Genomic DNA, 58,505 nt, shown 5'->3' on the forward strand with positions numbered 1-58,505 from the left:
CGGGTGAGGGAAAGAGGATGAGGCATAAAATTAAGTCATTTAAAACTACTAACAGATTGGAGACTTTGTGTTCAGACAGCACGACATTGTCCCTAATATGTTTCTGTGAAAATCCTCCTCGCATATTGTCTTTACCTTGCTGCAGGTTCACATGAGTATTTCCTCAGGACAAGCAGGTTGAAGATTTAACATCATTCTAAATTTCAAAGCCTCTGGCCACAGATTTTGTGGATTTGATGATTTAGATTATGTGTGTCTTTATTTTGCATTATATGGAGAACACTGTGGCCCTCTCCCTGATCGACATATCTTTCCCATATGTTTGTTGCTGTGGTTGTAAAACCTCTGACTCAATATAAAATCAGAGTCACATGCTCCACTTACATACGACAGCTTCGCAGGCCTCCCGAGCAGAAATTAGTGTGCAGAGTGCAGACATTGATGATTTTACATTGCTCAGTTGGCAAAAAGTATTTATTTGATTGTTCAGGGTGGATTGTATTTATATTTGCACGTACCAGCAGTGTTTATACAGTATAACAACATAACAACAGCAGCAAGTTTGGAACAAAAGATAGCAGAAGGTGCGCTGAAACTAAAACAAACATTCTCATGAGCAGCTATATTAAAAAAATGATACCTATACATTAATTTACTAGTAAAGATAATCCAATAAATAAATGTGTCATAAGATGTAAGAGAGGAATTCTGCCGCATTAAAATATTACTTTTAAAACTTGATATACATTCTGTTGTACCCAAATAGACTTTGAATGCCGGACTTGAGTATTTTTACAATACATTACCTTATCCACGGAGATAACGTTTTCACCCCTGTCTGTTTTTTTGTTGGTTGGTTTGAATGGTTGCTAGTTTGAAAGCAAGAATACGCATAAAAACTGATTCCCATAAAATTTTGTGAAAGGGTGCGGAGGGACCTTAACTTGAGGGGACTGTTGGGCCTTGGCAGAGGTAAGTGCTCGATTGAGTGTCATTTTAGTTTCATAGTTAATTTCCATGAAAGATCAGAAAAAAATATTTCACTTCTAAAACTTGAATATTTTTAACATTTTAACTACTTTATCAGTAAAGTAAAGTATAAACTACTAATATAATGTAATAGTTTAATGTAATTATTTTGTAATTAGCTGTAATAGACATTTTAAATATTTTGCTGCCTATATGAATGAATAACCCGTTGCTGTTTGCTGAGGTGTTTACTGCACCCCCTGCTGTTTGTGTAATGGTGACAGGGAAAGAGGAGAGGAGATAAGAGGAGAGGAGAGAAGAGGAGAGGAGAGAAGAGGAGAGGAGAGAAGAGAGGAGAAGAAGAGTGTGATCCAGTATGACTCAGGGCTATGAAGTCAGAGTGGGTTTATGCAGAAATTAAAGGATTAAAGAGCAAGGCAGAGAAAGCTTGGGCAGACAGATAGAGTCCACTATGAGTCCAGTAGCCTGATGGAGAGTAACACAGCACTGTTACTCATCAAAATGCACTGTATCAACATTAGATGTGATTGCACATATGAGGGTATTCAGTGTAGTCATCACTGTTTATTCCTTAGACACAAAGCTCAAATGGTTTCTTGGGAACATGTCTGTGTCCTGTGAGAGGGCTGCCTCGCCTCGCGGTCAATGAGGCTGTTCCGTAAACAGACAGATTCAGATTACATCTCCCCCACAGCTACTCCTGTTGAAGTGTCCTTGAGCAAGATGCTGAACCAAGGCCATTTACTTCAGTCACTGGAGACAGAAACAATCAATTGTAAATAGACCTTTGAAAAGCTCTGTTTCTTTACAAAATGTAACCTGCAACACCAGCTTACTCATTGGAAATATTTATAAACTTGACAAAATATGAAATAATCAAAGATGTTAATTTTATATCTGTACACATATGTTTTGTCTATATGACTGCCATGTAAAGTGGTGGATACTTTTACCCCACAGAGTAATCATACGGTTATAATCAATAACATACTCTTAAAGGGGTTACTCATAGTGATTGTCCCCCCACAGAATTATCATCCGACTCTAAAGTTCTGTTTGCTCTACTCTCCTGTCACCAATATTTCCAAATGCAGCAGGAAGCTGTTTTCTGTATAAACAGTATAGACAGACACAAGTGACTAGTTGCCAAACATAGTGAAGCATTTAACAGCTTAAGTGCCAGATATTTCCCTCAGGGCTTGTTGTAAACCAAAAGTGGAGCTGAAGAAAAAGCCAATCTGAGAATAATCATGTGGTCAGAAATGAGTGATAAATAAATGATGAACGAGTGATAATGTCACTCTGAAACTGCTGAACATCTTAATGGAACTCTGTTTAATCACAGGTTTTTAATGTCAGATATCAAAATGTGTGTGTCAAAAATATCCGTTAATGAGAGTTAATGGCTTGAACATGACACAGGATACAAGACATCAACCTGATTCAGCTGATTTACTTTACTTTTACACCAAGTAGTGCGTGTGTGTGTGTGTGTGTGTGTGAGAGAGAGAGAGAGTGCGTGAAAAGAAATTAACATGGTAGTAGAACAAATTCAAATGTGACCAAACACACTGAGAAATAGAAGGAAAGTCTTCAAAGCTCTCTCAGCTCTAACTCCACGAGCACACAGATGTGCAGCCATTTCTCTGTGTAGTGAAATTTTACAGAATAACACCATTGTTACTGTTCTTTCTCCAAGGTCAGTATCACCCACAAGACACATGCACGCACACACACACACGGTGGTTTTAATTATAGTTGTGCATAAATGAAGGCAGATGTATTCCACCTCAGTCTTGGGGTCAATTAGCTGTGACAGCAGAAGCTACACAATGAGACTCAATTAATGAAAGGATTTACTTATTATCACACCAACTGGATACAATTACATGGAAACATTTAGTGTTATGATGCACGGAAGATGCTCTCAGCACCACGGTTAATCATGTTAAGATAGACTAATGGCATGTACCAAATAGATAGATAGAGAGAGAGAGAGAGAGAGAGAGAGAGAGACATGGATGATGGATGGATGGATGGATGGATTGATATATAGATAGATAGATAGATAGATAGATAGATAGATAGATAGATAGATAGATAGATAGATAGATAGATAGATAGATAGATAGATAGAGATAGATAGATAAATAGATAGATAGCGATAGATAGCGATAGATAGCGATAGATAGATAGATAGATAGATAGATAGATAGATAGCGATAGATAGCGATAGATAGATAGATATATAGATAGATAGAGAGATAGATAGATAGATAGATAGCGATAGATAGATAGATAGATAGATAGATAGATAGATAGATAGATAGATAGATAGATAGATAGATAGATAGATAGATAGGAAAATTACACAAATAACCACCACATAAATCACCAGCATGTATAATCTAAAGTTTGTACAGGATGCAACAACTGCTTCTGTTCCCAGCACGTAGAAGACCAGTAAATCTAGTCTAAATGTTAGCTGAGGATGAGATGAAGAGCAGATGAGAAAAACTCCTCTGGGAGACCCAAACTGTCAACGTGACACTACAGCACTTCATCATCGTGTTCACCAGGACGTTAAATTACACACATAGCATCCAGAGGTGATTCATTCTCTCACCAGAATTGGTGATTTTTGGACTTTGGGGGGACAGAATATTTAAAACTTGGATACTGGAAGCCAGAGGCAGGTGTGAACCTCTGCACCTCACTGTGAAAAACGTCCAGAAGAAAAGATATATCCACACTGCAATGAGGAAGACATTCCTCGTGTGATAGACTGATGTAACAAACATTTTAAAGAGTCTCAGCACTGAAGGGGTATTATAGCTTTTATCCAAACATGCATCCATCCACATGTATTGTTCTGCATCTGGTGAACTTACAATGTCTATTTATGAAATGTTAGTATACTTTCTGAAAATGCTGTTACTTAAATAATCAAACTGAAGATACTATATGGTCCTTTTTTGGTCTTTATTTTGTAAAATATGTTCTCACACACACACACACACACACACACACACACACACACACACACACACACACACACACACACACACACACACACACACACACACACACACACACACACACCTCACTGGTTGATTCAGCTTTAGGAGAAATGCATAAGACAGCTATGTTACACCATCCCTTTAAAGATTCCATAGTTTAGGTTGCATAGGGATGTGTTGCTAATAATAGAGGTATCTAATCAATGTGCATGCATGTACACACATACACTCACTAACCTTGACTTGACTTTACGACTGCCATGCAATCTGCCTGCCATATTTGACAAAAACCATCACCAGCGTTTCTCAGCAGGGTGCAGATGGTTCTTGTGCAGGAGTGTGTGAATGATCTGTGAGTAGCGACTGATATGTGGAAGAGGAGCAGGATGGAAGGAGAGGAGGAGACCTCTATTTTTGGAGACGGTATTCTCATGGTGTCCCAGGGGAGAGGGGCCGCTGTGGGCTCCCCCCTCCTTGGAAGGCAGCGGCGGAGAAACCTGCAGGAGAGGAGCAGCAGAAGTTGTCAGTCAGAGAAACAAGTAAAAATAAGAATTCATTATTTTTGGGGCCTAGCATTTGAAAACAATGTTCAGTGTTAGCTTAACAGCTGGTTGCACTATGACTCAATTATTTCATTCGCCCTGAAAACTCAGTGACCTCCACAGATTAACTGGACGCCCACTGTAAAGACGAAATGTAACAAAACAATGACGCTGGCCCATTCCTCCAAACATCCTTCTCTGTTGCTGTGACAACAACAAGGACGAGAGGAGACAACCTTGGACGCCGGACAGCTTTGTGTCGATACAATGCTGGCTCTCTCACGAAGGCTGTCAGTCTTACAGCAACTCTGACTCACACCTCGCACAAATTCCATCTGTGGTGAACCAATCTGAAATCTCTGTGGTCAAACTGTTTTAATCCAGAATCGTCAATTTATTATGAGAAAGATTGAACTGAGGCTTTGACTGCACAAACCACCACAGCTGCTAATGAAAGACGGAAATGATGCCTCTGTGGGTAAAGCTTTCTAATTAATGGGTCTAGTTGAGAACTCTGAAATGGATTTTGGATCCTCAGTGATTGATTGAAAGAATAAAGTTAAGAATAATGTTAACTCAACGAATAAGCTATTTGTTTTTGCAGAAACTCCGCCTCTGAAGGTAGGCATACATCTGTACATCATGATCAGGGCTGTAGCTAAGATTTTTAATACAGACGTTATTAAAACAAGTTTCCCAAACACTCCTTCCATCACCATCACCGTCTCAATTTTTTCAAATTATTTGGGTTTATCATATTCTATAATTTCTGTTTATTCATTGTGCTCAGTTTCTGCTAATTTTATACCCCAACATAAAGGAGTAAAAGTTCACAGTGCTGGAAATACGATTTGGTAATTGTATTATTTGTTTTATTCCAAATGTTTTATTGATTTAAATGTTGAAACAGATTGAATCTGCCTGTAAAAGACTCATTGTATATACATTTAGTTAAAATTATAAACTCACAAATTGCTAGAAAAGACCTGAAGGTTATGACCTCAGTGACCTCAGAGGAAGGTGAGGGCATAATCTTAATTATCACAATGACATGAGTAGCTAAATCAACACAGGTTGTTTCTGATGTTATTTCACAGCCTCGCCATGTGCATAATGATGTTTTATATTTTGTTGTTTTCAAAAAAGGCTCAATGAATTTGAATTATTCCCCTTCTGTATGGACATTGTATATCAAGAATGATAAATGAGTATTTGTGTGTCAGCATTTGAAACTAAATGAAAATTAAACATAATTGGCCTTAGTGAATGAACAGTAAATGCGTTGAAACAAATGAAAGTCAAACAAACGTCGATAATGTGAATATAGCCGCAATTTTTCATGCATGTGTGCGATCACGACTGATTTTTTTCTGTGATTGGGTGGATGTACTTATTAGTTCCACATCGCAGCTGAGTCACACACGTACAGATTGTTTGGCACAAGATAAAACAAAGAGCTTTCACCCTGAAAAAGCTGTCAGACAGGCATCCAAGGGTACTGCATCATTCACTCTGCACACCGGCCAGTCCATCATCTGAAGTCTGTTAGAAGAGCCGGGGGCAGAGATGTTGTGTTTAGTACGACATCTTGTGGAACAAAGAAGCATTTCAGCTGCATGCCATGAGACTGGTTTCCCCCTCAGTGTTCTATTGCAGCCAACATTTCAAATGACAGACACATCTGGAGGAGTTATTTTGTAAATTGATCATGTTTTTATGGTGTTTGAAATGTTTGCTAATGAAAAACGATGCAAATATCTAATCAGAATGTCAGATAACATGGTAACACAAAAGGTAACCATGCATTATGAAAGCAACAATCATTTGGATTACAGAAGATATTTGAGCTCAAAATATTACATATGACCAAATCATATGCCAAGCATTTTAAATAGATAAATAATTAGTCCTAGCGACAGGGTTACACAAAACTTAGAGTGATTGTTTAAGGTGTGTAAGATAGACAGTGTTCAAAAGTGTTATTTGTTTTAGGTTTTCTAAGGAAATACATGCATTGAAGATAAAGCATTATATTCACTTTACAATGCAGTTGATCTAAAACACAGTAATTTAAATGAAAAAGAACAGATCTAGAAACACCACAAACGTGGGAATGTGCAGGAGTCACAACGACTGGAGGAAACATGTGGAATTAATCTACGGGGGATGATGGGAAATGTGGTTTTGGGACTTTCGCTGCTTCATCGTATTCAAACAAAAGATGACAAGGATACAAACACAACAGTGGAACTGGTATGTCTTCATTAATCATGTCGATGTTGCGTAAGTTTCCAGCAGCTGAAGTAAACTGACAGAAAGTGGGTAAACCTGGCCTCAGGTCCCAGAGTGCTTTGGGAGCCACGCCTGCATCCTGGTAGTTGTAGTCCTTACACCAGAGTCGTTTCCGCGTTACTCGCCTGTGTTCGGTGGAATCTGCAAAGACAAACACATGTGAAATTATTGATCAGGTAGGGCGAACAGTTTCTTCCCGCGGCTCCCGTCTATTCAACTTGTCGACCACGTTAAAAATACAGTTTTATTTTTAATGGTGAGTCCTTGTGTTTAACGCTAAACCCAGTTGCTGCAACCAAGATGCAAAAGCAGCGCTTTACATGGCGAAGCGTTTCCTTTTGTTCCGCCAGCGTATATCCAGAAATGCAGGAGACAAATTCTCCGAAATGTTTCTATTTTAATGATGAAACCGTGTCTGAAAGGGTTTAATGACATTAGCTAATGGCTGTTTCTAATTATAGACAAACAGCAGCTAAACATATCCGACAGTAATGGATACGTCGACATTTATTCCAGCTAGCTCAGGTGAAGTTACATATTTATTAGCCATATAGTTATCCGTCTAAATATACTCCCGTGTTAGCATTGAGCTAGCATCAGCTCGGGCTTGTCGCAGTTAGGTTGTTTACATCCGGTAATGCGGGTTGATTTGCATGTGTTAGCCTGAGCAGAGGAGCTGCTGGGTGACGTGACCGGTTTGTACATTAAATACTGAATAATGTCTGATGTGACCTGACAGGTTAGTGAAGGATGGGAGCGTCCTCTGGCCTCATCACATCCACTAACTGACTTGTGTTGTGTCTCACAGGGTGGTGAGAATATATGGAAACATGTCAAAGAAACGGGGCAGGTAGGTTCAGACAGTGTTTCACAGTTTACTTTCACATGATGTGACACACACATAAACTCCACCCATTAAATGTATTCACATTTACTTTTGTTTCCTATTTGCTTGTTTAAGCTGCCAAAACTTCTATTAAATATCTTTTTTTCTCTAGTCATTATTATTTTGTGATCAGTTTGTTGGAACTCACTCTGTCTTGTTAGGACAATCATTACGATCAAAGTTATGTGGGTTTGAACATTGGTTTGTCAGTTTGAGACTCATCATCAAATCATAAATATGTAAAGTAACTGTGAGGTTTAAGGCAGTGGCTAATTAGAGACACTACAGACACTTTCAATGAGTTAAATTAGCTTCAATAAATCTTCACACTAGTTGTTTATTACCCAACACTCACCGCCTTTATTGCCGGCTCTCTGTGAGGTTACCCTGCCAGGTTCAAATTGTGTATATACTGTATAATGTTTAGAGTAGAGCCCAACAGATTTTATCTGATCGTGGACACATTTTACACAGGAAATATATATTTTTTAAATTCATGTTTTATATGATTGCTTGTAATAGTTTTACTTACATATATATATATATATATACATATATATGTGTGTATGTGTATGTGTATATATTTATATATATATTAATGTGTGACAGGCTCACACTATTCTCTGCGTACATGTGACAGTTTTGTAGAATAGAATTCTCACTATCAGGGGCGACAGTATCCATATGGCACCCCAGATGTTTGGTAAAAGGTGATGTACCTGTTCATATCTTATCCTAAAGATCGCCTTAGTCAAAACAAGTACCCCAAAACTTGAATAGCTCAAATTGCCCTGAAAGTGCATCATACTCAATTTGGGACTAATTTATCAGTACTTTCATTGGTCTTTTTCCCTCCATGTTCCCAGGAAGCGCAGCAGTGGCGAGCTCAGTGAGAGCTCGACGTCGACCCTGAGCGCAGACCCTGACAACCTGCTCGGCCGCAGAATCCAGCACAACTGGAGGGAGAAGGGTAACATGACCAAGTGGAAAGGCACCGTGCTGGAGCGTCTCACTGTCAACAGCTCTCTCTACATGGTCAAATATGACGGCTTTGACTGTGTCTATGGCATCGAGCTGTTCAAAGACAACCGGGTGTCCAATCTGCAGATGTTGTCAGAGAAAGTCGGTGAGTTTAATGACATTCATACCCCTCATTATGGAAGTATTATGCCATTGGGGTTATTTTAATAAAAATGAAGAGCTAGTCTCTGCGTCAGTTCTAATGTTGTGACAATTGTTCCTAACACTAACTACCCAGTTCTTCTGTTTACTCCAAACATACTGCTGACTGACACAGGAAACATATCAATGTTATTATATTCAGTATCAAATCCTGGAAGAATCATTTTATTATTGTCAATTTCTTGCTTTCGTCATTTTTGTTCCTTTGACTGCATTAAAATCATATTTTAATGTCTTAATTCACTGTATCGTCTGGGATCCATAAAGTTTTCCAGTTAAAATGCTCATCAGTTTCTTGTCTTTCTTGCAGTGAATAATAAGATCAAGGTCCCTCCGGGGGCGGAGGAGCTGGTGGGCCGAGCTGTGGAGCATCTGTTCGAGAAGGAGGACGGCGAGAAAAACGAGTGGCGAGGCATGGTACTGTCCAGAGCCCCCATCATGACCCACTGGTATTACATCACTTACGAGAAGGACCCGGTGCTGTACATGTACCAGCTATGGGACGACTACAAGGACGGAGATCTACGTGTCCTGCCGGAATCAGGTACAGAAATGAGATAGTCATTGTTGATAACTGCTCCTGTTTCTTATTTCTGTTTCTCCTGGAAAGGAAGGAGGACAGATTTACATAGTTATGATGTATTATGAAACATTCCAACATCTTGGCCTTTTTTGGAACATTTCGGTCAGAGTTACCTCTTAAGTCAAGGGTAAGAGAGTCCATTCTTATCATGAAGTGACAATAATATCAAGAAGGATTTGGAGGAGACAAGGTCAGGCACAAAATGACCAGGCCAAGCATGTTTTGAAGGGATTAAGGTTCTACTTTAAAATGAAGATAATTTACTTTCTTAATCTGGCATTCTTTTTGCAAATGTTTAAACTCTGTCTACTTTAAAAAGAAACCAGTTCTTTCACTGGCCGTATTTTAAATTATCTTCCTTTTGTTTATCCATCTATCCCCCCCTAGAGAACAAACACCTGCTGCCAGCAGACAGGAAGCCTGGTGAGGAGCCAGAGAGCCTTGTGGGTAAACAGGTGGAGTATGTCACAGATAACGGTCTAAAGAGGACAGGATTGGTCATCTACCAGGTCCCAGCGAAGCCCACAGTATATTACATTAAATATGACGATGACGTTCACATCCATGTCTACGATCTAGTCAAGACCACCTAGAACTGACTGTCCGGGTGTCATCTTCAGCTGATGGCTCATCTTTGTCCCGACCAGTCGTTACCTGTTAAAGTGTTAGAGATTCCAGTGCCCCTTCAGTGGGAGACAATGTGCCGAAGATTAAAAGCCCCATTTTATTTTTTCAAGTTTCTTTGGCCCCCAGAGGCCCACTCTTGCATTACGATACATCTTGATTTTTGATTTTCAGTTTTAAGTTGACCTTGGTATATGACTAAAAGGTCGTCTTCAGTGTAAATAAAGCAGATCTGAGACCAGTTGTACAGCCCAACAGTTGACATGAAGCTTGACATTAGATTTGGTTCAAACACACTTGAAAAGTGCAACTTTCAAACTCCAAATTCAAACTTTTTCTAAGATACACATCAAACTGAAGGAATTCAGCTTTCTTACCTAAACATCTGTGTTTTATTCATATTTGAGCTCACTTTTATATGCCTGTGCTATTTATTTCATCTGGAATATCTGGCTGTGGCGCTGGTAACATTTTAGCAAAACCCCTCTGGTGTGCTTTATGTGCGTCCCTGGGTAGACATCGGTTTGCTGACTAAAGAAGTAATAGTCATTCAACCAGTGTGCTAATTTTACCACCACCCGACTTCAGCTGAAGTCTATAGTTACTGATCAGACTCTGTCAAATCATGGATAAAAAAAACACAGATTCATCTAAAATGTCATGTATCATATTTCTGTTTTTACATTATAATAATATATGAGATTTGCTGATGTTGATGTAAAGTTGTTTCTGTGGTGTTTGTGCTACACACTATTTATGTAGTTCAAATTGGCCACCAACATTGTTTAGTAGTTTGGACTGAAGTCTTTATTTGCCAAAAATGAAAACAATGTGATATGATATTATTCAGGCCTCAAAATACTGTTCTTTGTGACCCTAAATATGTTTTTTTCTGTAAATATAATCTTGAGACATTTTTATGAACGTTAAACAAAGCTGCTTGAAAGTGATTTTCTCGTCTGGTTATTTGTTAAATGCTGTTGCTGTGGATACTTTGTTCTTTCAGAAGAGTGGGCGCCTTCTTGGTGGTAAGAAGTACAATTCATTAATTTAATCACTCAACAAACACTTTCTGTTTGATTAGATGAGGAACTTCTCCTCCTGTCTGAGACTAAATATTGCTGATAGAGTGCCACACTTTAACGATTAAGAATGTCAATATTTCCATCAGTAATTGCAGCTCTTATATGTTAATCAACACATGTAACTGAATGTGAAATGCCCATATGATCTGAGAGACGTCTCTATTTGACCTTAATGAAAACAGTCAACACAGTAGAAAAATGTTACTCTAATTCAGAAGCATCCTCATCTTTCACATAATTACCACAATTACATTTTTTGGAATAATCTGCACATTACAGGATCAAAACCCACTTTAGTAAGTGTGAGAGAAGGGTCACTAACATAAATGAGTCGCTGTGTTTTATGTTAAAGATGAACAGAACATATGAGGGCATTGTAGCTGGTGTTACTGTGTAAAAACACCATATTCGATTGCTAAGGAACAGCACAATCGGCCTCACTGCATAAATAAAATGTGCAAGACGTTTACCAGTAAACTGTAAACCTTATTGCAAGAGGTGAGCAGACACATTTTTAGGTTGTCTTGACACATGTCAGGTTCCAACGTGTAGAACAGCTTGAAGTTTACACCTTTAAAAAAAGAAAAGCTTGGGCTGTCTCAGACAAGAGGAAAGCATAGAGCTGGACACTATGGCCAAAAATGATACCAACATAAACATTTATCAGTTGATATTGATAATTATGATAAATGTCACTTAATTAACAGACAGATTTTTGCTTCTGAGTGAAGGTTGTGATTTTAAGTGAATGACAAATACTTCTACCAACAACAAAACATTTTGCAAAGCCGAGGTTGATCCAGAAAATATTGCTCTGTGAGGCTTAACTTGGAGCAAAATGTCAATACATATATGCTGAAATCCCCACAAAGACTCTGCTAACATGCTGTTGTTAATCAGCTTTAATGTTTGTAATGTTTAACATCATATTTTAGCCTGTTAACATCCAGAAAACAAAAAATGTATCTAAGTTTTCTTGTGAAATTGGACAAATATACATTTTGACCTGATGATGGCACTAGATGAATTCATTCTGAGGGGATGAGGAAAATAAAGAGGAATCTCCTGGGAACAACGAATACCTGTACAAACCTTTATGGCCACTTGATATTTGGACCACGACTTCCAGCTTAGTGCGTTCTCCCTCTAGTTCTACTGCTTCACCTTTTTTTTTTGCCAGTTTTAATCAAATTGCTGATTAGCTTCTGTATTTAAAGGCCAATGAAATCAGAGGAGCAGAAACTATTAACACAGTAGTTAATTAAGGATTGGAATCATCTGAATTTGATGATCTTAAAGCAGCAGGTTCTCTATATAAGCTCAATATCATCATAATCCTTATTATTAGTTGTGGCTCATAAAGAGGGCTATCAAAACTCTTGACTGTGCAGCCGTTATTTGTCCTACAGTCACTGGTGCATCTTAAGATGATTATGGGATCATATAATTACTCATGACTGCCTCTCGTTAATCTCCAATTCATTTTGATGGTTTGTTTCATGTTTGTAAATGACTCTGCTACATCAAAATGATATCATACGACCCTGCTCAGATATTTGCAATTATTTTTATGCCAATAACAATCTGCTGTGAGGTGGAGCTTCGGTCTGAGCTCCATCTGTGTCTGTTCGTCAAATGTCAGCTGCGCTTTGATGGCAAGCAGAAATCTTCTCCCCTGATTTCCCCTCCTCCTGACTACACATGTAGCCACATGCTGACTTCCCACCCCCAGAGTCCCGCCGAGGGGGCAGGGTGCTGCTGGTGACGGGTGCCAGTACAGACGTCGGGGAACAGTTGGCATACCATCACGCCAGGCTGGGCGCCCAGATAGTAATGACTACGAGGAGGGAGGACATGCACTACACAAGGTCTGTGCTCTTGAGAATGTTTCTGATGCAGTTTGTCACCTGTTGTGCATTTCCCTCACTATCTTCCACCATTGTACTTCTTAGTGAAACCATCTGCCTGGACTCCTGGCAACAGAGCGAATGATTTGGACTTATAGTTATAACAACTATAAACTGAAGTATATGAGCAGACTGTGAGTCTGGTCACAATGAAGCCCCATATGGGCCTGTGATGTGTGATTCTGTCCCCTGCCAGTGGGGGGTGGTCACAGGTGCCTGGGGTGAGCATGTCTTTATCCCTGACAGTGATCGGACTCTCACCCTTTTGACTAACTGAACAATATACATATAAAATTATCATACAAGCTTTACAACCAGAAAGGTTGTAGAGCCGCTCACTGCTTTCCACCTCAGTTTAATTCATCAATCCTCTTCCACATATTGGAGCAGGAGATTCATTGTGATTTGTATATTGTGTATGAAGCTGAGACCAGCAGTAAAAGTGTTTTATGATCATTATGAGGATGTAAGAGGGTGCATGACACTATTTATACACCTCTCATATATATGCAAGATCATAATCAAAGAATCCTCGCCCATCTATTATTTTTCCAAAACCTTGTAACTTTGTCTGGATTCTTATTGGACAATAAACAAATGCACTTGACTCTTTTGTGTTGCTTAGCAACACAAGCCAGTCCCTGTTTATATACACGATGCATTTGTAATTAAAACGTTTGCAGAGATCTTCCTCCATGAAAGGGGACTACCATAAAGTGTATATAAAAAGGGGCAGCACACATTGTTAGTGATTACAGGAAACATGATTGATTTTTATTTCTTTAATTTCAGTGACGATAAACTTCCTGCCTTCATGTTTGCTTAGGATTTAAAATATGGTGAAACTGTCCTTACTTTGCATCAATCTGATGGGATTTAATATAAATCAAGTAACTCAACATTAGCTAGATTTATGTTCTAAGCACCATGTTTGCCATACATTAAAAATTGGGGATGTATAGTCAGGTATCTGATTCAGATATCCAGGTTATAACAGACAAAACAGTATGTGGTATGTTTTCAGATTGTATTTAACCACTTTCAATAGGTTTACCTATGCTTTCCTCTTCTGCATTGTATGTTTACAGCCGGTGGGACTTGGCATACTCTACAGTATCTTAGTGTGTTGGTGTTATTTGTCTGTGTCTGTTACTGTATTTTTTTCTTTTCTGTCAGTTAATTTTTATCAAGCAAATGAACATAGTGTCAGAGAGCAGGATCAGACTTGTGACTTCACAGATGTGTGAACACACCTCTGGGTCTTCGTAGTGTCTGTATATCTTTTATTTGCTCAGACCTGTCCACTAATAGCTCAAAAATCTGCCCAACTCGGTGTCCACCTTATACAAAGAACAAATAATGGCAGTGAAATATATCACAGGCTATAAAAACAACTTACACACAAGGGTAGATGCTCGTTCCTTATTATTTCAGATCCTATAGGGCCATATTACTACTTCTGAGTTCACACTGCGAGGTCTTATTTCACACCATGCAGCTCAGCAGTGTCACTTTGTGGAAATCCAGGTCAGATTCAGACTTGGATCCTGACACTTGCCTCTCATAGTTGTTTTTTGATACTTTCATTATTTTCACCACCACGCTGACCTCTCCTGCAAAGCTGGGAACCTGTCTCCCCCCTTTTAATTCTGATGGTCAGTCTCAGCTGGCACATACTGAACATACAGGAGTGCTAGCCACTTGAGATGTATACCCCTCTTACTATCCATCTTACCGATGGATGACATATAGGAACAGATTTTTGGAATTTCCTACCTACAGAATAAACAGATCTGAAGATATTTAATAAAGATGTTAAACACCTGCTGATCATGCAGCTGTTTCATGTAATTAATCTTATATCTATAACTTTATTAATCTGATAATGTTTTTTCGTCTCTGTCTGATTAATTTATATTTTCATTCTAACAATGTATTGTGACCTTTTTGGATTAGAAAAGCTGAACCAGGTCCAGGGATCGCGAATCAGCCTTGGCTAGAAATCTGTCACACATCATATTTGTATCAAGTTCTAAATAAATTCACAAAGTAAAGCATTTAGTTTTCTTTCAGCAGGTTCATATGTTACAGAAGAACAGAGCGTAGTGAAGAGAGGGCTTTGTTTTCTTTGTTATCTTCTTTGCATCCAGTGTGTGTTGTATGAGAGGATTTCAGATCTCACTGTCATGTTGATATTGATGTGAGAAAAATACAGAAATAGAGGTATAAATTAACAGGTTTTTATTTCACATATACAAAAGGTGAGTTCCAGTGCAGATTAATGAATGAACAGTGCACATTTATACATGAGCTGAAAACAGGAATACCAAGTTATTTGAGTCTGTTCAGAACAAAATGTGCTCCTGTTTGTCGTTAATACAGAATGTCACCAAGGTTTTGGAGCAGCTTTCAATGAATATTGCCAGTTAAATGATGCTTTTGATTGCAATTTTGAGTAATTTTGGTAATTAACATATCTGAATACACACATTACACATAAGGGCTGGATCAGAACAGTAGATGTGTTATAAAGGGCCGATTTTACGTTTTTCTGAATAAACCAAGCGGTGAGCCAACAAACAGATTCTGAACCTAAGATGCGTGCAGGCTGACGTGGACTGAAGAGCCCTGCTTGTGCTGAGAGGCAGACTGGGACTTGTTGTTCTATGATCAGCGTCACAACAAAATCACTAGTCTTCCACTCAGAACCACCAACACTTTCCCTCCTCGTCACCTCCTTTCACCGTCCACGTCCACCCCTCAATCTGTAATAAAAAATAAAAAGGGACAAGCTTTTTACACCACTGAGCCTCAAAGTACTTACGCCTCAACCTTCCCTTCACTGTACTGCTGTTAAAAAACTCATGGATTTATTGTATCACCAATATTAGGAGGGATGGAGCATTTCAGGATATACGTGTGTAACAGGTGTTGCAGAGCATCCGACCACCGGCGTGTGGTGTGTTGATAGCTTGTGAACTTTAGATGTCGGAGATGGGAGACAGTTCCTGTCTCTGTGTTTCCCCTCAACCCATTTCTCTCTGAAGCCTGTTGACATTCCATCCTCCCTTTGTTGTTGTAATGCTAACCTTTCAGCTCCTCTCAAAAGAGGGGACAGGAGGAGGAGGAGGAGGAGGTGAGGAACACAGACATACAGAGAAAGAGAGCAAGAGAGAAACAGAGAGAGGGGGTCACAGCAAAGCAAAAAAACCAAATGTAATTAACAGAAAATCTAAAAGCTGAAAACTGAGAGGATGGAAGTGTGAATGCACATCGACAACAGTGATTTGTGTGTGTTTATTTTCTGCCCAATAAGTCACAACTGGACTGAGAGAGAGCGAGAGGGAGGGAGGAGAAAGAGGAGACAGACAGATTGTCCTGCATCTCTAGTACTTTTCTGAGCTGGTAGCTATGCAACAAGACTGGGAGTCAGTGGAAGAGGGGGATGGGAAGCTGGGGACAGTTTGGTTAGAGGAAGGAAGCTAGGGAGGAAGGAAGCAAGGAAGGATGGGTGGAAAAGGAGGAGGAGGGGGTCCTTGAGTGCAAACTAGAGAAAAGAGGAGTGCTGAGCAAGGCAACAAGAGTACACCCCACAGCAAATGGCCAGTAAAGTCATTTCAATTAGGAATTGATTAAAGAAAATAATCATTTCATTTGCTTTGGCTCTTGACATTCAAGCATAAGCCACTGGTGAAATCTCCAGTTTAGATTCCTGCATTGAACTGGTTGTGTTAATAATCATCAGACTCGTCGGAATGATTTTTAAAAAGCACATAAACGTGTTTGATCGCAGCTTTAAATGAAAGTGGGCAGCCCTCGACGTGCAGGGAGCTGTCCAGCGCGTCGGTGCTGAATGACGCCCTACTTTTTTCCTCCGCGTCCATCTCCTCCTCAGCATCTCGACTCCGGCCCGCGAAGAAAAAAAAAAAAAAACAGGCCACCTGTTGCTGCACCGAAGTTTTCTCTCTGGAGATTTTAAAGCCATGATGACCTCTGATGTGCGACATGCATCTTGTGTCGCTGGTGCTGCTGCTGATCTGGAGTCAAAGCTCAGTCACATTTTCTGTCAAATCACAGCAACATGTCATGATAAACATTCACCCCCCCCTCCCCTCCCCTCTCCTCCGGCAGCACCATCACCACCTTTAGGCGAGGCAGGAAGAGGAGGAAGAGGCTGGCATTTCATTTCCATTTCTATTTCTCTTATCTTCCATCGAAGGCTTTGTGCTTCATCATATTTGTCATTTCTTGTGAAAGAAGCATCGCAAACATATTGACATCCTGCAGAAATAACCAGCCCTGCACCCCCTCCACAAACCCTCCGGCACGAGTGGTGCACTCACCGTTTGTCGTCGGGGAACAACAGGTGATGTTTGGGCTTTTTCTTTCAGGGACCGGGGAGCCTGTGCGCCCTCCCATCATCCACAGCTCCGCGTAATGATGGTGGTCGTATGGTGATGTTACTGGGTAAGCTGGCGTGGAGGGGGGACGGGAGCTCTGCGTTTATATACGTCTGCTGCCCGGAGAGAACAAGGCGGGGGCGGGTCGCTGCTGAGTGACGACTGAGAGAGGAGGCCAATTGACGAGCTTTCTCTTTTTTCTTTTCTCTTTTTTTTTTTCCTTTTTTCTCCAGACCTTGTTAAGGGTGCGGCCCCAAAGCAGCAGCCAAATTACATTATATGAAGGTTATAAGGGCGCGTATGAATAAAACATATGGAGGCCCAGGGTGCACATGGATGGAAAATCCCCCCTCTGGTTTCTATTTTAAGAAAACAGGTTGTCACTCATACAGGCTCGTGATTACTGAGAGTCAATTGAAATGATGTCATGATTCAAATCTTAGTTTAATTCTGATGATTTATTTGTCAGCCATACTGCATCTTACTCCTCACTGGCGTTGTGAAGTTCCCGAAACTATCAAGGACAGAGTGTTGATTTACAGGTTTTAAGTGTGTCAGCTGAAGTGTCTCTAGACACACAAGAATATCTCTAATTAATGCGATTGAACTCTCTTTTTTATTGATGCAGTCAATTCTATAGGCTGTATTTGGAAATATAAGGAAATAGAAAATATGTATACTACTCAATTAGAATCATGCGTCCCATAAGTGTAGATGTAATTGAATTAAAGCTGAACTGTTGAATTCCAGATAGGCCTCTAATTAGCTGGTATTGGAAAAAACAGGAATCAAATGTTACACACCTGCAGCGACCTGCACAACCACAACACAACAGATTCAAAGAGTTGCTTCAAAACACAACTGCTGTTTTACCCTCCAATGAAAAATATATTCACACATTTTATGTACACATAATATTATTACAAGGCGTGTTTATATAGTTTGTTGAGTCAAAGATAAACCTCACAGACAGTAAATACACTCTTAACTTAAATAGAGGTGGCAAAAAGGCCTAATGACCGTACACATTCAAATGAATGCATAAATACTGCATCATAAAATAAAAATATAAATTATTTATCAGAAAACGGACTGGAAGATTTTGTCCATTGAGAGAAAGTGTCAGAAGTCTCTTTTGCAGTTTTAGGAGATGATAATCAGAACTCATCTATTATTCTCTCACTGCACCACCTTTGAATGACTTGCTAGAATAATAATAATAATAATCAATTTTTACTGTTACTCATTGTGTTTTAACCTCTTGCCACTTTAGCAGAAAATGTAGGCTGGTAGAGAACAAGGTAGAGTTTGGGTTTGAAATCACTGGTATTGGATTTGTATTGAGTAGCAGTGACTGCATTAGTCCCGAGAGTCCTGTTCACATGAAGTAATTTTTATTGTCACAGTCAAGAGGTGTGAATCTATACTGACAAACACAACGATGTGCAGGGAGCATTTTTCCCCCTTTGACATGAACTAATTGAAATTTGAAGATTTGACTTAATTATATCTTTAAGCAGTGGATATTTTTAGCCGTAGTATCACTTATTACAGCAAAAAATAGTACTCATTGTACTGCACCAAATTTTACACACAATTTAATTAAAAAGCTTAAAAAGGAAATATGATTCTGCCTTAGGAAAGAAGTCTCCAAGGATCCATATAATGTGTATATACATCATATATATATCATAAATAACTCAAAAATGTACCCAGATTTATTTATTTACAAAATCTGAAAATGTGTACAAAGACATTATTTAATGTTAGTCTATTCACCATGAATATAAAACCAAGAGTGATTCGTAGTCTTCAAGGCACGGTCGAGTATTTTTACTAAATAAAACTGGAACCTGCTTATTTTGTATCAGCCAACAGCAGACATTACAGCAGGGGTTAATTTAAGGACAATTTCAATTTCATTTCCCTCCCGAGAAAAACAATAAAGGGCTCCATGACAAAATGTTTCCCGTTGCTTTCAGTGTCGCGTGTGGCATGTTTTTACAAAAATCTTCATGAAATCAGCCTCCACCAAATCTTTGTATTGTTCTGTGATCCCTTTGTCTCCCCAGAGTGAGCTATTTAAATCAGAGCATCTTCTCTGACACCTGCCAGATGACAGCTCATTACAGTTTACAGGCTATGGAAAAAAACACACCACTCATTTATCATTGCAAAGGTGCTGTAGGGGTGAGTGACTATAGTGTGTATTTGAACATAAAGCACACGAGTGACCCTCTCTGTGCTCTGTTCCCTCTGACAAAATGACCAAACGGGAGTCTGGGTGGCTGCAACCATTACTTATCACAAAGGCCTTGTTCCTTTGATACCCTCGTAGGCTGGTTATCAATGCAACTCAAGAGTCGGGCTTAGTGAGGAACCTGGGGGAAGATCCTGCTCTCTGTGCTGTGAGGCTTTAGTTGTATAACGAACATCGCTCTCTGTGCCTCTTGATAGAAACATCAGGAGGTAGGATTATGCATATTAGCCATCCCCCTCTGTTCTCCCCTCTTCTTTCAGGGCTTAATGTTAACATCTGCCCACCGAGAGCCACAGATGAGCTGGAAGACTGTGCTGAATGTCTTCCATTCAGGTGATTTATCTGATCACTATAATGGACCACGTGTGTTATTTAGATGACATTATAATGGAGTCTGAAGGGGGAGAAAAGGCTCGGGCTCTCTGTGGTGTTTGGAGGAGCTGAGTCACATGTGGTACCTGATCTTCATCACCAAAGAAAAAAATAAATCACTCCAGGATAAAGACCTTCACTTTTTGAAATCATGAAATTGAAATTGGTGTTCTTCATTATTTCTTCTCTCCTTTGTGAATTTCAGCTTTGGCTGGGGATGATTTGTTGCTTTCTATCTGTAAATTTGTCAAAAACACCAGAGCACAATCACTGAAGATGCCTTTTTTTTCTTGGTGCATTTAGAGCCTCCAGCTGTTGTTTACACTGATAAAAATCCATTTGCTGTTTAAATGTGTAAGAGTGGGTTTGGATAGGCCACAGGGCATGAGCAGACGTGTGGGAGCTTTGGGAGGTGGTGAACATTTGTTATTTTTCATGCTCTGGGTCAAAACTATGTTTGTGTGGGATGGACTGGGAATATGATAAATATTTACAGACTTCCAGGAAACAAGGTGAAGCCACGGGGTGTTTTGAGGCTTTTAGAAACCTTCTAACAAACGTGGTCCTAAAGTCAGGATGAAGTGAAATCAGATACCTTGTGGTGATGTTATCTGTCTGTTGGGATGTTTGACCTTCCTCATAACCTGCTACACAGGCAGCCAACATTACTGCTGCTGTTTTCCTCTAGTGAGCTCTGAAACTGATTCTCACCTTTAAGGTGGTTGATGCTGATTGTGCAAGAGTGGTGGCAGCATTCTTTGTTGAAACTGCTCATAGGAGAGCTCCCTCTGGTGTTCACTTTGTATTCTGATTCCCCCCCCCCCCCCCCCCCCACAAAAAACCACAACAGTCAGACAGGTAATATTAATGAAAAGGCCAACACCAAACAATTCAGCACAATATATAAACTATGTGACTTATACGGAATAGAGTCACAATTGCGTTAACATATAGTGGAGATTTTGTTCTGATGTGTTCGACTCCTCATCAAACACCAAATGAGGAACTATTTATATTATAGAGCTTCAAAGATGGAGGACTAAAGATCATTTTGGCCCAATGCCTTTCTTTAAATACAACACTGGTCTGTATTTTGCTCTGTATGACAACTATTGCTATGTAACAACATGAGTATCCTACATATCTAATTGTCAGAGAAGCATTACTTAATGTGCGGATGTATTGAAGATAAATGCTAAGATCTAATCATAGAAAAATAGAATATACAGTTTACAATTCACATGGAATGACAAACAAAAAAAAAAGATTGAATTGACATTTGGGGATTTAAAAATGGAATAAAGAAAGAAACCCTTTCTTTCTGTTGACATTCTATGTTCTTCTTAATGTAAATAATAGCAATGATCTGATCCTATTATTTCCTGTCATACACTTGCATGTTGCTGTAAACATGGTTAAAAACATACAAGCCACACTTTCACTTTAAAGAGTCAAATGTTCCTGTATTATAGTGAAGATTTCCAATCAATATGAATCAAAAATCAAATCTATATATATTTATTATATATATATATATATATATATATATTTATTACATATTGTATGTTTGTGAGTAACAGATTTACCTCTTTGAGGAAATGAAAGGGCTCAGGGTTGAGTGCCACAGACAGAGTAAGGATGTGAAATATTGAGAAAGGTCTTGATTTCTCTTTCATGGTTTCACAGCAGCAGACTGATTTTACTGACATCAACTCTCTGGTAATGGGACAATAAAACAGCGACGACATAAGGTACAAGATATGGTCTTTTAATTGTTGATTATCTCTCAGTACAGAAATATTTTTTCTTCTTAACATTCTATCTGTAATTCAAGTTGGCAGCATCGTCTTGATGTTGAAGTGGTATTAAAGTAAATTTCCACAGAGTTTAGCAGTGAACCTGCTCATCACCTTCCCTCAGATAACATTAGTAAACAAACGTCCAACCTCTGTACAAGAACCTTTCACAACACAAATAAATAGCATTCATTTAAATGTGGCACGCTATCAAACATTCATACAGGGGAAGAACAAAAAATCTAAATTGGAAGAAAATGCTACAGATGATTTTTTTATATTAAAAAAAATGTGACTGCTCAACACAGAAATGGTCTGAAGTAGCAAAGACAAGTGCCCCAAGCTTGAATATCTTAGCAGACACAGCACAGAGCAGCAATACAGCTGCCTGGTTTCATTTGAAATGTTGTTACTGTGCACTTTAGTTACCATTTCAAACTCCTGATAAACTCAAGGGTCTTTTTTTACTTTCCTTGCCTGATTATCATTTAAGAAACAAGACTTCCACACATGTCACATTAAAATCTTCAAATTTGAACATTAATTATTTCTGTAAGTGACTGTTCTACAGTAAGGTATTAGTTTCTTCTAAGATGTGCCAATTTCTCTTTAGAAACGATGAAACAATATTTGCCCAAACTGCTTAATATCATTTGAGTAAAATGAACTTAATGTCATGTTTAAAAAAAGGTGATGAGGCCCATTCGTCCAACCGTTATCATTCCTTGAAATGGCACAGTGTTATGAAATCTGTCATCAGTGTACATGAGATATTTTGCCTGTCGTTAAAATATAAAAAGACAAGCTTGGATGTTTCTGTAAACCTGAACAAAGCCAAACACACTCAAAAACTGCAGTTACACATAATGGGGATCTACCAGCCTCTGAAACAAACACACGAGTAAGAGAATATGTGTTAAAATAAGTAAAACAAAAAAAACAACTCAATAAAATAAATAGACAATCAAAAAGACAAACTCAATATTTGGCAGGTACGCACAACGTCAGTCTGTAAACAAAACATAATCGCACCAGGGACATTATGCCCCTAAAATCCTCCTCATCCTCAGAGCTCTCTGGTGTGCTGGAGGAGGCAGTGGCTCCATCACTACTCAGGAGGAGGTGGAATACTGTGTGTACTGAAAGTTTGTCCTCTGCCCTTCACACTCCTGATCCTCCAACCTCCCAGCAAAACAGTTTGGCTCAATAAACTAAGGGCAATCGAGGGGAGGTCCTCCGTAGACTACCGAGGTGAACACTCAAAGAAGGGCGCCAACTTAGAGCTTGACACATGCAACAAAGAATTCCCTTCCCGCCTTTATTCCCCTCGTAGTACAGGGGTGTGTTTACTACCGGATCCTTGTGAAGAGGTTCAGCACTGACACTGATTCCTGAAGGAGGGAGGGACACAAAAGAAAGTAAGAAAAATAACCATTGAAAAAATATCGTGGATAGATACTGAAACTTTACAGTTTTTGAAATCGAATGGAGAGATTTACCAAATGGAGAAAAGCACAAAAAAATGTTAATATGAGTGAGAACAAATACCTTAGTGGATCTCATCTTGCTGAAGACGTTCCAGAACCGAAGAGTTTCATCTCCAGCCCCAGTCACAATGGCCTCTCCATCGGGTGACATAGCCTGCACACAACTCTTTATTATACACTGAATAGACTGTAGTTTTACATCATGTAATCTGTTTATTAGCCTTGTTTATCTTATCTCTGAGGATTTTTTTGTTTTGATGCCCTTCATGTGTGGGAGGCTTTGCTGCTGCTTGTTCAGAAAAGGAAAGTGCTCATGACTGTTTAATAATTCAAACTTTCAGTAGTTTATTCTATGAATGCATTAACCTGCGCTTATAAATCAAATACTACTAATACTTAAGGTCATTTTAGAGAGCACATATATTTCTGGTATTTTACTTCAGTTTGTCGTTGTAACCTTGGATTGACCTCCTGCAGACAAACATAAAAAACAAACAGTGTACAGTATACTGACCAGGTAGAGAACTCTGTAGGAATGCCCTGTGAGTTTGGCCACTTGAGTTAGCGAGGGATACTTCCACACCAAGATCTGGTTCTGGGAATAACCATGAGTGCTGACCTGCAGGATGATTAGAAAATATAATTGAGCTCAACAACATCTCCTTCCTTCTATTTCCATGATTAGCATGACTTTGCTAATGGTTGGAAGCAAACTAAATACTTCTGGGTGAACAGTGAAGCACATTTAATCTTCTCATACGACTCCATGTCAGATAATTAACAATTTTTAAAAAACGTAGTCCCTTTTACACTCATAAAACAATGTACACTTTTCTGCTTCTGCATCTTCTTCACAACAGGACAGTCCACATCAGAGACTTGAGGACACTCACCAGTTCGTTTGTGTGCTTGGACCAGGCCAGGTTGCAGACTTGAGAGCCCGTGTCAGTGCACTGCAGCGGTTGGCCCGTTAGAGTGTTCCAGAAGCGGATGCAGCGGTCGGCGGTGCCGCCACCAGAGGCCAGAAGGCCGTGCTGGTGGGGAGACCAGGCGATGGCCTTCACTGCAGCCAAGTGCTCTGTGTACTGCTGCACCGGGAGGACGCTCGAGTGGTTCCACACGAGCAGCTGCAGACAGACGACAGAAGAAGTGTCAGGGAAGGAAGGGAAATACGTTTGTGGTAATTGAATGTGTTGCAGAAGTGCAGGTGAGACTCTCTGTTGGCGTACCTTGTTATCATTTCCACCGGAGGCAAGCAGCTGATGGTCCGTGCTCCACTTGAGCCCGCACACTTCCTGTCTGTGTCCTTGGAGACGGCGCTCAGACTGGAGAGGCGGGGCTCTAATATCCCGCTGCAGGATCACCCGATCACGGCTCCCAGATGACAGCTGGTCTGCATTCCACGCTAACGCACCTGGCAGCAGAGAATGAAACATCCGAGCAAAGATGATTCACTGACCATGAATGAGAGATGTTGCTAAACAACAGCGAGAAAACGACAAAAGGCGATGATGTTTCAACTGCTGCCTCCGTCATGACAACCTCTCTCTACTCACCCACTCTGGCTGTGTGCCCCTCTAGTACAGACAGCTTCTTCCCTGCTGCTGCATCCCAGATCTGTACATAGCCTTTATGAGTCCCCACTGCCACCAGGTTACCCTAAAAATGAACATTGAAAGGATGAATCAGAGCACGCACACGCACACACACACACACACACACACACACACACACACACACACACACACACACACACACACACACTCTTTGTCAGAGTATTAGTTTATTTCACCCATACTTTTTTTGGTAACCTCGATGTTAACTGAGAAACTCACCCTCTCAGACCAGCCCACGGATGTTACTGAATCTCCCTCTACAGAAAGATCACATAGACGTGTCACCTAAATGGAAAGGAAAAAAAAAGATGCATTTCAATACCATTTGTACACAAATTAAACAGCCTTGTGGTCTGAACAGGCCGCTTTGCTCAGTGGGGTCAGTTCCCTTCCACACACACACCTGGCTGGTGCAGGCACTCCACAGGTAGACACAGGTACCCAGTCCAACACTGAGCACATTCAGAGAGGACCAGTCCACAAGGTTGAGGTAGAAGTCATCCTGAAGCTCTGGAGCATCCAGAACTTTGAAAGGAATTTTGGATATTTTGCGCGTAGGTTTCCTTGGCGACCGTAGCAGTTTCTGGCTGCAATGCAACAACACAAATTAGTGAGGGAGGGATATTATGCTCTTTTCCTCTTGAATTGAAGAGCTAACATCTGATGAGCAGTAGGTTAAATGCTGTTACCTGTTGCTACTGACAGGTGATAGAGAATATGGAGATACTGTATTTCCATCCTCTTCTGGCAGAGCTCTCTTGGCACTGACAGAGTACTAAAAACACAAACAGATGATTACTGATGCAGGACAAATACAGCAAAAACCAGTATAGTATATAAGGTTAGAGCTATTTTAATTGTCTTTACACTAAAAAGGCTCCTTTTGGCAGGAGTGGACGGCTGCAGGCGGCGATCTTCTGACTGCGGGTCCTGGACTTTCTCGATACCGGCTCCTAGCAGCTCGTTCTTTAGCAGAGCCGAGTATGCCAGCCCATCCGCTGAAGGCAGAGGAAGAGACAGAGGTGAAATCAAACCAGGCTGTTGAAATTATTAACTTCAAACACTTCCCTTTGCTATTTATTTTCTCCAGTTTCCATGAGCCTGCCCACACTTAGTAAATAAGAGGGTAAAATTATCAATTCAGACCCCAGCAGACTGAGATACCTGTGGACATGAGGTGAAAACTCCCACTAAATATCCAGCAACCACAAAGAATAATATCTGTGTTTGGGGTTGAGAATCATGGGGTATGTCATATATATATATATATTTTATCATTATTTCTGTAGAGGCCCTTATCCACTCGTTAGGAGACCCAGTAGCACCCACCAATCTGGCTTTTGTCTGCAATGGGAATGGATACAATCGGCATTGACACCTGGGTCAAATGACTGTGTAGTAGATACAGGTTTTAATCGGCTCCGATCGGCAGTGATGGAAACATGATAGCTGAGTGAACATGCTACTTTGCCAGAGAGGGCCTCTGCTAACGGCACATTCAAGATGTTGAACATGATGCACTAGCGGAAAAAGGTGAAAGGCAAACTCCTCTGCTGACAATGGAAAAGGAGTTAATTGCCTTTTTTAGTGGGTTTAGCTGTGTTTAAAACAGTACACCCTCTAATTTTGGAGTAGCAGGGGTTTATGTTATCTCAGGAGTCATAATACAGATGATTTCTAAATACACAACATACTGAAGGGCTACAATTAAGGTAAAACAATTAAACATCAAGAGCTTTCAATTTCAGCCTTTTAGATAAAACAAACTGGTGCCATCTGTTAAAAATGCAAACAGCCAGTAAAGACAAAAAATGAATTGCCTCAAAGAAGAGTTTAATTTTAAAATGTCTGCAGTTAAAGAAGGATGCACCTGTCTCTTAATAGCAGAGCAGAATATTTCATGATATTGGTGCCAGTGCGCTAATAACATTATAGCAACACAGTATGTCAAGATACATTTTCATTTGGTAGAAAAGTGGATTGATTACCTTTGTTGCTGTCTGTTGTGCCATCTTTGGTTTTCCTATTTTGATTATGCGACTTTTCAATTTCCTGCAAAAACCCCCCAAAAGAATAACCATTCTCAATCAAAATTTTAATTTAATCTGTGCAAGCAACTACAGACAAGTTGGCAGAAACTGCTAAAATGTATGTTCATCCTTAGACCATTGTTCTTTTGGTGGGAAAAGACAGTCAAGGCCTGGCTGTTTCACAGCAGACTCACATTGATGCGGTGGAAGTTGACACTCCAGTTGGCTCCGGCCCGGGAGGGAATGAAGCGATCACCATGCTTGCTAGGGGAGGACAGAGGGGAGCTGGTGGGTGTCAGAGCTCGCGCAGCTCCTACAGCTTTCTACACAGGGGAGGAGAGAAGAGAGCATTTTCTGACGAGAGGACAAACAAGCCTCAGACGGTGGTTTGAAAACTTGATGACAAAACAGGACAATCATTCAGGTGGCAGATGGTGCATTTGTTGAAGGCGTTAACAACAGGAGGCAACATTCACAAAACCCAGTCATTTGGCTGGTAAGGTCTTGTTTTCCCTCAACACTAGTGACACCGTCAAATGAAAGAGACTGGCCTGGAAAGCATTTATGCTGCCAACACAGAGAGTAACACCCTCTCCGCCCTTCTTAAATACTTTACTACTTAATCCACTTTGGGAGGGGCAATCACTATACTATAGTAACGATTATGACTGAGAGTGATTATACTAGTCAAGACTGTACACCTTTTTCTTTAAAGACATATTAGTTCAAAAGAAATACAGATTTCTATTGCACACTGACAAGGTCATAATCACCAAAAATGCAAGTGATCGTATTCTTTACTTACTACGGGGCTTGCATTCTCATTTTGGATGTTGATCTGCCTGAGCAGCCTGCACTCATAGTCCTGATCCATGATACCTGGAAAACATGATAAAAACGATCAACATTATCATAAAACTAATTACAGTTTTTAATTGAACATGTCAGATGGCAGACCACTAACAGAGAGATACTCTCTTTATCAAGACTTGCCGACTTCTGTTTATTTTGTCTGACTTAGCATGGGGCTGAGTAATAAATATCAATAATCATCGCAATATAATTTTCATCAATAGCAATATGATAATAATAGATAAACATAATTGATCTACCCCCTTAACTCTTCTTTATGGACAGAAGAGTTTAAAACCACAACCTTCACTTGTGAAATGTTTGTCTTAATATCATTTTTAGCTATTACACCCAACCACAATTTAGCACTGATGCATCAGGAGTCTACCAATCGTGTAGGAAAGCGTACATTTCTGCAATTAACATACTACAATATTTTACTAATAGGAAAGTTCATAAATAACAATGAGCACAGTAACCGATGACAGAGAAAGGCAGAGTGTTCACATTTAGGAAGCTGGAATCTGCAGAGGTTTGACATTTGATTGATGAGCTACTAAAACACATTTATTTCTAGTTGTTGTTGTTAGTTTTGTGCAGACACGCCCATTCATTAAACCACCAATAGTTTCAGCAACACTAACCTGTGTGTTTGTGACATGTCAAAAATAAATGTTTATTTATTTAACCACAAGCTGAAGGCTGAGAGGCAAGCTGAGTAACTCTGTTCCAGGAGAGGAAGCACCACGCTAAACAGACAGCTGTGTTTTAAAAGGTAAATAGTTATTAGTGACCATCATCACATTAAACTGGACGTTTATGACAAAACAAACTTCACAGTCACCTTCAGGAAACACTGGTGGAAACAAACCTGGGAGAAATCCAACACCCTGATTTCTCCGTGGTGATAAATTACACACCAACTCTGTCTATTACAATTCACTGCTGCAAACAAAGAACATATCATTTAATAATCCAGCATACGGGGCTATGCTAATGCTAACGCTAGCTCAGCTGACTATCCTAATGTAAAATACGCTAGCCGTCCTGCTAACCCATTAGCAACATTGTTTGTCCACCATCTACACTTGTTTTCACACTTTCCGCGTCTCGTTTAGCTCTTTCCGTTACGTACCGTGGAACGATTCGTCCTCGCTGCGTCAGTTCCAGTGGAAAGTTTTTCGTTGGACGCTTTTTTACTATTTAAAAAACAGAGCATATGAAATGTAAACGTTCCTTCAGCCGAAGGTTCAATCTGAGCTCGCTATGCACCACGGGAAAGGCGTGACGTCACTACTTTTGAATCACACATTTGGCCGTTGCTAAGGAAACGTGTGTCTCTCTCATACACGCGCACACTCACACACGCGCTATTTCTCCCTCTTACATTCACACGCACGCTCACGCGTGCTCTTTCTCATACTCATGCACGCGCGATATCTCTCTCTCTCTCAAACGTACACACGCACGCTCACACGCGGTCTCTTTCCCTCATAGACTGTATGCTCTCACTCTCTCATACACACGCACGCTCGCACACAGGAAGTCTTTATTAGGACGATCAGGGCACTGTTTACCTCCTGCTGCTGCCTCTGAATTCATGGCGTTTACTGCAGTGAAAGCGAGCGCGTGCATGAGTGTGTGTATCAAACAACACAAGCTGGATCCTGTCACACAGAAAAACATCTGGAAATGTAACAGCTGTTTGTATTTATTCCACTTTAGCACCCGTGTCGCTCTCTCTCTCTCTCTTTTCTTCTCTCCAGCGATTCACAGCTGCACATTTCTTCATATCACCGATGCTGTGAAACTCTATGTGATGAACACTGAGGACATTTTGAATCCACCGCTGACAGTAGCTCAATATAACTGGTGAAAGGTTGTCAAGGGAAATACTTAGGGACCCATGCTAAGAGATGGGGCCCCAACATCAGCCGATTACATTGGTACACAAAAAGAGTAAAAACGAAAGACACACAACCATACAGTTGCACTCATCCAAAGGGAGGTTTTATCACACTCCAAAACTTGGAGTGCATTTGGCGAAGTTTGAGACCTTTAAAATACAGTGTATGGTGTGAGTGGAACCTAATCGAGGCACAGTCATTCACTTACGTTCTGACACTTTCTTGGAGGGGTCAGTTGCTCCATACAATTTCTGGAATGTCTGAAAACAGCCATACGAAGACAAACAAATGGCTCATACACTGCAGGGCTAAAATTTTGTGCAATGAATTCGTGAAAGTTGAAGGCCTGCAGTGTGGGAGACACTATCTAGTTTGTGTACCAAACAATTTTTAAGCATTTTAAAAATAATCAGTGTTTTCATCTTGATTGACACATTGCAGTAGCTTTCAAATGGCTTTATTATTGTTAAAAAAAAACCAAAAAGGAAGAAACAAATACAGTCTGACATGAAGTAAAAACAGAATGAAGACATTCCCTGTGCAAAAAGTTGACTGGAGACACATTCAATCCTGTTTGTGGTTAAGACTCTTGACAGGTGAAATTAATATTTCACCTATTTGCAGGATATAGCAATTGCCTGCAGTGAAATGTGGTTGAGAGCAAATTTAGAGCTCATGATTACACTGAAAAAGACATAATATATTTTTTAAATCATGTCGAGCCTTGTTTCCCAGCCTGGTCCGACAGCTTACATAAAGGAATCAAAGTGCCACAGAAAAGGTACAGTAGGTTCAAGTACATTATTACAATTCTAATCATAAAAAACCCTTAAAACCAAGTTAAGTAATATGTGCAAAATTATAGTTTTTAAAACTAAATATTCTATATGGGCTGGCTCATAAATACATACTGGGATTTTTCCTTCTCGCAAGTATAATGGAGTAAAATGTGTGGCTCAACTGAGCAGATCTACTGGCTCATGCAGTTCAAATTAAGACAGTGAAGACTGCCTCAGGTTTTTTTTTCTGAATTGGCCATGCACTTCTTTAACAGTGTGCATTAACATCCTGAACTGATTCTCAGTCATGCTAACATCACAAATAGTCCTGAAAGAAAGTCACAGCTCCATCTCTACAAGACAAGTATGATCAGAATAGATCAGATAACATGAATGTTCAGCTTGTCCAGTAGTAGACACAGTATAAAAAGACATTTTATACAGACCACTGATTAACCAAGTCAGAGGTCTGAAGATGAGATGGCAATAACATTCCCTTAAACTGAAAATAAGACAGTGTAGATTTTACCCAAGCCATGTGTTACCTGTAATGACCAGCAATAACAGAAGAGAAGTAGTTGATTATCAGACACCCTGCTACAAGTATCGAGCAACACTAAATGTATTCAAAGCAGTGAAATTATAAAAGTCTTGAGTGTGTGTGGTAATGTCATGGCTTCAACACGAGTGAGGACTGAGTTTTGGAATGGCGGAACGCTGGTCTAAAGGGAGGAGGTGTCACCAGGCGTAAGTTGCAGCCCGTTGCTGATCTGGAAGCGTGTCTCATCTGATATACCATACTGCTCCAGAGGGTCCTGCAGAGACAAGAGACCATGAGCAAAGACTGTAAGAAAACAGTTTAGTGTGCAACAGAACAAATGCTCTGTTGTTACATAGAATTAAATCTTGGATGAGGTTGTTAGTTCATGCAAATAACACACAACAAAAGGACATTTAAGAAAAAAGAACATACTCAAGTTTACAATTTTCCCAGAATGGTGTCTAGTGTTGCACCAAAGTTCAGGTTGGATTTATTTATGTTTTGAGATGCTTTGCGTGTGACAATTTAAAATTTTGAGTGCATTTCAATATAACTCTGTTATTACTACATTACTGTACTTTAGTGTCCCAAGTCTCAGCAGCAAAACTTTACCCAAAAAAATCTAAACTAAGCTTGACACAAACACTGCCAGTGTAATTTGGAGTGTGGGCAGAGAGACGCTCCATCTGTGTGGTATTTAGTGCTGTGAAGGGTCTTACCTTGCCAGTGAGCCTATGGATTTCAGTTCGATAAAATATCAGATTCTTCCTCATGAACTCGTAACTGCAGGAGATGAGAATAGTTATTTTGACATCTGACAAGAAAAAAGTTTGTGAATACAGAAAAGATTATACCTGCAATTTGGCCTGCCGCCTTAACCATGCAAGTATTTGTGATCAGTACAGTTCATCTCTATGAATTAAATCATGTATTTTGTCTTTGGAGACCACTGCATCATTCATTTAATTTTTGTACTAGTATTGAATGAACATCTTGCAGCACAACAACACCAAATAAGTATTGATCACTGCACATATGCAACAATAATAATGCTAGAAAGTTCATTTCTATGGCTATAGTTAAAAAGATGGAACAACAAAGACATATTTCCTTGTATGGGTGTCTTTATGTTCACAGAAAAAATATGGTCCTTTCTATGGTTGAAATCTTTGTTTGTGGTTTCAAGGTGGAAGAATGAAGGAGTCAGGACTACCTGGCTTTGACGATGCAGTCGATCCACTCCCCACACTGTTCCTCTGAGTCACACTCGAACAGATACTTCCTCTCTGCTTCATCCAGGAAAGCTGGAATCAGAAAAAAAGAGTTTAAAGGTGATCCATGGATGTACAAATAAGAAAATGTAATAATATAATAATAAGTCCAAAATACTGGATTCATTTCTCTGTTGCTGCTCTGTGATAAATTTAACAATGTGATTTGAATAGTGTCCGCACAAACAATGGGCTCAGTCATGTAAACAGTCAGTGTGTGTGTGTGTGTGTGTGTGTGTGTCACCTGATGTGAAATTAAAACGAAAGGATGAAGCTCACCTATGGAGAAGCTCTGACTGTTCTCTCTCTCCACCTTGCACTGCTCCAGCAGCAGAGCTCCGATCGGCTGACAAATGAATAAAACAATGACCTTAACAACATGATCATTATTGATTATTGGAACTGATCAAGTGTGTGAATGTTTCTCCGGCTCACCTCCTCCTCATCAGTCCGGAAGTAAAAGAGGAAGTTGACTACGAGCTTCACGAGCCTCCTCTTTACAACTGAATTTAAAACAAAGAGAGCTGAGGTGAAACTTCACGACAATCAGCAGATTGACCTAAAGACAACTCCAGTGTAAAGCTGCAGATCAGCTGCTGATCGCATGGCGTTAGACAGAAGATAAGATCTGCGTGTGTGTGTGTGTGGTCAAATAAACAGTTACCGTCTCCTTTCTTGGGTCCTCTCATCCCCAGCTCAGCTGCCATCTCTGACGGCTGCCGGCTCAGAAACACCAGCTCCTTCTCGTTAAACCGCATCACTGACGCGGACACACACGGTCTGTAGTTACAGTCACAGACACACACAGAAGCTACAGGCGACACGCAACATAACAACACGGCAGCTAACAGCGACACGGAGCTACAGGCGTGTTGTTTGAATACCGTGTGGTTCCTTATCTGCTGCCGCCCAATAGCGACGGAGTGAGTTTGGTCATTTCTGATAGAGAACAGAGGTGTCGGACCTGTCCTTCATGTTACACACTGTGCACACACACACTGCACACACACACACACTGTACACACCGGACACACACACTGCTCCGCGTCCACTGACACGCCTGACTAGAAACAGCATGGCGGCCGGTGAGGGCCAAACTAGGAAAACCGCGTGACTGTAAACCCTGGAGTGATCCTCAGCCAGAGCGCAGCACGTTGTACAACTGGACATACACAAGTGACCACAAGAGAAAATAAATGACCACAAATAGACACACAGCCAATGCATACATTTACTACATGACCACAATAAAATAAAATGTTCTCTACATGACCACAATAAAATAAAATGTCCTCTACATGACCACAAAGGCACAAAATGGCCCACAAAGACACATTCAATGACAACTACATGACCACAAGAGGCACAAAAGAACCCCAAGAGACTCATTATAGCTATACAGATGTACAAAATGACCACAATATATCCGTAGAATGACCTAAAAACAACCACAGAGATATAAAAAACAACCACAGAGATATAAAAAACGACCACAAGTAACAATAGCAACTACAAAGATACACAAAACCATCACAAAGAGAGATAAAATGACCACAAAGATGCATTAAATGATCACAAAAATTCACAATATGACCACATGTCAATCACACTGAAACACAAAACAACCACACAGAGACAAAATGACCACATGGAGTCAGTTTGTTCTCTTTGCATGTCTGACCGCAGCAGCACGATGGTCTTTGCTTGCAGTTGGTTTTTGTTTTCACAGAAAGATGAACTCTGTTAGGAAGTTTTTTTCCAACAATAACAGCTCATCGACTTTAGTCAAGAATTAGAGAAATAAGTGAAAAGACTTCTTGTAAGAATGGTCACAGATCCCGAATAAACCATTTCAATCTTCAGGGCACAATTCACAAAAATAACTACTTACATTGATATCATAAAAAAGGAAACGGGGCATGTGATGAATCACCTACTCTAAAATGTAGATGCTAAATTCCACATTTTCTTCCACTTAAAACCAGACAAAGATTGTTTCACTCCAGTCAAGCCTCTGCTCCAGTCCAGCAGGGGGCGGTAACAAGCCTGAAGCTGCCCAAAAAAAGCGGATGAAGAGAGAGCCACTTGGGCATGCGCAGTACGAGTTTACTTAAGCGTGATCCGAACGTTGCGGACTCGGTGAGTGTTTTGGACAAAGAAGGATGTTTATTCGTTTTCCTCGTGTGTACTTCTAATTGTGTCCAATAATTTACTAACTTATTATCACATACTACGTTTTATTCTTAGTTTTATCTTTCGGATTTGTTAAAAACCATTCATTGCGAGCTATAACACCGCTAGCTTAGCGTTAGCATTCTCGCAAAACGTCAGCTAGCATACTGCAGCTAAATGGATTTTGAAGAGATTGACTTTACAGAAAGCGTTTGCGTCGTTGCGTTAACAAACCGAATCATTTCATGTAACTCAGAAACATTTGTTTGAATTACTTTGCCGTTGTCGTTTGTTTTACTTTCCAGTAGTTAGACCGATACCATGAAGCTAAGCTAGCATAAAGAACTGTTTGGGCCAATTTAGCATATTAATGATAAAGTAATGATTATTTCATCTACTCACCAACCGTGTAAATGTACATAATATACATGTGTATTGAGATTATAGTTTGTTACATGAGCAATAAAGTAACTTATCATTTCAGTTAAAACAGTGTCATAAAAGTTTGGTAATATATTATAGTCCATCCTGGGCAGGAATGAGTGTTATACGTTTTTTCCCCCAGTGAATCAGGAAGAATCTGCTTGAACGACCTGTCCAGGTTGGACTGGACGCTCATCTGTGCGCGTGTCAGCGTGTTTGAGTCCATCATTTTGCAAAGATGGATTTCCAGCACCGAGCTGGAGGGAAGACGGGGAGTGGAGGAGTGGCGTCTTCCTCCGAGAGTAACCGAGACAGACGTGAGAGGTTACGTCAGCTGGCGCTGGAGACAATTGACATCAACAAAGATCCCTATTTTATGAAGAATCACTTGGGTTCATATGAGTGCAAGCTTTGTCTGACACTTCATAACAACGAGGTGAGGAGACACACAATGGAAATTCCCTCAATTACCTGAACATCACAATATTTTTAGATTTTTGAATGTTGAAAAAATGACAAATTACTCTCTTCATTACAGGGCAGTTACTTGGCACACACACAAGGAAAGAAACATCAGACCAACTTGTGAGTCCACATCTGGTTTTTACCCTAACAAATGAAAAATGTTTTGACTCTTAGGTTTGGTTCAGTTGCTTATGTTGTGTTTACTTCAGTACTCCACTTACCCACGACAGAGAAACCAAAGTTAATGTTTCCAGTGTATTAAATAACAGCAACGAAAACTCATTGTTTGATTCAGAGCACGACGAGCAGCCAAAGAGGCAAAAGAAGCTCCTGCTCAGCCGGCTCCAGCTAAAGCCAAAGTTGAAGTCAAGAAATTTGTCAAAATCGGTCGACCAGGATACAAAGGTAAGCTGGCTGTGGGATATATATCAGTACAGACATTATGTTGTTTATGTGGATAGTAATATCACTGCATATACATTGTATTTTAACACATGGTCTGTATTTCTGTTGTCTTTAGTCACCAAACAGAGAGACCCAGAAACTGGACAGCAGTCTTTACTTTTCCAGGTTTGTGTTCTTTGGGAATCTTCATGAAATTATCATGATTTTAAATGTTTTTGAGAATATTATTAAACAGAAAATGTATATTTAAGTTTCTCTTTAAAATTGCTCCTTTGTAAAGACTCAGATCTCAACTTAAACACAATGTTCCTAGCTTCTCCGTTCACACACAAGACTGGCGGAACAGATTCTTGTATATTTTCATTATCATACTGCTCTGTAATTAAGTGCTGCATACTAAAGCTCATACTCTTTTGTCTATTGTTATGTCTTTATATATGAATCAGCAAGCTTGTGATTCACAGCTTATTCTGTTGATTGGTTTGGATTATAGATCCCACACACTATCTCGACACTAAAGTTGTTTAAAAAAAAAGCAGCTAAAGCAGCACTTCATATGTACTGATGCAGTGATGACTGAGTAACATATTCTATCCATGAGAGATACGACAGGACAAACCTGTAAACAAGCAGTTTTTCCTTTTCTCTGTCCATCAGATCGACTACCCAGAGATCGCTGAAGGAATTGGGCCGAGGCATCGTTTCATGTCTGCCTATGAGCAGCGCATTGAGCCCCCTGATCGTCGCTGGCAATACCTGCTGCTCGCTGCTGAGCCATATGAGACTATTGCCTTCAAGGTGAGAGGAAGAAGCTCTTCTCTTTCTCTGCTTTTCTAACGTTTTCTTCTTCCTGCTGTGACATCAATATTTTTGGTCCATCAGGTCCCCAGTAGAGAAATTGATAAAGCAGAAAACCGCTTCTGGACCCACTGGAACAGAGAAACTAAGCAGGTACTGATCAGCTGATTTATAAACACAAAGATAACCTATGTTTTAATATTTTTTTTAAATAGGATGTGATTTAATTCATATGTTTTTTGTTTTTTTTCCAGTTCTTCCTGCAGTTTCACTTCAAAATGGAGAAAGCTATTCCCCAGTCCACTGGTCCAGTTCCTCCTGCAGGTGTGAAGCGCCCCCTTCCTCTCATGACTGGAGTTGGACCACGCTCACTAAATGATTCAATGCCCCCTCCCCCACCAGGAGGGATGTCTATCCCCCCACTCCCACCTGGTGCTCCAGGTGCCCCCCAGATGCCCATGCCCCCCATGCCAATGAGGCCGCCACCTCCCGATGGACTTTCATTATCTAATAATTGATCATCTACCAGTGGATCATGATTGCTTTCTTTCATGGTCTGGAGTCACACTGCCCTGCCTGTCTACAGTGTCCATCTCACTTTAGGCACTGCAGGTACATTCAATTTTTATTATCTTTCAGTTGATGTTTAAAGTCCACAATAAGTCGATTTTTATACATTTGTTTGGTCTATGTAAATGGGTGGGGCAGTCTGCAACATTGTAATAACAACGCTGTACTGTTTTGTATAAATGCTCGGATTCAGGTCTTTTAAGAGTCTGTTTTTGTAATTAAATGCTGAGGAGAAAAAACATTTCCGTTTTCATGTCTTGCTTTACCAAAGACATCACACACAAATTTATTGATGTATCACCGATTGGGTGAGTGGGTCAGAGCATAAGAAACACCAAAGAAAAGAGTAAGCTACAGTAGTGATCGTATTATCTCAGAGCAGGTGACTAAATAAGTTTTATTTATTTTAACACTACAAAGAGAGAAACTGGGTAATAACATGAATATTTCAAGTGAAACAGTCATTTTTAATTCCAGGAAAATGTGAATGACTTGGCTGGTGAATCAAAGTTCCATCAAACAGAATCATCGATCAAACACAGCAATGAAAAGCTGGAGCACAAAGTGTCTGTGTCCTGGAAGCACAGATTACTTTTAGCTTTAAAGATTGAATTCTAAAGGTCCAAATTAGAAAATCTTGCATGGATGTTGGTGTCACCTTTAGTAAATGTTTTATTACTGTAGATGAACTCGAAAATTAATTTTCTGTCCAAGTCTGACAGAAGAATTAATCAACTCATCCTTTCTGAGACTTTTTCTTCTCTCTCTTTTCCTCCAACCTTTTATTCTTCTCAGGTACTATCTCATCATCGCCTTGATCTTCATCTTCTCCCCTTACTGCTTCTTCGGGTTCCTGCTTATCGCTTTCTCTCTTGTCTTTGGTTTCTTCATCCCTGGCTTTCCTGGCCCTCCTGTCCTTTAATTTCCCATCTCTTTGCTTCGTGAGCTTTTTGTCCAGTAATGGCCTGTTTCTGAGACCTCTTGATGTCCGTGCCATCGCTCCTCTCTTTGCCCTCCCTCTTTTCACTTCCACTTCGTCATCGTCTTCCTCCTCATCCTCATCGTCATCAAGGTCTGGCAGCCACCAGAACATTAATTCCCACAGAGATGCCTGAGGCTAGAGGGGGGAGAACACATGAAGTGGGTGCAGAAGTAAAACTAAGATTGAATAACAAAGTAATAAATGTTACCTCTGATGGTTGTCCTCTGTGACGTAATGTTTCTGACCATCTCACCTTCATTCCAACTTCTTCCTCATGACTATGCAAAGTCCCCTGACCACGCAAAGTTTCTGTATTATTTTGAAAGAAACAACTTATTTACAGCAGGTATGCCGTTTCTGTACGTCATATTTTCTTTCTTTCCAGTTTACTTACCATGAAGCCTCTGAAAGCCTGAGGTGAGTACGAGGATGGTGATGGCCACAAACAGACATCGGTTCAGGGTGACGTTCTCCCACGGTGTTTCTGTCTGGGCTGGGTTTTCTATGGACAAGGGTTTAGGCAAGGATGCTGAGGGAAGACAAGAAAGAGAAGGAAAGAGTCAGAATATTTGAAAAGAAAGGAAAAATTGTGTACTTTATTTTTTCTCTCAAAGTGTTACAGAAAATACAGGAAATGGCTCACGTGTTCTAGGGATGCTGGGTTCTTTGAGTGATATCTTGGGTTCTGCTCTTGGTTGGTGTGAAACTGGAGCTGTTTCCTGTTGGAGAGCAGCATGTAGCTTAGAATAAAAGAGATATCAAGGGTGTAAAGACTGTAAAAAAATTATTCATCTTGGTTCTTTTCCAACCAACCTCTCTGGTTTTCCTTGCAGCATACATTTCTGAAACAGGCAGATGGAGATTTACTGAGGGTGGGGGGGGGGGGGGCAGTGTCATAAACCAAAAACAAACAAAAGCCTGAACAACCATGCTCCCAATATGTCTATTTATCCACATATATTTAAACATATTCAGAAATTCATTATTTTAATAACCCAAAATTTACACAAAATAGAAATGCAACTGAGACAAGGTTTGTATTTAGCTGATCACCAGCAGCTCTGTGAGGCTGTATTTGGTCTTTAACATTGAGCTGTGTAAACACGCTAACCTTACAGGCTTTACTGATGTTTAGCACATAAAGTTTACAGTATTTTTGAACAGTCCTAGTCTTATTATCATTATACCACAACTCTGTTGAGATGAACTGAGCCCTCTCCACTACAACCCTCTGACAAGTGAAACATTCTGCACCCCAACCGTCCGTCCAACACGGCCGAGGTGCATTATCACCGGGCGCACTTTGACCAGGAGTCATATTTCAGCACCTCCCTGAGCTGATGCTCCCAAGTATTTATAGAGCTGGACAATACAACAGATGAGTGCTTTTATGTGCAGGCATTAGAGATTCTGTTTAAGTGTGTGTTAGGATGTGTGTCGCCACCTGGTCTGCGGATCTGTCGAACAGGCTTGTGTGGAGGAGGATTTGCTCTTGATGGCCCTAACTCCTCCTCAAATGTCTCATAGCTTTCTTCCATCTCTTCCCTGACAGAGGGTGAGAGGAAAATGGAAGAAGCTCAAAACTAAGTTTGTTTGAAAAGAATTTGGCAGTTTTAGACATTTGCAGAAGATGCAGTCAGAGGAAAAAGTTACTTTCGTCCTATCAGTGCTTCATGTTAAAGGTCAGCTTCTTGACCTTCACATTTACAGATGAAAGCTGTAAGGCCCTTATGTGTTGCATGACATTTCTAAATGGACACTGAGCAAATGTCCTAGCAGCTATAAATAGATGGCGCAATGCCACTGCAGAGACATAGAGGTGGATGGATGCACACCGCATATAAATACACACAAAAAAAGGAGGAATACCAGATTCTGCTGTAGTATACATCTGGCTATAGTTCCACTAGTGATGAAACCTAACCTCTGACCCTGATTAATATATAACAACCTACCTGCCTCCACGTGCGTGGTCTCCAGGGCAGCGTCGGGAAAGCTTTGTCACAGAGTCCGTTGTTCCTCTGCTGAGATGGCAGCAGAGTCATTCTCGGAGCTGTGTGACGGCCAAGCACAGGTGCTGGAGAATGAAAAAACAAAAAGCACTGAGTGACAGTGAGTCAGGCGTGTTGAGGCATGGCTGACATTACCGTGCACCGTACAGCTGTCACTTCCCAGGAGATGGCACAGGGAGAATACAAGGTTTTACCAAGTTGTGGTAAATGTCGGAAAATGATTTTATTGTATTTTGTATCAAAGAAATCAAAATGAATCAATGCCACAGATTTAAAGCAACTGCAGGGCAATACCCCTATAAATTAAAGCATTATTTACATACAAAAACAACAAATGGACAAAAAGTTCCACAAATTTTAAGTGAATAAAAAATTGTAGATGCTTTGTAATGTTCCTCTTCTTTCTGGAAAGCTGTTCCGTAGTTCACCAGCAGAGAGCGCTACTGTACTAGGTAAATGGAGTTTACAGCTTTATAAAGAAAGTCTGTGGCATGTCAGACTTGTCATCATCCAGATCAACAGAGGGGCTGACACATTTTCTTTTTTATGATCTGACCATCAGCTGCACCCTCTATCAGACAGTTCAGAAACACATGGCCAATTTATCAATTAATTGTATTTACATAAATACTTAAATGCAAATTTCCTCAGCCTGTATTGTTCATTGAGTGAGGCCAGTGTTTATCCCAATGCTGTGTGTCTGTTGTCAGGCTTTGAGTCAAACTCACCACTAACCAGAAGCTTTGTAAACAGAAAAAGTAAAGAAGACTGGGTTATATCAGGGCGAGGCGGTTGCAGGCCCAGATTATGTGGGAGGGGAGAGGAAAGGAAGTGTTGGTAAAACAGACGAGTGCAATGTTGATGACTCATACCTTTGCTGTGACTCTGCCCAAATCCCCTGAATCACACAACAGTGTACCCATCAGTAATCGCTCTGAATGGGACATAAGCTCTGTAACCTTTGCTGCGGGCAGGCGGGCCAAAAGACACTGTGTCCAAGTGATGCACACAACTCTGTGAAAATGCAACTTTGACATTGTGCACAAAGATTGATGCAATCTAACTCGTAACACAAATGAAACTCCTTCTGCTTTTTGCATCAAAATCTTCCACTATCTTGTTCCATCTGAAATTGTGTCTGGTTTCGTTATAGCACCTCACATATGACCATAGATGCTAATGCTATCTTGGGCTCTGTTATTGCAATGTTGTATTTTGTGTTGTGCTATTTAGCAAATCCACTCACCAATGCAATAAACCAACCTGGTTGATATGGTTAACATTTTACTGCACCTGCCCAACATCAGCATGTTTGCATGTGGCCACTGGAAGTGTGTCTCCCCTGCTGTAAATCCTCTCAGAGCTGCTGACATGCACATTCTTACACTTGTTATAAAATGCATAATTTTCCCTTTGATAAAATAATCAAAAGGGGGAGTATAAATGATTTACATAAAATATTTAGAATGGTACAACCAAAATGCAATATTTATTCTGAAGCCATGAGTTTTCAGCCGGGAGATGTTCTTGGATGTTCCACAATGTCCTCCAGGTGGTGGGTCGACAGTGACTGACAATGACTTCCCATCTTCTAATTCCTCCCTCTTGTTCCACTGACAAAAATACCTCTTTTTGCTCCTGACCCCAAACCAGTTGTCTTTCTCCCTCTCTGTGCTACTACCAGGAGGTTGGATGAAGGCGACATCTTCTCCCTGATGAACTGTGTAGATGAAGCTGGTCTCACATGGATCTGGTGCTCTTTCTGTCTCTCCTTTCAGCCTGTGCTTTGGGGACCTTGTTGTGACATCATATATATCCCCCCTGTTTAAGTTTGGTCTTGATCCAGTAGGTCTCACTCTCTATAATGTATACAGTGGGTCCCTCCTCATTTCCCACGTGTGCAGGTTTGTTGGTGTTGAAAAGGTCCTACTTTGTCCACTCGCCTTGTCATCCTAGTTCCACAGCACCTCGGTCTTCGCCCCCTTCGTCCTCCAGGTTTCAGACTTCAGCTGGGATCATGTGCTTCCTCTGACTTGGGTCTTAATTTCTCAGTGCTGTATGCAAGTGGTTCTGAGTACCTTTCCTGAGTCTCCCTGTGAACAAGGTCGAGATGATGTACTGCATCTTAAGTATGGTGTCTCAGAACATCAAAAACAACCAATAGCAAATTAAATCCGTCCATCTGTTCATTCCTAAAACTTTCCTCGCACAACCACTCATCCTATTATTGCACATGTAAAGTAAGGACTGTTTGTGTGATCAGACTCACTGTGAACTTTAAAGAAATGATCATTCAAGTATATATTTCCATATGAGTATTGGATGTCTCTATCCCTCTAACCATCCATCTATCAGTCCGTATGTATGTCCGTCTATTCATCCATATATCCAGTTATTGTTTGTTCAAGATGCAAAGTGTAAAATATGTTGAATGTATCTGTGGATGTGCAGTAGGTTGACTCAGTACACATATCACTTGACACTATGATGGTGTCATGTGTTCTTTCAGTCTTATTCTCCTAAACTGAGCTTGTGTCCAGACTGAATAAACCAAATGCACAATCTCGCTCTGCTGATTTGCCGGTGCTTGTTAGTCTCACAACTTAGATTTCATAATTTGTGTGAACGGTTTCAAGTACCACTGGAAAGTATTTGATTATGACGCATCAATTCTAATGTATTAACTATACCATATGAATCTTAAGACTCAGGAGTTCCTTCCATCTTATTCTCAGCTGATGTCGAGGTTAAATAAAGGGAAAGTTGGCCATTTTTGGGCCAAAGTCTTTAAGAATGTTTCAAGGGCAACACGTGGCCTCTTTGGACACAATAAAGTGAGCAAATATTGCTCGTGGGTGTCTGTGTTCCAAATTCAGGCTCCTCTGAGATGTGAGCTGGACTAGGCTTTTTGTCCCCTTTTGTCCTTTCATAATGGGGACGCCGGACTGTTCAGCACCCAGTGGGAGCTTCTCTGTGCCCTTCCTCACTGAAGAATATGGTTGAGCTTAAAACAACACTACCTTTAGTCTATTTAGTCCTCAAAGGCCTCAATGACTTATATGTGAACTATTGGAGTGAATTATTTTGCTTTGGTTTTCTATGAAAGAGCTGATGTCTCTTTGGAAGATTTTAAGATGATGCTTTCAGAGCAGTATAGACGTCAGACATAAGGTCTGAGCTTAAAAAAAAAAAAGCTGACAATCTGACAGTTTTGCCCAAACAACTGGTTGTGTGTAAACAGGTAAGACAAGCATGCAGGATTTGAATGTTTCCTTCAAAATCTTATTTTTTCACCCATCAGACAGGTATTTATACATAAGCTACATAATATATCTGTTATTTATCTGGTTAAAAGTAGTCAGAACAGACAATTACAGCTGTCACACACCATATACACAACAAACATACAATCTTCAAAGTGGATTTCAATAAAAACTTTAAGAGCGTCCACACTGACTATAGTGACCTATTTTCTCGCCTCTATAAAATCGACATGAATTCCGTCAGAGTGACTCCTCATGTAGATTAGAGAGGTCAGCATATTTAAAAGCTTTTTTGTAGAATATTCTCAGTTGTCACATCACTTTTTGTGTGAACTGAATTTATGTGCTAAGGTGAAGGTGTAAACGTAGACGCATACTTCATGGCTCCTCTCCATGGTCGCAACTTTTTCATTCATGTCACATGGTCTGAAGCTGAGTGTGAATGGTTGGTTGTATATGTTGGCCCCGTGATACTCTGTTGACCTGTCCAGGATTGATGGATTTATGACTGGACCAGTGACTCAACAGCGAAATGTATTTTTATATAGTTGGCAGGGATAGACATTGTGCTTGTTGCACAAGTTTGATCATGAACAGTGGGAAGATCTTTGAAAAGGAGCCAGAACTGAATGTGTTCAGTGGATGAATAGATACTTGTAAAGATTGAGATGAGGCCACCTCATATTTTGTTCCAGAAATCTTATTTTGGTTACAAATTGTTCCATTCAGCTCTTTCTGGAGTGCTGAGCTTCATTAATTCAACTCTCAATGGAGCTGTGTCAGAACGTCTAATTTAAATTATTCACATACAGAGGACAGACATGAGTATCTGTTATTTGTTGAAATGAGGAATATGTATTAGAGTTTATTCACACCACAGAATTTCAGCATAATATGTTAGTTCAAATGTTTTAGCATAAATCTTATTGCTTTGCGTGTTAGTGTAATGAAGCTAAATCATACAGTGACAAGCGTTTCTGTACTCACAGCCCACAACTCCCCGTAGAGACTTGTGTACAGAAGAAAGTGAAGCCATATATATCTTTAATGTGTCTATATAACAGATTTTAAACAGTTTTACTCTCCTGTTGATTTATTGTGTCATTTTACTGCTTCATTAACTTTGTTCAATTTAAAAAACAACATCAAGATTATAATGCACTAAACAAGCAGCCCAGTCTGAGAGTAAATCACTGGATCTGCACCAACGACCCTCGTTTGCCAGACAGCCTCAGGACCAGCTCACCTTGCAGCTCATACATCTGCCTGTGAGTTCAACATCTTCCTTCTCAGATGTGCTGACAGTGTAAAACCTGTATTTGAAGTGGAATGACACTGTATCCACAAGGATTCAGTGGTATGCCTCGGTGCTGCTCGGCTTTCACTTTGAATCTTGTACCAAAGCCTTTATGTTCTTCTCGGAGCCACAGTGGGACTCGCGTGTTTCTCTGGATCTCTTCAGGCTGCTCGCTCAGTTCTTTTGATCTCTCAGAGACCACAACATGTAACGGGCCGGATGGTGAGCGTGACTCCTGCCAGAGGTTCACGAGGGAGAGCTGCTCATGCTGTAATCCGGACTACGCCCTCAGGCAGATAATGTCCCGGCAATTTGATAATCTGTCCCTCACTTTCCCATTGCAGGAGGTGTTATGTCCAGAGAGATCTGTCTCTGAAAGGAGCTGGAAGATGAGATGCGGGGCCCAGGGAATGCTGGGACGTGCTGGAGGATAACTCTGGCAGGGGGGTGGTTTATCATTATGGGATGAGATCCAGGGAAAATGAGAGAGCTGACAAGAAAAGATGAGAGAAGGGCAATTGGTTGGAGATATTGAATTTCTTAAAACACAATGGAAATCTAATTTGTTGAGTTCGATAGTGAATATTAAGTACAACTTTATCTCCCTGCTTCAAAGTACGTTGCCTGATTTAATGAAACTTTGACGCCGAGGTGTCAAGATATTGATATATTTTGTTTTAGTGTCCTGTACCTAATCTTTTTTTATTCTTCATAGCCTTTTATTCCAATTTTCACCTTTCAAAATCAGTTCAACATTTATTGTTTTCATGCTTTTTTCCCCACTTACTTCAGTGATGGGCTCTTTCCCCGCTAACACTTTCACGGCCCGAATGTGAACAGGTTTCTCCCACTCCCTCCCTCCTTTTCTCTATGGCTCCCTCCCTGTCTCTCATTGTATCTGCAGGCCACTTTATTGATGGAGTAATTTGCCCTGAGATTGTACTGCAGTCTCCCGGGTGCTATGTGTATTAATTACCATCTATTCATCTGAGGCTGCTCAGCCTTTCAGCGTGCTGCAGATCAGCAGTTCCAGGCCAGTGCTTCACAGCTTCTGTCATGGCCCTAATGCTCCGGCGTGAAGCGTGTGTGCCTGTGGAGAGGCGAGTAATGTGAAACCTCATGCACTGAGGAAGAGTGAGATTTATTACTGCTGCCCCAGCACTGACCACTTCATCGGTTTGTGGAAGGGACACAACACACACACACACACACACACACAGTTTGGACAAGAGGACAAGGACAAGATTTTCAGCTCTGATCACGTGATGAGATGCTTTTTGTCTTAATTGGGGTCCTCACCCCCTTAGTCAAGCATTTTTGTGCATGTTACTTGTACAGGCCTACAATCAATAACTCATTCCAGTATCTTCAACTCATTATAAATTTGTGAAACTGCACATTAATTTCAGATAGAGCCTTCATTTGTATACAGTGCGAACTGGAATGATGCACATACCCCCGCCAAGGCCCAACAGTGCTGATTTTGAGTGCCTGATTTTTTTCCATCAAGATTTATATATCATGGAAAAATGCCCCATCACTCAATGTTACAGAACGTGAAAATAAAATCCCTTAATCTGGATCCTTTCACCAAGTTTCATAAAAATCCATCCAATAGTTTTTGTGTAGTCTTCCTTGTAAACAAATCAACCAACAGAGGAGTGGTGAAAACATAACCTCTGTGACGAAGGAAATGAGAGGGGAAGATGGAGAGGTGTGTGTGTGTGTGTGTGTGTGTGTGTGTGACACTACAGTACACATGAAAGAAAAACCAGAGGGGCTGTTATATCTTAGATTATTTGACATTAGTGCAGATAGAAGTAAATTACACCCTGACTACCACTATCATCACTCATCTGAGCCTAGTGAGAGGGTTATAGACTGGTCGTTTTTCTCTCTCTGAGAATGTAAGGTCAGTTTTATTACATACTTTTTTAATCCTTTATTACTATCTCACTCTTAAAATACAGCTGTTAAGATGAATGACAGCATCCTAAACCCTTATCTTACTCATCTAACTGTCTTCTTCTTCAGCTTAATCAAGGAGCCTGTTTTTTTCAAATGTGAGCATCAGTGGGAGTGTTCAACTTAGGAATTTAATCAAGCAAGGTTTTTTGGGGCTGGGATGACCAACTGTTCTGCAAATGTAGACTTAACCACTGAGATGTTTTTTTAAATACAGAAGGGGTAAATTACTGTTTAACTACTAATGCATTCAAGTAAATGTGAAAAATAAAAATCCAACAGACAAAGCATGCTGAAATTAAGTCTTACTTTTAAAAATGAATGACCTTGACATTCATATTTTTAATGAAAAAATATATCGTTTTACCACAAGGTCCTTTTAGTAGCTGTTCTGGAGTTTTCCATCGTATTACATATTCTTTATGAGTACATGCAGTTTTCCTCTTTGCCGCAGTATTGTATTCTTTCGCTACACAGTTCAATGACAAACTCGGCAAACTCCATCTGCAGATGAAAATCATGCAATTTGATGGAGAACTCATATAGTGGAGTCTCTGGGGAGGTTCGGGGGGGCTGAGCGATTGACTCTTTTCACTTGACTTTTCATTACAGAAGCTTCAAAATTGAACGTTAAAAGACTGTAAACTGCACCAGAGTGTGTGATCAGCTGCCACTGCCACAGTACAGATGATGTGTCAGACAGCAACCAGATATTTGCAGACATTCAGACAGGATTTATTCAGGTACATTATATGATTTGGAAAGCAATGAAAAAAGGCGTGGAGATTTTATACTCATATTGTTATTCAAAATTCATGGCAACAAGAATAGAGCTTCAGACAAACACACAACCATGTAATGTGTTTATTCAGGGGCAAATCTAGGGGTGGGGGCCAGGGGGCAACGGCCAAAGCAGAAATCTGATTTGTCCCTGAAGTGCCTCTGTCCTCTAAGTACTCTTTAAAAAAAATAGTCACAAGACGTGATAGGGCGTTTTCAACAACTGATACCTATGATTGTGAAATTTGGATTAAATCTAAGGGCCTGTTTTGCCTTGGTGGAGTTTTGCACTCTACTGAGTGCCATTCTTGTTTATATATCCTCTCTCTGTTTCATGTTTTTTATTGTGTGTGTCATTTGTGCAGAAGAACTTTGGGACATCCAGGAAGCTGCTGTATAGATAAACAGATGGGTACTTTGGAGAGAAAAACATTTGGTCGGATACAGAAACAGAAAACTCTAGAGACGATAGCCACTTCACATCTGCAAAGCTTCTTTTATGCCTCGCTGCCTGATTTTGAAACTAGCATTGCCACCATTTTTCTTTTATATTTTATCCTTGCTCCCCCACGCTGTTTGTGTGCGAGCAGCCTTTCAGTCGGTCTCTGGTTGTCAACTGATTGTAGATAATTACAGCTATTTGACTGCAGCTTTCACAGCCCGTCCTTTCTGGAGGCACTTACAGGGGAAGAACATGCCAAGCGAGAGCCCTTAACTGCCTCTGCAGATAGCAGACACAATGTCACAGTGAGTGTGATGGAATATAAATCATATATCTGACTGGTCTGATGTTCAAGGATAAAAATGTCCTTATTTTTTTTGATAAATCCTCTATGTAAACAGCAGGATTTCACATTGATTTATCATCCAAAGCATCAAATTACACTCTAAACATTAAGTACTGCACTTAAATGCTGCAGCAAATTATAAAATCATACCCTCTTTTTCACGATCTGAGCATATTCAGCAAAAAATGTTATTTAAAGTCTATAGAACGTAAGTAAACATAGTTGCACTTGTCTTGTTATTCAAATTAAAAGCAACCACACATGATTTGGTGGCAGCGTTGGAAGAAATGTCTCCTTCTGTCCAGTTTTGTGGACACTGACCCCCCTGCCTCACATATTATGAGCCTAATCCTGGTTTGAAGGAATGTAATTGTTTTTTAGCCTTCATACATTAGCTACATGCCTCTCAGCTGAGAGCTATATCCAGAACAGTAGGAATGAGTCAGAGTCTTTATGATGACAGCTCTCCCCATTTCCTCTGTCTCCCTCGCATTCTCTCGCTGCCTGTCTGACACTTTTTTTTGTCTCATCCCCCTTCTTTTTCGTCTCCGCTCGTTGTCTTCTGCACCCTCCTTACATCCCTCTTTTGACGTCTCCTGCTTACATAAGCTGAGCTGTGTGCAGCGGCGGCGGAGACTTGAGGACCCATCACATCCGTCACTCAACGGGAACCCCCAACCCCTTCTCTCTGTCTGTCTCCTTGTTTCTCGGGGAACCATGACAGCTGCACACTTGACCGCAGGCAAAAGTGGAGAACAGCAAGAGAGATTAAAGCAGCAAAACGTAGCAGACACATGCACTTTCTCTATTCCATCTTTCTCCCACAGGCCTATTCCTCTAACTCTCACATGAGGACATGCAGTACTTTTAAAGCAGGCCTACAAGTTCAAATATGAATATATTTTTAATATATACTCTCACCATGAAGAGTATATACATTTATACAACACTGTCACCATGTGAGGGAAAATATAACTTTAAAGGATCAGTGTCTAACTAATACAGTTCTCACATGCTCATGCACGTTAGCAACATCTCAACTTAGGGGCTGCATCCTTCAGAGGCTGCATTTGAAGACTGATTTCGTCACAGCAGTGTGACTAAGCTTTCCCATTCTGAAGGCTCCTTCAAATGCAGCCAACATAATCATCCCTGAGAAAGGAAGGCTCCAACCGGTGGATCCGTCCCCTGCCCAACCTATCCCATTGCATTTGAGTGAACTGTTTTTCAAAGAAGTAGCGACAAGATGTCAAATGCTTGAGTAACACGCTTCAACTCAACTGAACAGCTAGAAGTGCACATGTTAAAGAAACCAAGGGGCATTCAAACCTTCTCTGCTGCTAGGCAATAGCGATAACGGCAGGATGAACTGGTTATGACTGTCATGGAAAGGCTCTGCAGACCAGACCGTCTCTTTTCGGTTCTTAGAGAGAAGGAATAATGAAAACAATCACTCACTTAGTTTACATAAGGGCATGTGAGAATTGAGGCTCAAAACTAGAGCGACACTAAGTGGAGCGCAAACCATTCAATTGTTTTTGTGTAATGTTGCTTACAAACAAACAAACCAACCAACCAACCAATAAAGAAACAGATATAAGTGAAAACATAACCTATAGGCGAAGGTAAAAATCAGATCCTAAAGGCTATAATTATATAAATATGATTTATTTCTCACAGATACTTTCAAATTCTTTTTGTATGAGCCTCATTAAGTGCAATAAAAACAAATTGCTGGTGCATAATCATTCTGTCAGATATTTAGCTGTTAAGCAGCATTATGATTGGCTCACAAGAAAATATAAAATAGCCACTGCTCTCAGTTTGTGTTTATGGGCTGTGAAATGAGGCGGCCAGAGAAAAAAAGCAGGAGATGAAAGAACTAAGGAGGGAAAAATGGCAGCGAATTTATGATTATTGAACTGAAATATACCCCAGGTCTCCATTGAACTTGTATTGTGAGGTGGAGATTCAGATGCATTCACACACAAATGCACACACATGAACACACACACACACACACACTGATAAATGGGCAAGCCTTGCTTTTTGTTTATCTCACTGCTGCAGGCAGCGGACAAGCCCTTCTGATTTTACATGCAGCCTCACATGTGTCACTGTGATTCACTGACTGACTGTTTGCTGGCGTCCGACGACAGATTTCTTATTACCTGTTTGCTGAGTGCACGTTATGTACTCACCTGTGCACGTTTGTGTGCAGTGATGAGAATTCTCTCTCAAACAAGAACTGAGTGCGTTCTTTTGCATGCGGTAACGGTTACACAGACGAGAAGGATTTTGTTGTCACTTGCTTTGATTTATCCCTCTGGGCTCTTTGCATCGTTTTGACCCTGTAATGCTGTCACACAATTTTTCTTTCCTTGTTTTATAGCTCTGGAGTTACAGTTACAGTAACAGTATCCCAGAGAGCCAGATATACGGTCCAGTTCAAAACAGAACAGCAATGAAAAATAACAATCAATACTCAGATCAATACAGGGGGGTGGGGGTGCTGCTTGAGTGCACTGTATGTATAATGGATTGTCTATTTGATTGTGTGTTTGTGTGTCTGTTTGTGTGTACCTGCAGCTGCCATTGAGGACCATCAATCTATGCCTGGTAATAACAATCCAAGTGTTTCCATTTCAGCCGTAGAGTCTAACGCCAGGTGAAAAATAAAATAGGATTACCATTTAATTTTTTCAGTGCAGTTAGAGAGCAGTAATTAATGCAAACCTGAGCATCATTTATCAAAGTTTTCTTCTGTGGATGCGTGAAATGTCGTGTTACTTGACTAAGCACTTGTTAATTTGTTAATACATCACAAGGTAATTGGTGCCTCCTGTGAATGTAAACAGAGCTCATACCGACTAACCTTTCTACAAATATGATGAATTATAAAACAAAAACACACTGTGATTTTTTTTCTGCTGACATCACTTTGCCAAGGTCTGTGCTGGGGCCATAATTCACTGTGTATGCGTTCTCTGTAACAATGAGGTGTGTGTCAGCTGTGGCCCACTGTGCTGCACTGGCCCTGGTCTCAGGTGTTAGGTGGTCATGCCAGGCTAAAAAGCAGCCCAGTCTGCATCAGCACACATCATCCATCCCCCTCAGCCTCTGTCTCCGCCGGGAGATAGAGCTCTCATCACTCACCAGTCTCCATCAGCCCCGGTGATTGGCTTATTATCAGATGTCCCGCACAGAGGAAGAATGGGCCATGCATCACTGCACACATTGCTGCCTCCACATACACACACAGACACTCACTGACTACACAAACACACACATCAAGGAACCTAAAAGGATAACACCTTTTTGTCCCTGTAAGTTGTAATAGCCTGGTGGGATGACTCAGGCACACACTTGAATGTGAATACGCAGTGGTACATAAACTGCAGAAGAAGACAGGAGCGTCTCAAACACACTAGTTACTGACAAAACACCTGATGCTGATGCTACAACATCAAACACAACACATCATTAAGGATGCATAGTTTACTTTGAAGATGAATTAAGGTAATTACCTCCACCCAGTAGGTTTTCACCAGCATTTGTTTGTTCGTTAGCTGCTTAGCACAAAAACTACCTGATTTATTATTATAAAGCATAGTGGAAGGATGTATGAGTCAGGAAATGTTGGTATGCATCCTGATCAGGTTTATTTTTCTGCTTTCTTCAATATTGTGAGAAAGGGCGTTTCCATTAATTTCCAAGATAGTAATTCATGGATCTTCATTAAAAAAGAGGACTGATATTTATGAGAGTGTGCAATGTAGTGTAGATCCAAATAAAAATCCAGGTCTTTAAATGTAGTTTCATAAAGGGACTGTGGCGAACGGTTTGTGCTCTCTGAGTGCCATTCTAGTTTCACATGTCATTTACTGCGCACTAGTCACGTGTGAAAATGATCATGTAATGTCCTTTGTTCGTGTGAAGGAAGCGTTGCCATGTCTGAGAAAATAACACTGATGACATCATCACGATGTCATCAGTGTAGTTCTAAGCTTGGCGATATCAAATGTGCAGCAGGGAGCCTGGATCATAAAGTGGGGTATAGAATCCAAAGAGGTGGCTGGGATGGATATAGATAGATGTCATGTTGCATTATGGGAAGTGTGTGTGTGTGTTTTGAGTGCTATTAATGAACCACAAATCCCCCCATAATGTATTCCATGCTCTTATGGAAACCGTACATACCATAGCTGTATACTGCACGGCTGCAGCAGGCTATTTAAAGTACATAGTAACTATAATGCCACATTACATCACATCGCCAAGTTCATGTAGTGCAGTCAGATGTACAGGGGGCAGCTGTTAGTACCTGTCTATGTTTATGGAAAGGTAAAGTGGCTTATGGCTTAACGGGTCTTTGCTTGCCGAGCGTTTCAACCATAGGATCAGTCTCCTCTAAAATCTTTATTTAAAATCATTACCATGGGTGGTGGTGGTGGTGGGGGTCTGTGTCGGGTATTGGTTGTGCTCTTAACATGCCTCTGCAGCAGAGCATGGCTCTGGTGAGATAAACTGCACTGTGCTGGAATAATCTCTTCGGGTTTCAGGCCAGATTTCACCTCAGCTACAGAGCGAGGAATGAGATAGACAAAGACATGGAGGGAAAGTGCGGTGGCATCGACTCCATGTTGGAGTTGAGGGGTCAGCCTATCAGCACCCTACCTCATGAGTATAAGCGTGTGTATGATACAGAGCCAGACGTGGGAGTGCAGCTTTGCCTATATAGCAGAGGATCTATTTTTTTAGTGTGAGGTGAACAGAGGTAACAGCCAAAGCCTCAACAAGCTCCCACCTTCCTTCTCCTTTATCCTCTTTGCACAATCCTGTCACTTTCTGGCCTCCCCAGCCTTCATGTCTGCGTACGCACGTTAATTCTGCAACCAATTTGATACTGTATTTCTGCCAAAGTCTTCATCTTCCCTTCACTTCTTCCCACTCACTTGTCAATCTTTAAGCTTTATATTTTTTTAATTATACCTCCCTCTCAGGCCAGTTAATCTCTCCCTCTGCTGCTCTATAGTTCCCACCTTTCACTTTCCTTTCCTCTACAGGATCTTTTCCTCTTTCTGTGCTTCATCCCTCCATGCCCTTCTCTCTGTCCTCTTCCAGCCTGACTCTGAGCCTTCCCTCTCTAAACCCTGTGAAATGCCCTGAGTGCTTGAACAGCATGAAGCTGCACCGCTTTTCAGAAAGGAGAGCTCGAAGGTGTGTGAGGTTCAGTATCCTCAATGTGTGTGTGTGTCTTGTGTGTGTTTTAGAAACTGTCTGAGGAGTTGTAAGTAGTACCCGTGGTGATTAATGTGCCTTCTTCTCTCTGCTCATGCAGATCGGACATCTCCAGAGGGGAAAGGCAGGACAAGGACAGGAAGTGGGGCAGCGGGAAGGAGGAAGTCAGTTAATAAAATCATTTGTTTCTACTTAAATTAGAAGACATGTGCCGATATGTTGGTGGAAAACAAGGTTACCTTTAGCTGGGTTTTTTTTGTGGCAGAAAAGGTTGACGCTGTGTTCCTAAAGTTAATACAGGGCAGCAGTGGAGGTCTAAAAGTTGGATTGTGAGCGGGGGTCTGGAAAGTCTGGGTGGATGCGATGAATGAAGAAAATGTCTCAGCGTTGCTGCACCTTCTCTTGGAGTGCCCTTGAGAGAAGTTGCGGAAGGTCAATACCAGTCTTTATTATATATTTTTTTATCCTTTAAGATACAAAGTGCATATACTCACCAGCTGCTGGCTTCCACTCTGAAAATTGACACTCAACACTGGAAACACAGTGTTGTGATTCAGACCAGGATTACGACCATATTAGATGGTTCATAATATGCACCTGCTGCCAGCGTTTGGTAACAGCGAATAATGTGGTGCACAATGATTGACATGTTAATGATTTGCAAACTTATACAATGTGGAGTTAAATCCTGGACATACAGGAAGCATAAGACATCCAAAGCAAATTTGTGATTCATTGTCTTCACTTCAGCAGGTCAGGACAGATCAAACCATCAAACTATTAACAACCTGCTCTAGTGTAATGTCTGAGCTGCACCTGAGCCTCGCAGTGTCAGCAACTATCTTATAACTCATGTTTGCATAATCCTTTAAAATGCAAGAAACAGCGTCATTCATATTCTTGTCTTTTTGTCACAACATCCACATTTCCCTGTCTTGGCCAGAAAATATGCATAAACAATTACATATATGAATAGATTAAACAAAGCAGTGTGAGCGTATATTCTACCTCATAATTTCTATCCACACCAGCCATGTATTTAAATTCTATATCTCATACCTCCACCAAGGCCCCTCGAGAGAGACCACATTTAAATTCATTACATCCAGATTGTATGAGGAACTGCACCAAATTGCAAACACTCATAAATATAAGTCCCCTAAAGATGTCAGATTTTTTATGTCAAGATCCATGAGAAATTAACAAAAATGTTGAAAAATGCTTGATAAAGTAACAAAGAGAAATGATGCATCTGCACCCAGATCTGCACCAAAGTAGAAAGGTTTGTTTCTTACATCATGCCCCAGCCCCCTACTAAATGTCATGAAAATCCTGCAAAATAACAAACAAACAGAAGAAAACATAACTTCATTGGTGATGGTAAAAATGAAAAAAAAGAAAAGAACACCCTCTTAAGATGATGGCCTGTAATAGTTGCTTGCAATTTAAAATGTTCATGATTTCAACATTCGTGATTAAAGTAAATTGTTTACAGGAAACAGTTTACTTATCCCCAGCAACTCTCGTCTCCAGTGCTGCGTCGACCCAAATGGAAAATGTTGGCACAATGCATAATGCTGAGGTGGGAGTATGTTTATTTGTGGAAGTTTGAGCTGGGGGGGCTGATGAAAAAAAGTGTATCTCTTCTTAGTCCCTTCATTCCTGGATGGATTCTTTAAAAGAGAGTAGTTGGGTGGATGGATGTGGTCATGAGGGGTGATAAGGGCTTTGAAAAAATAATTGCAATTCTCCCACGGAGGCTCAGGCTTGACTCCAGGTTACATTCTGTTTGCTGGAGCTATAGAGCAGGTGGATGGAGGCTGATATACGCATGGAAATTAATTAAAATTCCCCCTCTCTTCCTCCTCGCCTTTCATGCATATACACAGTCGCTCACTGCTCATCACCACAGGGCTGAGGGTCACAAGACTGGAAGGAGGGCAGAGAATGAATGAAGGGGAGAGTGGGGGAGAGAGAGAGAGAGAGATTGAAATAGAGGGAGGTAGCAGAGGGAGGAAGGTGAGAGATTAATAACCACTTGGTCCTTCACTAACAGGTTACCACACAGAGTTAAATCCACTGTCGCCAGTGTGTATGTAAGCGTTTATTGACATTTTCTTAAGGCAGTGACTAGTGAAAGCTTCCTGAATGTGGTGTTTCAACTTTATATCCAAGCTTTTCTTTTATTGAGCTGCAGTTTGTTTGTTACAGGTTTTTAACAAACAGGGGATAAAGTTTCATAGATTAAATTAAAAAACCCTGAAACCATTTTTTTGTCAATCAGCTTTTCACTGTGAGTAATGAAGTGTTAGATTAACACACACACACACACACACACACACACAGTCATGCCCCCTTGACTTCAGAGGACATTGCATTGACTTACTCTAACTTTAACCAAAAGTCAGTATATAGTATAATTCATTAAATATTATAATAACTTTTATTATAAAGTAAAAGTAGTGTATATGATGCATTGTGTTAGGTAACAGAATGATTGATGATTAATTGTCCTCCAAAGACCAATGACACAATCCAACAAAACCTTTTAGCGGCTTCAATATCAAAACACTAGCGATTGCAGTTTCTTTCTCATCTACTACTGCTTCTGTGTCTTGTAACCATGACCACAATCATTGCTGAACCTTAGCCAGTGTTTATTATTGTAGCCATGACAACAGAGCTCCCCTGATGATTAACAAAATGCTGTCATTTTGCCCACTATGTTTTCCCTTACCTGGAAAATTTAGAAAAAATCTTTACCAGCAAAGTCAAACTACAGCCACAATGGTGCTACTGTGTGTGTGTTCCCCATCACACTGTGAAATTGGACCTTATTCTTTATTTTACTCAGTGCATATCATCCTCAGACAGGGTTTCTGGTACATGAAATGTATTCCTTTCAGCCAAGCTGAACACACCCACACACCCCTAATTACACTTACATTTATTTGTGAGATGTATTGCAGCCTTTTTCTGTGCAACTCTGAACTAATGTGCTTTCGACATCTGGTGCACCAACTAAACTAAATGATTTGGAGTTTGAGACAGAGAGACTGTGTGTGTGTATGTGTGTGTGTGTGGACAATTTGTGCCTATAACTCACAGAGATTAGGACATTTTGGTTGGTCCACACTATTTAAAGGTACAGTGTGTAGAATTTTGTGATATCTAGTGTTGAAACTGTGATAGACTTCAGTTGTCATAAAAACTCAAAAGGTGTTCAGTTTGTCCAGTCTGGACTAATGTAAAAAACATGGCGGCCTCCGTAGAGAGGACCCCCTCGATGTAAATATAAAGTATTTGAATATAAAGGGCATTTTTTTGGGTTAAAGAAAACTACAATTCATACAATTTAGATGAAATGAACTAGTGAAAACATCATGAGGATTATTCTGCATTAAATTTCTGCCAATAGTTCCCTTTCACCTAAATCTTACACACTGGTCCTTTAAAATACTTTTTGAAGGTTAAGACTTGATTTTGTGGTTAGAATTATGATAAGGATTATGGTTAGTTTAGGTTTAGGTTAGGGTTGGAATTGGGGTTAGGCAATTAGTTGTGATGGTTAAGGTTAGGGGAGAGGGAATGCACTATGAGTGTCCTCACTAAGAAATAAGTACAAGGTTTTAGCTTGTGTGTGTGTGTGCATCTATTTGAATGTTTTCATTGAGTTTTTAATCAGGGCGTCATGCTCTCAGTTCCGATTAGGTACAGAAGGTAGGGCTCTCTCCAGCCGGCTGCTTTCGAACAACACCCTCTAAAAAGCACATATTGCTTTGACTCTCACAGACTCAAAGAAATCAACAGCTCTCTCTCTCTTTCTTTCTCCTCAACATCTGCGGTCCACATCAGATCGATGTGGTGAGAAAATGAAACTCCATGTTAAGGGGAAGGTGAGAGCAGCCTCAGGTATGAGATAAGTCTTGTCACGTGAGAAAAGGAAAACAACAGAATCTAATATGAGGAGCAATCAATGTGATTCAGTGTCTTGTCCTCCGGCGTTCCACATGCCACTAAACATTTTCAAAGATCATCAGATGCAGTGCACACACGCACACACGCACACACGCACACACACACACACACACACACACACACACACACACACACACACACACACACACACACACACACACACACAGATGCCCACAAACCACACAGTCGAATACAGCCTGTGTTCTTGCGTTTGCTCATCTGCGCTGACAATATGTGATCCTTACACTTCATCCCACATGTCACAAGACATTATTCTTGTTGCTTTCCATTAATTGACTCATTTTTTTTTTGCATTTCATCTCTGGCCGGCATGTACGCGGACTCCTCCAGGCTCTGGAGCGTTACAAGGAGCAGAAAAATAGACAGCAGTGAAGATGAATATGTGCATAAACAATTGTGCCAGATGAATGTGATTCTATGAAGGAAAAACTGAAGTTTAAAGTGAAAACAAACATGATCTCTGTATGCCAGCAGCTTTTCATCCAGTGAATTTTGTATCATAAAATATGAAAAGAGCTCCTGTAACAGAGCAGCGAGCGGAACGCTGCATTGCATCCTTTGTCTTCCCAGTCCAATGTATTCATAAATATAAATTAGCAGCAGACACAGTAGACGCAATGCACACCTGGGCACCCACACAGTATCACACAGCTCAGTACTACCTGCTGTGAGATGAGCAGAAAACATGAGAGGGAGACAATGGATTTTAATATCACAGAAAAATGCACTGCTAAACTTCTTTGTTTCAGTTTCCAAAAAAAAGTAAAACCTTTATTGGTGCTATTTGAAGAGGTGCCCCTGCAAGTCATATCCAAGGGGAGAGACAAACCACAAGAATCCATCCCCCTTCTTATTCCACACTATATTGTGTTGTAGATTTAGTTGTAAATGGATAAAATTTAAATTTTTACCCATCAATCTAC

General features: G+C 40.4%; 5 protein-coding genes and 2 long non-coding RNA genes across 12 annotated transcripts; 2 read left to right on the forward strand and 5 right to left on the reverse strand.

Annotated features, from left to right (window-relative positions):
* Positions 1-3,955: 3,955 nt before the first annotated feature.
* LOC138405081 (uncharacterized) lies at positions 3,956-6,980 on the reverse strand. Its single transcript, XR_011238765.1, has 3 exons — positions 6,881-6,980; positions 6,017-6,094; positions 3,956-4,507 (listed from the first exon to the last, which is right to left on the reverse strand). It is a non-coding gene; the product is annotated as an uncharacterized lncRNA (long non-coding RNA).
* On the forward strand, positions 6,614-11,069 carry LOC109636949 (spindlin-W-like). Of its 4 annotated transcripts, none has more exons than XM_069511210.1 (6): positions 6,903-7,020; positions 7,653-7,694; positions 8,384-8,440; positions 8,597-8,856; positions 9,223-9,456; positions 9,883-11,069. In XM_069511210.1, exons 2-6 carry the CDS (start codon positions 7,675-7,677, stop codon positions 10,086-10,088), a joined length of 777 nt encoding a protein of 258 aa, XP_069367311.1. In that variant the 5' UTR covers positions 6,903-7,020; positions 7,653-7,674; the 3' UTR covers positions 10,089-11,069. The 4 variants fall into 4 exon arrangements, with proteins under 4 accessions (XP_019954590.1, XP_069367311.1, XP_019954572.1 ...); XM_069511209.1 differs by having other exon boundaries at positions 6,960-7,100; XM_020099031.2 differs by lacking the exon at positions 8,384-8,440 and having other exon boundaries at positions 6,614-7,020.
* Positions 11,070-15,335: 4,266 nt separating this feature from the next.
* LOC138405073 (uncharacterized) lies at positions 15,336-17,951 on the reverse strand. Its single transcript, XR_011238739.1, has 2 exons — positions 17,455-17,951; positions 15,336-15,876 (listed from the first exon to the last, which is right to left on the reverse strand). It is a non-coding gene; the product is annotated as an uncharacterized lncRNA (long non-coding RNA).
* A 3,944-nt stretch (positions 17,952-21,895) lies between these two features.
* On the reverse strand, positions 21,896-29,208 carry LOC109638664 (fizzy-related protein homolog). Its single transcript, XM_069510842.1, has 14 exons — positions 29,060-29,208; positions 27,878-27,951; positions 27,267-27,395; positions 27,031-27,094; positions 25,910-26,040; positions 25,732-25,817; positions 25,446-25,629; positions 25,262-25,327; positions 24,983-25,085; positions 24,656-24,840; positions 24,320-24,553; positions 23,941-24,045; positions 23,488-23,580; positions 21,896-23,330 (listed from the first exon to the last, which is right to left on the reverse strand). Exons 2-14 carry the CDS (start codon positions 27,944-27,946, stop codon positions 23,289-23,291), a joined length of 1,491 nt encoding a protein of 496 aa, XP_069366943.1. The 5' UTR covers positions 27,947-27,951; positions 29,060-29,208; the 3' UTR covers positions 21,896-23,288.
* Positions 29,209-30,272: 1,064 nt separating this feature from the next.
* On the reverse strand, positions 30,273-34,435 carry plekhj1 (pleckstrin homology domain containing, family J member 1). 2 transcript variants are annotated; one of them, XM_020111206.2, is made up of 7 exons: positions 34,314-34,435; positions 33,087-33,202; positions 32,858-32,925; positions 32,702-32,768; positions 32,365-32,455; positions 31,871-31,934; positions 30,273-31,425 (listed from the first exon to the last, which is right to left on the reverse strand). In XM_020111206.2, the coding sequence occupies exons 1-7, from the start codon at positions 34,322-34,324 to the stop codon at positions 31,333-31,335; spliced, it is 510 nt and encodes a 169-aa protein (XP_019966765.2). In that variant the 5' UTR covers positions 34,325-34,435; the 3' UTR covers positions 30,273-31,332. The 2 variants fall into 2 exon arrangements, with proteins under 2 accessions (XP_019966765.2, XP_019966781.1); XM_020111222.2 differs by lacking the exon at positions 34,314-34,435 and adding an exon at positions 33,307-33,499.
* sf3a2 (splicing factor 3a, subunit 2) lies at positions 34,423-37,496 on the forward strand. 2 transcript variants are annotated; one of them, XM_020111180.2, is made up of 8 exons: positions 34,423-34,561; positions 35,160-35,453; positions 35,556-35,602; positions 35,778-35,887; positions 36,003-36,052; positions 36,545-36,685; positions 36,770-36,838; positions 36,940-37,496. In XM_020111180.2, exons 2-8 carry the CDS (start codon positions 35,256-35,258, stop codon positions 37,201-37,203), a joined length of 879 nt encoding a protein of 292 aa, XP_019966739.1. In that variant the 5' UTR covers positions 34,423-34,561; positions 35,160-35,255; the 3' UTR covers positions 37,204-37,496. The 2 variants fall into 2 exon arrangements, with proteins under 2 accessions (XP_019966739.1, XP_019966746.1); XM_020111187.2 differs by having other exon boundaries at positions 34,527-34,603.
* A 205-nt stretch (positions 37,497-37,701) lies between these two features.
* On the reverse strand, positions 37,702-40,331 carry LOC109638655 (junctional sarcoplasmic reticulum protein 1). The gene is made up of 6 exons (XM_069510843.1): positions 40,193-40,331; positions 39,051-39,079; positions 38,881-38,956; positions 38,632-38,766; positions 38,446-38,546; positions 37,702-38,372 (listed from the first exon to the last, which is right to left on the reverse strand). The coding sequence occupies exons 2-6, from the start codon at positions 39,075-39,077 to the stop codon at positions 37,992-37,994; spliced, it is 720 nt and encodes a 239-aa protein (XP_069366944.1). The 5' UTR covers positions 39,078-39,079; positions 40,193-40,331; the 3' UTR covers positions 37,702-37,991.
* Positions 40,332-58,505: the final 18,174 nt, after the last annotated feature.

Source organism: Paralichthys olivaceus, chromosome 16, assembly GCF_024713975.1.
Source record: "Paralichthys olivaceus isolate ysfri-2021 chromosome 16, ASM2471397v2, whole genome shotgun sequence".
Classification (NCBI taxonomy): domain Eukaryota; kingdom Metazoa; phylum Chordata; class Actinopteri; order Pleuronectiformes; family Paralichthyidae; genus Paralichthys; species Paralichthys olivaceus.

Excerpts from the sequence above, each read along its gene's own strand:
- LOC109636949 (XM_069511210.1), top strand. The coding sequence starts at position 7,675 with ATGTCAAAGAAACGGGGCAG. Across the intron at positions 8,857-9,222 it reads GATGTTGTCAGAGAAAGTCG|TGAATAATAAGATCAAGGTC; the intron begins GTGAGTTTAATG and ends TCTTTCTTGCAG. Across the intron at positions 9,457-9,882 it reads ACGTGTCCTGCCGGAATCAG|AGAACAAACACCTGCTGCCA; the intron begins GTACAGAAATGA and ends ATCCCCCCCTAG.
- LOC109638664 (XM_069510842.1), bottom strand. The coding sequence starts at position 27,946 with ATGGATCAGGACTATGAGTGCAGGCTGCTCAGGCAGATCAACATCCAA. Across the intron at positions 26,041-27,030 it reads CACAACAGACAGCAACAAAG|CGGATGGGCTGGCATACTCG; the intron begins GTAATCAATCCA and ends CTCTGCCTTCAG. Across the intron at positions 25,086-25,261 it reads CCGTGGGCTGGTCTGAGAGG|GGTAACCTGGTGGCAGTGGG; the intron begins GTGAGTTTCTCA and ends GTTCATTTTTAG.
- plekhj1 (XM_020111206.2), bottom strand. Across the intron at positions 32,926-33,086 it reads AGGACCCAAGAAAGGAGACG|TTGTAAAGAGGAGGCTCGTG; the intron begins GTAACTGTTTAT and ends TTTTAAATTCAG. Across the intron at positions 31,935-32,364 it reads GACTGCATCGTCAAAGCCAG|TTACGAGTTCATGAGGAAGA; the intron begins GTAGTCCTGACT and ends CATCTCCTGCAG.
- sf3a2 (XM_020111180.2), top strand. The coding sequence starts at position 35,256 with ATGGATTTCCAGCACCGAGCTGGAGGGAAGACGGGGAGTGGAGGAGTG. Across the intron at positions 35,603-35,777 it reads AAGAAACATCAGACCAACTT|AGCACGACGAGCAGCCAAAG; the intron begins GTGAGTCCACAT and ends TGTTTGATTCAG. Across the intron at positions 35,888-36,002 it reads CGGTCGACCAGGATACAAAG|TCACCAAACAGAGAGACCCA; the intron begins GTAAGCTGGCTG and ends TGTTGTCTTTAG.
- LOC109638655 (XM_069510843.1), bottom strand. The coding sequence starts at position 39,077 with ATGTATGCTGCAAGGAAAACCAGAGAG. Across the intron at positions 38,767-38,880 it reads ACCCAGCATCCCTAGAACAC|CATCCTTGCCTAAACCCTTG; the intron begins GTGAGCCATTTC and ends GTCTTCCCTCAG. Across the intron at positions 38,547-38,631 it reads AGGCTTTCAGAGGCTTCATG|AAACTTTGCGTGGTCAGGGG; the intron begins GTAAGTAAACTG and ends AAAATAATACAG.